Raw genomic sequence first — 72089 nt, forward strand, 5'->3', positions numbered from 1 at the left:
TTAAAACTGGGGATAGCACCAGGTAGGTTGCAAATGAAGGCTTGCTATAACCTTAGAGGCACTTTTCCTGGTTTTTAGATTTTGAGCTAGAAGCATGAAGAAACTGCTGGACAAACACAATGGAGGAGGGGGAAGCATATGCAAGGGAGATTAGAGAAGAGGGGAAAAGTAGTTTGATATACTGAAGCATAGCAGTTAGGGAATTGCTTCTTTTAATATTTATGCTACAGAAACTAGAATTGCTCCTGGGGAAATGCACTGGGTCATGTGGGACTTATTTCTCTGGAACCCCTGATCTGGTCTGGTCTATCTTCAGTCTTTAATGCCCCTCCCCTCCCCCTATAAGTTTGGGCATGGGCGTAGACTGGGGGGGCGAGGGGGGGCAATGCCCCCCCAAACGACGAAGACGACGAAAACAACTTAATCTTCTTTCCCGCAGCGGCGAACGGGCAAGTGTAAAAACAGCAAGCAAGCGCAGCCAGGCTCAAGTACTCCGTCCTTTGCTTTCTGAATCCTGACCTCTCAGCAACTCGCCTTCCTCTGATGTCATTTCCTTTCGGGCGGGACACTGAGAGGTCAGGATTCAGAAAGCGAAGGACGGAGTACTTGAGCCTGGCCTCGCTTGCTTGCTGTTTTTATGCTTGTCCATTCGCCGCTGCTAGAGAAGAGAAGCATTTATTTAAAAGTAGATGGGTTGGGGGGTGGAGAGGAGAGCTGCCGTATTGGTGTGGGTGAGAGAGAAGGAAGCTGGTCGATGGATGGAGTATTTGAGAGAGAGGGAGCTGCTGGATTGCAAGTGCTGGTGGGGAGGCTTGAGAGAGAGGAGAGTTATTCGAATGGGGGGGGGGGTTGTTTGAGAGAGGGAGCCACTGAATCACAGGGACAGGAGGGGTTAAGAGAGGGGGAACTGCTGGATCACACAGGCTGGGAGTGATTGAGATAGGGGGAGCTGCTGGATTACAGGCACCTGGGGGGTTGAGAGAGAGGAGAACTGTCGAATTGGAGGGGGTCAGAGAGAGGGAAGCTGCCAGATCAGTGGGGGGGGGGGGTGAAAAGGGGAGAAGCTGTTGGACTAGGGAGGTTGAATGAGCTGAATCACAAGGCTGGGGGGGGGGGGGTTGAGAGAGAGAAGGCCTGCAGAATCAGGAGGTGAGAGGGAGAAGGATGAGCTGCTGGACAATTGGAGGACAGTTGAGAGAGAGGCCAGCTGCCAAACTGCAGAGGAGAGGATGCTTGAAAGAGAGGGAACTGCAAATTAAGCATACATATCATTTGCGAATAGAGAAACTAAATGATCAGACAACAAAGGTAGAAAAAAGTATTTTATTCAGAATTTATTAGCTGAAATATGTCAGCTTTTTGAAATGTGCATCTGTGATATTTTGTCTGTAAATTTCAATTCCTTCCTCCATATTAGCATATTCATTTGCATATGTATATATGCAAATGAATATGCTAATATGCTCCGCCCCATCCTTTGCCCCCCCCCCCCCCCAAATGAAACAGTCAAACTACGCCTATGAGTTTGGGCCTTTTCCTTGATTGCTGCTAGACCAGGAGAGTGTTATGGTCTCCCAATCAGCATATTAAAGTTTGCCTTACTATTAAAGATTATTTTCAGAATTCCAGTATTATATTTTGCTTGAAACTTTATTTTTTTATTGCCATGATAAAGCACAATTAATTGTGCGATTAAAAATTTTAATACCATGATTAATTTTGATTAAACATTTTCATCGTTTTCCAGCCATAATTGGATGAGAAAAAAATTAAATCCTGTTGAGATAAACAAATTGTGCTGCAAGAAACCCTCCCCTTTTAACCTAGACAATACAGCAGGGCTTCCCAACCTTTTTGAATGTGGGGACCCTTTTATGTCATCTAAAAATATTTGGAACCACACCCTGTCCCTACCAATCTCAATTCCCTACTCCAGCTTCTCTCCTGTCAGTTGTGACAGGTCATGCTAGCTGTTACATTAGTCTCTATGATCCTTCTAGGACATGGAGGGTGCACCCAGGTAGAAGAGTATCCTCATGGTTAGGGCAGCAGCCTGAGAAGCAAGGGAACTGGGTTTCATTCTCACTGCAGTTCCTTGTGACTCTAGCAAGTCATTTAACCATCCATTACCCCAGGTACAAAATAAGTACCTGTATATAATAAAGTGGCCTGGCTAGGACTGAATGGGCTCTTGCCAGAAAAATTGAGAGGGGCCATCTGTAACACAGTTGCTCCCAAGGTGAGGGGAGGAAGGATGCACATTTCCCAAAGCTGACATATTACAATTAATAAATCCAGAAAAAAAAAACTTTTCTTCTACCTCTGTTGTTGAGCATTGCTTTGGTCCTAGTGTCTCTCTTCTGCTTTTATTCAGGGTCTCCTGTTCTTTTGACATCTTCTCTTTATGTTCAGCATTTATCTTTTCTATGTGTCCCTATCCTTCCTGTCCAGCAGCCTCCCCTCTGTGTCTCTGTACATATCCTCCCCCCATATTCACTATCTCTTCTCTCTGTCCCTATCCTCCTCCTTCTTCCAGGATTGTCTCTTTGTGTCCCTGTCCCTGTGTTCCCCCTAGGGCCAGCACCAAAGACTAGGGGACCCTCAATGAAGTTACATGGAAATACTTTTAAAACAAATAGGAGGAATTATTTTTTCACTCAACAAATAGTTAAGCTCTGGAACTCTTTGCTGGAGTATGTAGTAACAGTGGTTAACATACTTAGGTTTAAAAAAGGTTTGGACAAGTTCCTGGAGGAAAAGTCCATAGTCTGCTATTGAGACAGACATGGGGAAGCTACTGCTTGCCCTGGGATAAGTAACATGGAATGTTGCCACTATTTGGGTTTCTGCCAGATACTTGTGACCTGTAGTAATTTCAAAATCTGCTTTCATGCTCGTTTGCTTCCAATTGTTATAATTCTACTTTAGGTATATTTTGTTCAGTACTTCAAAATGAGGATTCTGCTGTTTACCAAGGTAAATTCTAGGCATTCCAACCTTGTAACATTCCTCTGCTCCTATCACCTATGGTGTTCCATTGAAATCTACAGAGCACTGAATGTTTGTTAGACAGGCAGTTTCATAGAAAGAAACAAAGGTGGATGTCAAATCTTGTTTAGCTACTCCTTGGCTCTTCTGTAGACTGAAATGAAGTTTTCAAATCATGAGTTCTTCAAAAAGATCTCCACTTCACACAATTCCAGTTAGTTTGGCTACCGTTAGTTACAGATCCTCCAGTCATTTCAAAATCTGCTTTCATGCTCGTTTGCTTCTAATTGTTAGAATTCTACATTTGGTATATTTTGTTCAGTACTTCAAAATGATGATTCTGCTGTTTACAACAGTAAATTCTAGGTATTCCAACCTTGTAACATTCCTCTGCTCCTCTCACCTATGGTGCTCCATTGAAATCTAAACAGCACTGAATGCATTTTCAACTGGCAGTTTCAAAGAAAAAAAACAAAGGTGGATGTCAAACCTTGTTCAGCTACTCCTTGGCTCTTCTCTCCAAAATTAGTAATTGTAGACTGAAATGAAGTTTTCAAATCATGGGTGCTTCAAAAAGATCTCCACTTCAGTGGAGGAGTGGCCTAGTGGTTAGGGTGGTGGACTTTGGTCCTGGGGAGCTGAGGGACTGAATTCAGTTTCCACTTCAAACACAAGCAGCTCCTTTTAACTCTGGGCAAGTCACTTAACCCTCCATTGCCCCATGTAAGCCGCATTGAGCCTGCCATGAGTGGGAGAGCGCGGGGTACAAATGTAACAAACAACAACCTGGCTTGGCCACTGTTGGAAACAGGATTTTGGGCTAGATGGACCATTGGTTTGACCCAGTATGGCTACTCTTATGTTCTTATGTTATATTCTTATTTGATTTTCCCATGAAAGAACTGGAAATACACTTTCAGCTGAGTTTCAAGAAGTGCATTTCTGCCACACTGTGCAGCTCCCCTGAATGGTATTTGACACTCAGACTAAAAATTCAATATGCCAAAGAGTGCTAAAGCTTTTGCAAATGTGTCAACACATTTTAAAAGTATTGTTTGTGCAAGCAATTTAGTTTAAACATGTTAATGGCATTTTTAGTGAGCATTCATTAGCCTGTGAGAGCTTTAACAGGAAAAAAAACACTATATGTTCATGAGATAATGAGATGCAAAACAATTCATTACCTATTAAACCATACAAAAAGAATATCATACTTGTTTATAATGCACAAAAATAAGCACAGGTCTGTTAATGCAAAAATAATTAACTACAGTCCAGGAAAGCGTAGTTATGTTTTTGCAGTAATGGCCACATTAACACACTAATTTTAACACTAGTAAATTAACACAAAACTTTTTCATTTACAAGTCATTAACATGGGCCATTAATGCAAGTGAATTAATACTCATTAAGAGCTAATGTTGAGGCACTTTAGTACACTGGCTTCTGAACCTATTTCCAAGTCACATGAAAGTTAGATGAGAAGTGTACGATGGCCTGGTTCGCAAGATGAGGTTGAGAGTAGCTAAGAAGAAAGCACAGCTTCCCAAAGCATTGGAGAATTTTGGTTTAGTCATCCTTTGAGCAACGGTATTTGCAAAACTCTTTTTCCAGCCTATTCCTAATGAACTTTGCCAGACATGATGTCCGCTAGCCTTGCCTTTGTTGTTGGTTTAACAAGCATGTGATTGTAGACTAGCACCACATTCTATTCCAAAGCTTTGTTTTATAATGGGACATCTTTTTTTTTTTTTTAATCAAACCTCAGCACAATTAGTTGTTGGACAGAGAGAAAGAAAAGATCGGAACTGAGCTAAGAAAGCTCAGAGTGGTCAAGGGTTTAGTAACATAGAAATCCAAGAGAGCATTACACATTGGGAAGATACTGGTATCCACCAAACAAGAGAAATCTAAGGGTCGTCATTTCTGTTGATCTCAAGGAAGAAAAATAGTGGGTCTTGTATAGCCAGTCCTCCAACAAATGAGATGAAGGTGACTTCTGAAGGGGGTACTAAACAGTAGCTGTAGGTGCCCATGCCCAAAAATGATACTCCTGCTCTATTTTCTACTCATGCACCCTTTAGTAGCTGAGTATTCTCTCAATCAGTGGTGTGCTGGAGTAGAACCCCCCCCCCCCCCCCCTCCATGGACACTTTAACAACTGGCTACCAAAATGTGGGCTCGGGCCTCTTCCTGAATTCTCTTTTACTTTGCTGGCGCGGATGCTGAACCCTGCCAGCCAAGTAAATAGACTGCTCCTACTCCCTGTTCCTTGTTTCCAGATCTGAGCAGCAGGCTGGGAATTCTCATGCATGTGCAAGAAGTCCCAGCATGCTGCTCAGAGCCAGAAACAAGCAGCAGGGAGTGGTGGCAGTCCATTTATTGGCTGGTGGGGCCAGGGGCATAGCCAGACACCCAATTTGGGTGGACGTGAGCCCAAAATGGGTGGGCATGACAACCCTGCCCCCTGCCGCCCCCCAAATTTCTGGGGGGTCACTTAACTCTATTCCACTGCCCCCTGATACCTTTAAATTCTTTAGGTCTTCGCCAGCAGCGAACAGCAACTCATCTCTCTTGCTTGCACCAGTTCTGAGCCTTCCCTCTAATGCAACTTCTTGGCCCCATAAACAGGAAGTTGCATCAGAGGGAAGGCTTGGGGGCACAGTGAGCACAGGGAATGTGTTGCTGCTTGCTGCTGCTGAAGAACTAAAGGATTTAAAGGTAAAAAGGGGAAGGGTCAAGGGAGTAGAGTTAATTGACCCCCCCCCCCCCCCCCCACACACACACACACACACACGATCTCCTAGAGGAAGAGATGTCGGGAATCTTCAGTTGGCAGGGCTTGGGGATCACCGCCAGCCACATCACTGCTGTACCACTGCTGGGTGGGCCTGAGTCCAAAGTGAGTGGGCCTGTGCCCACCTGGGCCCACCCATGGCTATGCGACTGGGTGGGGCTCAGCACCTCTGCCAACAAAGGTATGCCTAGCATGCTCCCACAAGGGGGAGGAGATAGAGGCATGTGTTGCCCCCCAGTCTATCCCTGGCCCCCTCAAATGGCAGGGCTGGCTATGCATGGAGAGAGAGCCTATTGTTAAAAATTTACCAGCACACCCCTGCTCTCAACTGTCCCTGGGCAGGAGCAAGCTAACCAAACTGGAAATAACAAGGGAGGCTGGTAATGATTTATGTAGAAAGGAGCTCAAGCTGGCATTATTCATCACCATTTTGGAGAGTTTTAATTAGAAATGGAGTTTTTCTGACCAATGATGGTGATTTTTACTATGGAGGCTAAGTACCTCTTTTTTTGTATAGGTCACTGAAGTCTATTCACCATTTCCTTATAGAAGGACTTCAGTTTATTCATGATTTATTGATTGGGTTCTTCTCTGTGCAATACTGATTTTTCCCTTCTGTATCCTTGCTTTGTAGAAAGGAGCTAACATTTATGCATCAATTATGCATGTAAATGTTTTGAATACTATGAATCCCAATTGTAATGTCAAAGTCAAATATATTTTTTATGTATAGTGGGGGTAGAATATCAAATTGTAATTTAAATGCCCAGCGCTACAAAATCTTCTTAGATAATTCAATCATATTGCAGTAGTCATCATGTAAATATATTCAAATCTACATTTGTATGTATTTTGGGACCTCAGCAATAGCAATTCTTTTAAGAAGAGCCAACTTACTGTCAATTCACTCAATTCTTCATTGGTCCAACAATTCTTTAATCAAAAATTCTATTATTTAAATTTACTTTTTGGTTTTTTGCTTACTTTTTTGTTTTTATTTGCTTTTTCATAAAATAGTAATATGATGCCTCAAGAAAACATCCAATGAGGTGTATTTATTTATTTATTTGTTACATTTGTATCCCACATTTTCCCACCTATCTGCAGGCTCAATGTGGCTTACGTAGTACCTACCGTAGAGGCGATCGCCAATACTGGTATGAACAAATACAGAGTGAGGTTGTGGTAAAGTAAAGGTCATGTGTGTTAGACACATTGGAGAATCATAAGGAGGAAGAGTTAAGCTATGTCCAATACGAGTTTTGGTTTTGTTGTGTTGCAGGGTTAAGGCATTTAAGCTGGATCATTAGGGTATGCCTTTTAGAACAGGTTGGTTCTTAGTAGTTTCTGGTAGTTTAGGTAGTCATATGTTGTTTTCACGGCGCTTGGTAATGCGTTCCATAGTTGCGTGCTTATATAGGAGAAGCTGGATGAGTAGGTTGATTTGTATTTGAGTCCTTTGTAGCTTGGGTGGTGGAGATTTAGGTATGTTCGTGATGATCTTGATGTGTTTCTGGTCAGCACTTAACTGGCCAAGTTCTGACTCCGCCCCCAGCATGCCCCCAAAATAGCTGGTTTTCAGATTGGCAGTAACTAGTTATTTTTAGTGGCACTATCTGGTTAAATGCTACTACAGCATTGGATTTTATCACATCACATCATGGAAGTCACAACTGCATGGGGCATGCCTGTCGAACATGCAAATGAGCACATTGGGGTCCCCCATCGTAATATAAGCATTTTAATATTCCCATACATGGGGCCCTGCATGGTTCTGATTGCATGGGAAAATCAGCAAAGGAGGATACAGCAAGCAAGAAAAGCTGCTCGCCTACTGCTACCAATTGGAGGATAATGATTAAGGGTGGCAAGAATAAAGAATAAAGAGACCTCTGCTGGCAGCTGTGGCTCTGGACCCCTTGCCCACCTCCTCCCTTCTTTCTGGCAGTGGCTGACCTATCATGGTAAAAATCTGCATTGGGAGCCATTGGATCAGCACAGCTGAGAGGGTCCCTCCAAAACATTTGTTCTTCACCGCTTCCTAACTGTAAAACATTACTGTAATCTCACCTAACTGTAATTTGTAAGCCACATAGAACCTAAACTCGTTTTTGGAAAATAATGGGATACATGAATGCATAAATAAATAAATAATATTTGGACCCTAGGCATCTGCCTTCTTCGCCTTTGTCTTAATCCTGCTCTGCTGTCAAAGAGTGATTGTTAACACCATGTTGAGTCATGTCATGTCATCCTTTTCACCTGTTCAGCTATAATAACAAGGAGAAGACAGTTTTGATATGATCTGTAAGTCAAGGTCCTCCCCGGCTATCCTGTCTCGTAACTGCAGACGTGATGGAACAATTTGGTCACTGCTTCTAGACATCTTTAAAATAGCTTGGGTCACGCTCACCAAACAAAACATGAGTGACAGGAAGATGGCAAATGGCCACTCCTCAAGCTAGAGCAGCAGTCTGTAAATCACACCAAGAACCATTCCTTCAAAGCGAAGCAGTGCCTGAGCTCAGAGAAGCATCCCCGTTCAAAGTAAGCTCTCTACCCTTTATATTCAGTGGCTTTGAAAATAATGTGTGATTGCATATCATCTCTGCCACCTGACTGCTGACACTAATTGGAAGCAAAGGTACTGTTGCAGGGTCTGGGAATTTTAATTGCTTGCATGCCATTTTACTGAAACAAATTAGCACGGTCAAATGTCTGCCCAATTAAAAATGAATTTATAATAGAGCACAAAGATTATTATATCCATTGTCAATCGCAAATCTGAAGTCTGTTTGCAAAACAGGAATATAAAGATTGTGTTTTATATCGTAACACTGATATTTACTGGGTTACATTACCTTATTATTTTCACTGTTACGCTAGCTAATTCAGTGCTTTCAAATTGCTCACAGTGATTTCATCACATGCAACACATGCACTTCACTATGCAAAAGGACAACTATTATTAAGAATAAAATTGCAGAGCATATACAAAAACATGGACTGATGAGACAAAGTCAGCACGGATTTAGTGAAGGGAAGTCTTGCCTCACCAATCTAATGCATTTTTTTGAGGGGGTAAGCAAACATGTGGACAATGGGGAGCCGGTTGATATTGTATATCTGGATTTTCAGAAGGCGTTTGACAAAGTGCCGCACGAAATACTCCTGAAGAAATTGCAGAGTCATGGAATCGGAGGTAGGGTATTATTATGGATTAAGAACTGGTTGAAAGATAGGAAGCAGAGAGTAGGATTGCGTGGCCAGTATTCTCAGTGGAGGAGGGTAGTTAGTGGGGTCCCGCAGGGGTCTGTGCTGGGTCCGTTGCTTTTTAATGTATTTATAAATGACCTAGAGATGGGAATAACTAGTGAGGTAATTAAATTCGCCGATGACACAAAATTATTCAGGGTCGTCAAGTCGCAGGAGGAATGTGAACGATTACAGGAGGACCTTGCGAGACTGGGAGAATGGGCGTGCAAGTGGCAGATGAAGTTCAATGTTGACAAGTGCAAAGTGATGCATGTGGGTAAGAGGAACCCGAATTATAGCTACGTCTTGCAAGGTTCCGCGTTAGGAGTTACGGATCAAGAAAGGGATCTGGGTGTTGTCGTCGATGATACGCTGAAACCTTCTGCTCAGTGTGCTGCTGCGGCTAGGAAAGCGAATAGAATGTTGGGTGTTATTAGGAAGGGTATGGAGTCCAGGTGTGCGGATGTTATAATGCCGTTGTATCGCTCCATGGTGCGACCGCACCTGGAGTATTGTGTTCAGTACTGGTCTCCGTATCTCAAAAAAGATATAGTAGAATTGGAAAAGGTACAGCGAAGGGCGACGAAAATGATAGTGGGGATGGGACGACTTTCCTATGAAGAGAGGCTGAGAAGACTAGGGCTTTTCAGCTTGGAGAAGAGACGGCTGAGGGGAGATATGATAGAAGTGTATAAAATAATGAGTGGAATGGATCGGGTGGATGTGAAGCGACTGTTCACGCTATCCAAAAATACTAGGACTAGAGGGCATGAGTTGAAGCTACAGTGTGGTAAATTTAAAACGAATCGGAGAAAATTTTCTTCACCCAACGTGTAATTAGACTCTGGAATTCGTTGCCGGAGAACGTGGTACGGGCGGTTAGCTTGACGGAGTTTAAAAAGGGGTTAGATAGATTCCTAAAGGACAAGTCCATAGACCGCTATTAAATGGACTTGGAAAAATTCCGCATTTTTAGGTATAACTTGTCTGGAATGTTTTTACGTTTGGGGAGCGTGCCAGGTGCCCTTGACCTGGATTGGCCACTGTCGGTGACAGGATGCTGGGCTAGATGGACCTTTGGTCTTTCCCAGTATGGCACTACTTATATACTTATGTTTTTATTTACAGCCTTTGGTCATTTCCTGTTCTGTTTGGCTCAGGAAAAGACAAAGCCAGACAGGCTGTAAGTATAACACGAACTTATCTGACAACTTATCACAGCAAGCACCACAGCACCTGTCAGGTAACCCTGAAACAAAATCCCACTAGTTTTCTAAAACAAGTTGATAATTTGGAACAGTATTTAGTGTGACTCATAAACTTTTCAAGACTTATGTCTATTTGTACAAGAAGACAAATAAAACGCATTGAGAGAGAGAGAGAAAAAAAAAGAAGAAAGAATTGAGAGCCTGCACGGTTAATCTTAACCCACTTACTGCTTGTGCATTATAATTAGGGCTTCTGATTTTAGGGGGTCTTTTACAAAGTCACGCTAACGTTTATAGCTTGTGGTAAAAATCAGCAGGCGGTAAACGCCAATTCACCCCTTATATTCCTATGGGCGTCTCATCGTTTACCACCATCAGATTTTTACCGTGAGCTAAAAACGCTAGCGCGGCTTTTTTAAGCCCCCCCACCCTCCTTAGGTTTTAATTGTAAACACTGACAAAATACCCCTGATGTAAAAAATTTTAAGGGGGATATATGAAGGGCAATTCTGTAACAAGGTACCTGATGGAAACCTACACTATAAAGGGAAGTGGGCATCCGCTTTCTTCTATAGAATACTAGCATAGCCAGCACATGTGCCTTTGGCATTAGGGCACAATCACACCAGCCATAGAGCTGGTATAAATGTGGTGGCTAAATGCTGCAGATACGGGGTAATTCTCTTCAGGTCACCCAAAGTTAGGCACCAGGATGCTACGCACTAAGAATGAATTCTAAATCAGCAAGTGTTCATGTAAATGCCATTACAGAACACAAACGTTAAGTCTGAAGTTGCATGCCTAGCTTTAGCCGTGAACAGAACAAACACAGCAAAGGTGACAACGAAAAGAGCAGCAGACGATAACCAAACAAATCGTCTTTATTGTAATATCCAAGACTCAGCACGAGTTGTGTTTCGGCCTAAAAAAGGCCTTCCTCAGGAGTCTACAAATACACATATACAAATTAAAATCAGTAACAAATATAAATAAAATGTATATAAATAACATAGAAATGTACAGTGGTGGAAATAAGTATTTGATCCCTTGCTGATTTTGTAAGTTTGCCCACTGACAAAGACATGAGCAGCCCATAATTGAAGGGTAGGTTATTGGTAACAGTGAGAGATAGCACATCACAAATTAAATCCGGAAAATCACATTGTGGAAAGTATATGAATTTATTTGCATTCTGCAGAGGGAAATAAGTATTTAATCCCTCTGGCAAACAAGACCTAATACTTGGTGGCAAAACCCTTGTTGGCAAGCACAGCGGTCAGACGTCTTCTGTAGTTGATGATGAGGTTTGCACACATGTCAGGAGGAATTTTGGTCCACTCCTCTTTGCAGATCATCTCTAAATCATTAAGAGTTCTGGGCTGTCGCTTGGCAACTCGCAGCTTCAGCTCCCTCCATAAGTTTTCAATGGGATTAAGGTCTGGTGACTGGCTAGGCCACTCCATGACCCTAATGTGCTTCTTCCTGAGCCACTCCTTTGTTGCCTTGGCTGTATGTTTTGGGTCATTGTCGTGCTGGAAGACCCAGCCACGACCCATTTTTAAGGCCCTGGCGGAGGGAAGGAGGTTGTCACTCAGAATTGTACGGTACATGGCCCCATCCATTCTCCCATTGATGCGGTGAAGTAGTCCTGTGCCCTTAGCAGAGAAACACCCCCAAAACATAACATTTCCACCTCCATGCTTGACAGTGGGGACGGTGTTCTTTGGGTCATAGGCAGCATTTCTCTTCCTCCAAACACGGCGAGTTGAGTTCATGCCAAAGAGCTCAATTTTTGTCTCATCTGACCACAGCACCTTCTCCCAATCACTCTCGGCATCATCCAGGTGTTCACTGGCAAACTTCAGACGGGCCGTCACATGTGCCTTCCGGAGCAGGGGGACCTTGCGGGCACTGCAGGATTGCAATCCGTTATGTCGTAATGTGTTACCAATGGTTTTCGTGGTGACAGTGGTCCCAGCTGCCTTGAGATCATTGACAAGTTCCCCCTTGTAGTTGTAGGCTGATTTCTAACCTTCCTCATGATCAAGGATACCCCACGAGGTGAGATTTTGCGTGGAGCCCCAGATCTTTGTCGATTGACAGTCATTTTGTACTTCTTCCATTTTCTTACTATGGCACCAACAGTTGTCTCCTTCTCGCCCAGCGTCTTACTGATGGTTTTGTAGCCCATTCCAGCCTTGTGCAGGTGTATGATCTTGTCCCTGACATCCTTAGACAGCTCCTTGCTCTTGGCCATTTTGTAGAGGTTAGAGTCTGACTGATTCACTGAGTCTGTGGACAGGTGTCTTTCATACAGGTGACCATTGCCGACAGCTGTCTGTCATGCAGGTAACGAGTTGATTTGGAGCATCTACCTGGTCTGTAGGGGCCAGATCTCTTACTGGTTGGTGGGGGATCAAATACTTATTTCCCTCTGCAGAATGCAAATAAATTCATATACTTTCCACAATGTGATTTTCCGGATGTAATTTGTGATGTGCTATCTCTCACTGTTACCAATAACCTACCCTTCAATTATGGGCTGCTCATGTCTTTGTCAGTGGGCAAACTTACAAAATCAGCAAGGGATCAAATACTTATTTCCACCACTGTATATGAATGAAAATTTGACACAGTATAAATAAAATAAATAAATACGTATTTATAAAAGTAACATATACTCTTAAGGTAAAAATATATGATATTGCTGTATAAAAATAAAAAAAAAATAATAATAATCAATGATATAAGACACATCGATCAACACATATGTAAAACAATATGTATACATATAAAAATACAATAACACACATATAAAATCTTTATGGCCGCCAAGAAGGGAAGCAAGATTCCCCCCAGGCTCTGCCTCTAAGGGGGTCCTGGTGCAGGGGTCTTTCTCTCTTCTGCTCCTGATGGGACCCGAGTGATCGTGTCCCGACAGGAGCAGGAGAGAGTAAACTCTGGTGTCGGGCCCCCCTTAGAGGCTGGGGAGGAGCAGACACAGGGCTTTGGGGCCTCTGACTTGGCTGGTGGGGGTCCCCAAGCCCTGCCAGCAGAAGCCCTCCTCCAGTGCTGTTCTCCACTACATTGCCTGCCCTGCAGCTGCTTTTCCCCTCACTTCGTGCATTCTTGAGCATGTGCAGCATGAAGGGAAAAGCAGCCACAGTGCAGCAAATGCAGCAGAGAACAGCGCTGAAGGAAGGTTTCTGCTGGCGGGACTTGGGGACCCCCCCCCAGCCAAGGTATGTAGAGTTATGGTGGGGAGCAAGGAGGTGGGACACAATGTGCCAATCCCCACTTTGGGCTCTGCTCCCCCACCTCCCTACCCCCCCCCCCCCCCCCAATTTCTGTAGTCTGGCTACGTGGCAGTCTGTGGGGTGGCAGTGGCAGTCCTGGGGGGGGGGCCATCAGCGGCTCATTCTCTCGGCGGCCCTGCACTCCCCTCCTCCAGGTGTGTCACCCCCCCCCCCCCCCACCTTCCATCCCTCCATCCAAGCAATAAAGGAGTGCACTGAGCAGTTGCACAGCTGTCAGCTCTGCCGGTCCCCTGCCCCCTCTGATGTCAACTTCCTGTTCGGGGGTCAGGGGACTGGCAGAGCCAACAGCCATGCGACTGCTCAGTAACCCCCTTACTGCCTGCACCCAGGGTGGACCGCACCCACCACCCCACCCTTGGTACTCCACTAATTCTATATATGGAGCTGGAATATTAGCACCGAAATTTAGGCACGGATCCAAGATACATGTGCAACCAAATGAGTTAATGAGCTATCAAGTATGAATTAAGGGGCCTTAATCAATAATTGCACTTAATAGGCACTGATTTGGATTTGCGCTCACATCTGCTTGCTTGCTATTCTAGAATTCTGAGCACCTAAATCCATAGCACACAACTCATAAGGGGGCATGGCCAGAGGAGGAGCATGAGTGGATCAGGCCATTCCAAAGGGAGTTTTATAGACTAGCACCATTTGTGGACCCCAAGGCCATGATATCAGCACCACAATTACACCAGATTTCAGTTGGCATAAATGTCGGCGCTCAACCATAGGTGTGAGAATTGTCTCTAAGCTCTATTCAATAAATATTACTTTTCTTGAAGCACCTTTTCTAGAATACTGCTTAGCATCAATCTTTTCCAGCCCCGATTTTTGAGTGCCATTTACAGAATTCCCCCCTTTGGGTTTATAATGCAGTCAATCCATGGTGACTTCTGGCATCTAGTTCCAGAGTGATAGGCTGTTTAATCAAAGATGTGTTTTCATGAAATTAGCATATGTATCTCACAGCACCACCACAGGAAGACGGGGGGGGGGGGGGGGGGGGGGGGGGGGGGGTAATGCTCAGGGCACGGGAAAGTGGTATTCTCACAAAGACCTCAAGTAAGGCACATCTTGTTTTGTCTTCTTTTCCTGCTAGATAAAGTTGCATGTGATTGAAGATGGGAGAGGTGAGAAATCTATCTTTTTACAAATAAATTTATGGTGCATTTGTTATATTACAGAATTAGATGGCACAATTCCCTCCTCCCCTGTTTGGTATGTTCCCTCCCCCCCCCCCCCCCCCCCCCCCCCAATTTGGTATTATTTCTTCTCTGTACCCTTTCCTTCCCCCTCCCCCCTCTTTTTTTTCTTTCAAGCCTCTCTAATTTTCTCCTGTCCTGTATATATTATAGTTCCGTTCTGTTGCTGTCTCGCCGATATTATTATTATATTGTAAACCGCTACGATGATACTTTCCCTTGGAAGTATATCAAACTAAAGAGAAACTTGAAACATGAAAGCTGGTTCTGTGCAAGCATTCAGCAGTAACTGTACATGATGCTGTAAAAAGTGGCATATGTTTATAGTCAAATATCAGCCAATTAGGAAAAAAACATAATTTTGATTTACAGTATGCAGAGCCATTCATGTCCTTCAGTTGACTGTATAACACAGCTGCCAGTAATCTGACCACAGATTTACAGGGCTTCTTTTGACAGTGTTGGTATCAAGTTTTATGCCAAATCGAGAACATTTATGGTGAGAAATGTGACTATTCCCTTTATATAGAGCTCTTTTCAATAGTCTCAGAAACCCGATAGGCAGCTCTTATGTCTTAGAAAACATAGTAATAGATGAATCAGTACCTATGAAAATAGCATATAGTGATACAGATCCAGAATATTACTGATGATGAGGGAGGGGGTTAAATTATTTATCAGCCTTAAGGGGTTATTTTCAAAGCATATCCACATGTAAAAAGCTGCATTTACATAGTCCACTTTAGGTACCTGCAGTTTTAGGGTGTAGAACATGGAAAACATCAGCACTGCAAAAACAAATTGCATAGTCCCAGTCTACTGACCCTATTGTACACAAAACTTTCAAAAATGAAAGTTGTTCCTCCACACTTTCATAACCTTTTATCTCTGTTATTTGAAACTCCACTTTTGGTACATTTTTGCTCAGCAGGTCACATTTATATGCAAACAAATGTCACCATCAGTTTTACATCAGCTCAGGAAGATGCATCGAGGTTCATTTTCAAAGCACATAGAGAGAAAAATGTCTGAAAAGTGTCATAAAGCAGCATTTGGACATTTTGCTTGCCAAAAACCTTCAAATCGCTATTTTTGAATCCTATTTTGCAGACATTTATCTATGCATTTTGTCTGCAGTGCATCCAAATCACAAGGGGGGTATCGGGAGCATGTTGGGGGTGGGATTAGGGCATTCCTAACACTTGGATGTTTTTCTGCCATAATGGAACAAAACCAAAATGCCCAGGACCAAAACTAAGACATTTTGAGCTAGACCTGTTTTAAAAATGACTAAGCCACAAAAAAGTGCCCTAAATGACCAGATGACTACTGGAGAAATAAAGGAATGACCCCCCCCCCCCCACCTCACTCCCCCAGTGGTCACTGATATATTTTGCTTGTTGACCTTGTTTTGTTGTGGCATGGGCTGGGTGGAGGAGCCTGCTTTATATGTTATTATGTATAGCTATGAGCAGTGGTGTTCCTGGAGGGGCTGGCACCCGGGGCGGATCGCCGATGCGCCCTGCCCCCCGGGTGCAGCGCCCCCCCCCCCCCCCCCGATGCAGTGCAGACCCCCCGGCAAAAGGACACCCCCGTGAAGGACCCCCCCCCCACCGGGTGCATGCTGTGGGGGAGGGGTGCCGCACACGCGCCTGCCCTCCGTTGGTCCATGCTTTTCCTCTGCCCTGGAACAGGAAGTAACCTGTTCCAGGGCAGGCGGGCACCGGGGCGGACCGCCCCCACCACCCCCCCTAGGAACGCCACTGGCTATGAATGATGTTTGGGGAAATTTCAACTATGTATTTTCTGTATCTTTGGTCGGGGGGGGAGGGAAATGGGAGTTGGGCTTCACTTTCTCTATCAGATGCCTCTTCTCTGGTGAGAGGAGGATCTTCGAATGATACTGAGTTTGTGGGAGGGAGGGGGAAACTGGGGGAGGGGGTGAGACGGGAAGTTGTGCTTAGTGTAAGATTAGAGTGGGGGAGGAAGAAGGATGGGTGGTCTATGGTTTGGGCTGGAGGGTTGACTGTAAGATCTGGAGTGTATTTCATCTGTACTATCGTTTACTCTTGTATTTAGATGGCTGATGTATCATTAGTGCACCTGAATGTAAGGGGGCTGAATACTCCTATGAAACGACAGCTCCTATTCAGAGAGTTAATTTGACTGAGGATGGATGTCGTCCTGATTCAGGAGACACATTTGAGGCCAGTGCATGAACACCTTTGTCATCATCCCAAATTTCCTTTGATATATTTTGCCTCTAATCAGGGAGTCATGGTCGCCTTTAATAATTCCCATCCGTGGCAAATTGAGAAAGTGATTTGGGATTCAGGAGGTCATTTTTTATTAGTAGTTTTTTCTTTGGGGACCTCCAAATACACCCTATTAAATGTGTACGGGCCAAATGCAGACCATGGAAACTTTTTTCACCAATTAGATCAACTCTTGCTAAAACATAGGGTGGGATCCCTGCTGATATGGGGTGATTTTAATTTGACCATAGATCCTCGCCTGGATAATTCCTCAGGGACATCCCAATATGCACAGTGGGATCGTGAATCGTTATGTGCTTTCCTTGCTAAGTAGCAGTGTGGCCAATCCCTCAAGTAAAACTTTTACTTGTTTTTCTTCTGTTCATAAATTCTTCCCTCGTGTTGACTTTTGGCTAGGGTGGTGCAGAGTCATCAAATTTTACCTCGTACATGGTCCGACCATAACCATAAACCATAGCTGGTTATCCTCCACTGAATATCGGCAGACATCTAGTTAAGTGCTATTTAACTGGTCACCATCCATTCTGACCATTTAAATAGTGCTAAATATCGGGCAGATTGTCTATATATTTAAATAAGTATTAAGCTGTGTATAATGAACTACTTGGACACTGTAGTCCTTAGGTGACTGGCCTTTCTGAGTACCTCAGCTCCATTCCCATTGCTTTATGGAATCCTTCTGGTTTGTTTTCCTGCCCTATGCATGCTGGGAGGAGCAGATTCCCCCCTCCCACCGAATGCCTGTCTGCCTGTGCAGTTCTCATGAATAGAGGGAAGGCAGCTTGTTAGAGTGCCAGGTGCCAGCGTGTTGAGAGACCTGAGCATCTACATACTAAGGCAGTAATTTCCAGGCCTTAGAAATTAATGGTCATTTTTTACCTTTAAGTATTTACACATTACCAGCAGTGTGTAGCTGTCCTCCACCCAACTCCCTCTGCTTGTGTCAGAAGGACTGGTCACAGAAATAGACTCAAATCTAGGGGGCATGCGATGAGGCTACAATGTAGTAAATTTAAAACTTAAAACTTTTCTTCACTCAATGTGTAATTAAACTCTGGAATTCATTGCCAGAGAATGTGGTAAAGGCGGTTAGCTTAGCAGAGTTTTAAAAAGGTTTGGACGGATTCCTAAAGGAAAAGTCCATAGACCGTTATTAAATGGACGGGGGAAATCCACTATTTCTGGGATAAGCAGTATAAAATGTTTTGTACATTTTTGGGATCTTGCCGGGTATTTGTGACCTGGATTGGCCACTGTTGGAAACAGGATGCTGGGCTCGATGGGCCTTTGGTCTTTCCCAGTGTGGCAATGCTTATGTACTTATGTAAACATGTATACTCTGGAGGAAAGGAGAAACAGGGGTGATATGATACAGACGTTCAAATATTTGAAAGGTATTAATCCGCAAACGAACCTTTTCCGGAGATGGGAAGGTGGTAGAACGAGAGGACATGAAATGAGATTGAAGGGGGGCAGACTCAAGAAAAATGTCACGAAGTATTTTTTCACGGAGAGAGTAGTGGATGCTTGGAATGCCCTCCCGCGGGAGGTGGTGGAAATGAAAACGGTAACGGAATTCAAACATGCGTGGGATAAGCATAAAGGAATCCTGTGCCGAGGGAATGGATCCTCAGGAGCTTAGTCAAGATCGGGAGGCGGGGCTGGTGGTTGGGAGGTGGGGATAGTGCAGGGCAGACTTGTACGGTCTGTGCCAGAGCCGGTGGTGGGCAGCGGGACTGGTGGTTGGGAGGCAGGGATAGTGCTGGACAGACTTGTACGGTCTGTGCCAGAGCCGGTGGTTGGAAGGCAGGGCTGGTGGTTGGGAGGTGAGGATAGTGCTGGGCAGACTTATACGGTCTGTGCCCTGAAGAGCACAGGTACAAATCAAAGTAGGGTATACACAAAAAGCAGCAAATATGAGTTATCTTGTTGGGCAGACTGGATGGACCGTGCAGGTCTTTTTCTGCCGTCATCTACTATGTTACTATGTTACTAAGTTACTTATACTTATGATAGAACTCTTATTCCAACGCACCTCAATGTAAGTTTGTGTTTTTCCTTATTTTTGTGATCAACTGCATGGAAGATAACAATTTGGATTAAGAGTTGGGCCTTCCCATTGGTAATGAAATACTAGGTTTAAGCTGAATGAATATATGGTGAAAGGAGACTCACTATAGAGTTCATTACACTGATAGTTATACCAAATCAATGACAGTCATAATTGTTGGCACCTAAGTATGCCCTGAAGTGTGCGTAGTTTAAAATATTCTGTAAGGTACACACCTATCTCAGAAACATGCCCATGACCTACCCATACTCTGCCCACATATACACCCTCTTGCACTTGAAGCTAAGCAATTTTGGCACATATGTTATAGAATAAAATCTAACACTTGGGTGTTTAAATATCATGTGCATAAGTGCTATAATTCTAGAAGTTACGGTTACAGAACTGCCCTTAATGTCTTCACTATCCTATGGAAAGATAATAACTCTTTTTATGCTTTAAAGTTCTGAGTTACTGTTATTCATACACTTTATTACAGAGGTCACAGATCAGTTTTGTAGCTGCCCTCTGGACCGACTCCATCCTGTTTATATATTTTTGAAGATGCGGTCTCCAGAATTGCACAGAGTATTATAAAAATGATCTCTGAGGCCCTTTTTAAAATACTGTATGCAGTTCTGGAGGCCGCACCTTCAAAAAGATATAAACAGGATGAGATTGGTCCAGAGGGCAGCTACAAAATGGTCAGTGATCTCTGTCATAAAGCATATGGGGACAGACTTATAGATCTCAATAAGTGTACTCTGGAAGAAAGGCGGGAGAGAGGAGATATGATAGAGTCTTTAATATCACCATGGCATTAATGTACTGGAGGTGAGTCTTTTTCAAATGAAGGAAAACTCCAGAATGAGAGGGCATAGGATGAAGTTAAGAAGTTATAGGTTCAGGAGTAATCTACGAAAATACTTTTTTATAGAAAGGATAGTGGATGATGGAATTGCCTCCTAGAACAAGTGGTGAAGACAAGGACTACGAATTCAAGAAAGCATGGGACAGGCAGGTGGGATCTCTTAGGGAGAGGAAGACGTGGAGGGGCATAATCAAACAGGGTGCCCATGTTTTCCTGAGGATGTCCTCGCAGGACGTCCCTGCGAAGGGGTGGGGAAACCCGTATTATCGAAACAAGATGGGCGTCCATCTTTCGTTTCGATAATACGGTCAGGGACGCCAAAATCTCAACATTTAGGTCGTCCTTAGAGATGGTCGTCCCCACTTTTCGGCGATAATGGAAACCAAGGACGCCCATCTCAGAAATGACCAAATGCGAGCCCTTTGGTAGTGGGAGGAGCCATCATTCTTAGTGCACTGGTCCCCCTGACATGCCAGTACACCAACCGGGCACCCTAGGGGGCACTGCAGTGGACTTCACAAATTGCTCCCAGGTGCATAGCTCCCTTACCTTGGGTGCTGAGCCCCCCCAAAACCCACTCCCCACAACTGTACAACACTGCCATAGCCCTAAGGGGTGAAGGGGGGCACCTTCATGTGGGTACAGTGGGTTTGTGGTGGGTTTTGAAGGGCTCACATTTACCACCACAAGTGTAGCAGGTAGGGGGGGATGGGCCTGGGTTCACCTGCCTGAAATGCACTGCACCCACTAAAACTGCTCCAGGGACCTGCATACTGCTATCAGAGAGCTGGGTATGACATTTGAAGCTGGCATAGAGGCTGGCAAAAAATATTTTTAATGTTTTTTTTTTTTAGGGTGGGAAGTGGTTAGTGACCACTGGGGGAGTAAGGGGAGGTCATCCCCAATTCCCTCCGGTGGTTATCTGGTCAGTTCGGGCACCTTTTTGAGGCTTGGTCGCAAGAAAAAATGGACCAAGTAAAGTCGGCCAAGTGCTTGTCAGGGACACCCTTCTTTTTTCCATTATCGGCCGAGGATGCCCATGTGTTAAGCATGCCCTAGTCCCGATTTCGCTATGCTTCTGACACGCCCCCTGGAACTTTGGTCGTCCCAGCGACGGAAAGCAGTTGGGGATGCCCAAAATCGGTTTCAATTATGCCGACTTGGGCGACCCTGGCAGAAGGACGCCCATCTCCTGATTTGTGTCGAAATATGGGCGTCCTTCTCTTTCAAAATAAGCCTGATAGTGGATGCTGAGGATGGGCAGACTGGATGGGTTATTTGACCTTTATCTGCCATCATGTTTATGTTTCTATGTTTCTGTTCTATTGCAGAATTCTAAAGACAAAGGGGCACTTTTTACTGCTTCTTTTATTACTTTTTCAGAAAATGGATATAAATCACTCTGCATGTCGTATTATAGCCTACAAGGATACAGGCTGGTTGAAAAACTTTTGGGAGGCCAAAATTGGAAAGCATTCTGTTCTACGGCGGAATGAAGATAACCGAGCAAAGCAAAGTGCCCTGGAGAAGTGAGTGGTCACCTTCCAGTTCTGGGGTCCTTTTTTAATGGTATCACAACTTATGAATCATTACCCTCACAAAAAGCATAAGGCGCAAGGCAGTATTTGAAAATATGATTCTCATATGCATTTTGCTGCAGTTAATAGTGCTGGACTTTTGCCCACTTCTTAAACATAGCACTTTCCATTGAAAGTCCAAAAGCACCTTTTGCTCTTCTGATGGATTTCTAAGGGAAGTCTTGCCCCTCTACAATCTGGCAGAAATTAAATCCGTTGGTAAAATATATGCTCTTTTAAATTATGCAAGCCAGCTGATGTAGAAAATTCATTTGGGTTTTGCCTACTTTTTCCCAAAATAAAAAACAGTGTTCCTACAGAATCTGTGGGCTGATGCTCACAGTGCTAATGCCGGCGCTAGAGCTGATTAGCACTGGACTAATGCCAGCGTCAATCTGCGCAGAATGGTCAAAAGGCTGTAGCGCAGAAAACAAATGAAGACCAGCACAAATAGTATTTAACTGTAGTCAAATGGATGCTAATGAGGTCATTTCCTATTCCCTCACCAATGTTCATAGAACAGCACACAAAACAAAGCCGCTCTTACTGCTGGAAACCTAACGCTAGCTTGGAGCTGGCATTGGGGTGTTTCAAGAGAGGATTTCCCATGATTTTCTTCTTAAAATCTGCCAGTTTTGATTGAATTTGGAAGCAGAAGGAAGCCCATGCAAGCCTCTAAGTACTGGGCGTGAGAAACACACGTGTGTAAGTCCAAGCAAAGCTGAAATTGAAAGCATTGGTACCTGTTTTCTGCACTTAAGCCTTCCAGTGGAAAAAATATATTTAAAAGGCTTATATTGAAAGGTGCAGAGGAATGGCGCTAATGTATGCTTCACTTTCGGGTTTGTCTGGACATGTGCACAAGAGCTGCGCTTACCACAAAACTCTTGTGCGCATGCGTCTGGCACGTTCCTCCCCTTACTTTCCATCTCACAGCACGCATATTATTTGCATGCAATTAGTGTTGAGCATTGGGGGGCTATTTTTTTGCACTGTTCCTACGCTATTCCCGGGTTCTGTTCCTTAGCACCAGAGTTCTGAGCATCGGTTCTGGAGAGAGAGTTGAAGAAGATCAGTAAAGGAAAAGTTTCTACAACTGTTTAAGTTCAAGGACCCAAGACCTTTGCTGCTTAGTGATAATTACCCCTTACTTTTCAGCTCACATGAGCCAAACTGATCTTCAAAAACAAGCTACCTGCACGGTGTGAGTTCATAGATAGGCTTCTATTTCTAGGTGTCCATAAATTGTAAATTTAGCTGTTTATTTTCCAGCTAATTATAGGGTTTGTGGAGGTACAAAAATAAGTATTTATCAGTGTTTCTGTGCTGGGTACCAGAGGCGTAGCTAGGTGGGGTGAAAGGGGAACAGCCACTCGACCAAATGGATTTTGAATAAAATGGTGCCCATGAGGATCAACTCTTCAGCTTCACACTGATGCCCATTTTACAAAAGGTCTGCTCCCCCTGCATCAAAACCTGGCTATGTTTCTGCTAAGTACCTTTTCCAGTGGAATCAGATACATATGTTTGTGTCACTTATGAGTCATCAGTGCAGAAAAGGCATAAAAACTGAGTGAAGGATGCAAGACAAACCATGGGCAGGGTCAGGGGCGTAGCTGCTATGGGGCCACGGGGACCTGAGCCCCCGTAGATTTGGGCCTGGACCCCCTGCCAATGACCCTCTCAACCCCCCCTCCCGCCGCCAACCCACCACCTGCTACCTTTGCTGGCGGGGGACCCCAACCCCCGCCAGCCAAAGTCTTCTTCCTTCGTTTGGTTTCTTCTGACTGAGTCTGACGTCCTACACGTACAACATGCAGGACGTCAGACTCAGTCAGAAACCAAACGAAGAAAGAAGACTTCGGCTGGCGGGGATTGGGGTCCCCCGCCAGCAAAGGTAGGCGACAGGGGGGTCGAGAGGGTCATCGGTGGGGGGGAGGGTCAAAGTTGTTGGAGGTGTCGGCATTGGCTGGCGGGCAGGGGGGGAGGTGTCAGCAATGGGGGGGTCAGCGGTGCCGGGGGGGGGCTAAAATATGCCCCCTCACCTCGGCTCTGGACCCCCCTACCGTTGAAGTCTGGCTACGCCCCTGGGCAGGGTGATTATACATTGAATATCTAGGTCAAGTTCTGTCTACTGCGGTCAGTGCCATAACAATTGCTGTCCGCCACAGTCTGAACAGCAGCCAAACAGTTAATATACTATCCTCTATGTTAATGAAATGTGAATCACAAGGTTACTAAAAAAAAAAAAGGGGGGTGAGGAAAGCCAGAATTATTACCAGGTGTGCCACCATGAAATTAATGTAGAGCAGTAATAACATATATGCACCATTTTATTTACTGACCATGCACTATTTTCTCCCCCTTTCTACAACAACATTTAAAAGAGAGGATACCATGTGCTCTGCCTTTCAATGTATTTTTAGTGGAAGCCAAAAATGTGTCCTTTGTCCAGTTTGTCTCCCTCCCTCCCTCCCGAACAGGAGTTGCCCTTCCTCCCAGACCCCTCCCCTCCTGATTTGGCCTACAATCCCTCACCTGTAGGCTCTCCTGGACCTATTTTACAATCCCTGGTGATCTAGGGGTGTAGCTGGGGCAAGAGTAAGTCCCAGTTACTCTTGCCCATTCAGGCTCTGCTCTCAAAATGGCTGCCATGACTAGGATATTGGTCCTGCTCTGACTTCACCACTAGACCACCAGGGAATGTAAGATAGTCTTGGGGGGGGGGGGGGCTACTCTTTGTATCCTTTTTTTTTTTTTTTGTACTGCAGCAATTGCAAGTAAGGCAGTTATAATCTTGCACAGTAGTTTATATGGTAACTAAAGTGCTCCAAATAAATGCTTTTGATACAAACTTTTAGCACAAATGTAAGTCTGTAAATTTGGGATAAGGGAATCACCCTCTCTGTGGAGTTATGACGTCAGCTGTCACTCTGAGTGTGGCGCAAAGTCAGCACCTATAAAAGTATTGTGGCATTTAGTTTCAATTTTTATTAGCTGTAGTCCATGTGTGTGGGAGCCATTTTGCTTGGAGGTAAAATACAGTCTTTCATTATTTAAATTATTACAATCTGCCTTGGATACTGTGGGTTTGGCAGACAGATGCGGATTGTAAGCTCTGACAGTCCCCAGTTGCCCTCACTGGTTCACAGTCACACAACCGAACTTGAGGTTTCAGTTTTGGCTTTGGCCAAAACCAGCTGATGAGTTTTGGCTGCAGCTTTGGTTTTGGCTAAAAGCTTTCAGAGTTTTGTGGCAGTTTTGGTTTCGGTCAAAGCTGAAAAAAGCAGTTTCAGTTGGCCTCTAGATTGTTGTTTATTGGCTAATTACTCACCTTTTCTAAATATGACATCAAGGCAAATGAACACAGGTGTGTTGGAATGTATTGTATTTTGCATGCATTGCCTGTCACCTATTATTTCTCTGTGATTACTCTGTGACCTCTGATGTGAATTACTTAGAGAGGTCACAGCTATGCAACTTCCTGTGGGGGTTAGATGCAGCACATGCAGCACATGGAGCACATGGAGCTCATGATCTCTCCTAACCTGAGAGGATCTATGGTGGTGTGAGCATCCATTACCATCTAAGCACATGGAAGGAGCTGATAATACAAATGTATAGTAATATGTATATATAAGCCTGTCTGATTATAATCTAACTGCAAACTGTGAGTAAACAGATGTTTTGTTACTTCAACTTTAAAGTGACTCAGCAGTGAATTATTCAGGGGTGAATGAGAGAGAGATGAAGAAAGAAATTAACATTTCTAAAGCTGAAGCTGTGTGTACTAAAATCTGCTAATTATTTACTACAAATAATCCAACAAAAGGGTTATGGGCCCAGGGCCCAGGAATTGAAAAAGAAGAGAAATATTACCAGGCAGAAAAAAAAAGGCCACATTTTTCTCTTAAGTTTTAAAGGAAAGATTCAGTCTGTCTCTCTCTCCCCCCACACAGCAGACAGAAGGCTAAGAAAATGGCTGAGGGAAGAAATTCACCATTGTTCTATTCTCTCAAGGTGCCTAAATTAACTGAGTTTAATTATCGGCAGTGGGAACTAAGATTCATATGTCTCCTTCGAGCAAAAGATTAGATATATGCTTAGACCAAGACAGAACAGCTGAAAATATGGCTGAATGGGACAATGCAAACTATTATGTGAAGTGCATGCTTTTGGAAGCTCTCTCAGAGAAACAAGCCATATTAGTGGAGGGAAAAGATACACCAAAGGACATTTTATATAAACTGAGAACTATGTATGCAACTACATATGCAAAGCAGCAACCAATTTGGCTGGCAGAGTTGAATGAAACCAAATTAAGGGATAAAAGTAAATGTAATGATCACATTATGTATCTTATGTCTTCATTTCAAAAGTTAGAACTTTCTGGAATTCCCATGTGTGATGCATTGAAAAGAGCATTTCTTTTTACCTCACTATCAAAGAAGTTTGATGTTTTTAGGTCTGTAAATGAGGCCATTGAAGGGCAATCTTTTGAACAGGCAACATCAAACTAAGGCAGGAATGCATAATAAATGATTCTGAGGAGATGTGTTCTCAAAGCAAGTCAGAGAGAAATGAAACAAATTTCTTGGCAAAGAACAGAGGAAGGCGGAGCTATGGGAAAACTCCACCCAAGGGCAAGCTGATTTGCTACTCATGTGGAAAGGAGGGACATGTATCTAAATGGTGTAAGGAAACACAAAACACCCCCTCTAGCTCACCTAAGCCAATGGAACTAAAGAATTTTCAAACCAGGAAATGTATGAAGGACAAAGATAAACACAAGGGCTTTCTAATGGCAGAAAAATCTTTGACTATGGTAAATAATAATTCAATGAAAGTACTTGGATTTTGGATTCAGGGAGCACATGCCATTTAACCAATTCTAAGGATTTCTTTCAGGAAATGTGTCCAGAGGAAGGTATTCTTAAAACTGCAAACGCAGGGACTGCTAAGATCCAAGCAAAAGGTATTGGATTCTTAAAATGCAAAGTGTCTAATGAAGTTAAAGAAATTCCTGTAAGTGATGTCTTGTATATTCCCCAAGCAGTTTGCAATATGCTTAGTGTATCTACATTAGATAAGAAGGGATTTGTGATTCATTTTGAAAACAGTAAGTGCACAATCTCTAAAAATGATGAAGTGTATGCTGAAGCTTTTATGCATAATGATGTTTATAAACTGAGCATTTCAGGTGAAGCCTCACATATGGCGCAAGTAAGGAAGAATGATGGTAAATGTAGTCCGGAAATCTGGCACCGCCGCCTGGGACATCGTGATTCTAAGGTGATCCAGGATCTTTACAGTAAGCAACTAGCCACTGGCATTCAGATAAGTGCAGATGCTGGTAAAATGGAGAAATGCATAGACTGTGTTACTCAAAAAGGTGTGAGACCCTCATTTCCTGCATACACAGGAAATAGGAGTAATAAAGTGCTGGACTTAATACACAGTGACTTATGTGGACCGTTTAATATCCCATCATTGGGAAATAACAGATTTGTGCTAATATTCTTGGATGATTTCTCTAGATATTGTGTGGCCTATTTGCTGAAAGAAAAAAGTCAAGTCACAGACATGCTGAAGAAATACGTAGCCATGGTGAGCAATAAATTTGAAAGAAAACCAAAGGTTCTTCAGACCGACAATGGTGGTGAGTTCACTTCACAAAGCATGCGCACATTTCTAGAACAAGAAGGCATTCAACATATCACAACAGTAGCTTACACACCAGAGCAAAATTCTGTTGCAGAGAGAAAATTTAGGTCACTTGTGGAAATGACCAGATGTATGCTGTCAGATAGCAATCTCCCTAAAAGACTATGGGGGGAAGCCATTCTCACAGCAGTGTACCTACAAAACAGAATGCCAACTAAAGGCGCTGAGCGCACACCACATGAGACATGGCATGGTAGGAAGCCAAACCTGTCACACATAAGAACATTTGGAAGTACAGCATATGCTCATGTACCAAAGCAAAGAAGGCATAAGCTGGATTCCACAACAGAAAGGGGCATTTTAGTTGGCTATACTCCAGGACACAAAGGATATAGAATTTTGAATCTGAAAACTGGCATTGTTGGCATAAGACATGTTACATATTTTGATGAAAACAAAAGGGTTGATAAAGGCTGGATTATCCCAGATGAGCCTTATCATCCAGAATATGAAACTAGAACCATAATAGACATGCCAGTGTATATAAATGCCATACCAAGGCAGATGTCTGAAAGCAACTCATCTGTATCTAACGAGGAACAGGCAGAGGAAGCAGACACAGAAAGGATCATTGAAGAAGACAGTACAGTTGGAGAAGGGGAATCAATTGGAGAAGAACTCTCAGATTTAGAGGATGCGGAAAGGTCAGACCAACCTGTTGTCAGACGCTCATCCAGGGAAAACAAAGGTGTTCCACCCCCAAGACTGTCTTACCTAACAAAGTCAGCAGAAGCTCAAGAGCCCTTAACATGGGATGAGATTGAGAAAATGCCAGCAGAAGAAGCTGCTGAATGGCATAAAGCTGCACAGGAAGAAATTGATGCATTGGATAAAAATAATACTTGGATTCTTACAAAATTACCTCCTGGCAAGAAAGCTATAGGATGCAAATGGGTATTCAAGTTAAAAAGGAATGCACAAGGAAAAGTGGAAAGGTATAAAGCCAGATTAGTGGCAAAGGGATATCTTCAAAAATATGGAGAAGATTTTGATGAAGTGTTTGCACCTGTAGTGAAACACACGACAATAAGAACACTTCTGAGCATTGCAGTCTCAAAAGGCATGCAAGTCAAACACATTGATGTGAAAACAGCGTTTCTTCACGGAGATATAACTGAAGACTTGTACATGGAACAGCCAACAGGTTTCATAAATACAAAACAAAGACAGCTAGTGTGTAAATTAAACAAAGGTCTTTATGGATTAAAGCAAAGTGCAAAATGTTGGAATGAAAAATTGCATGAAATATTGACAAATTTAGGATTTAAGCAAGGTGAAGCAGATAAATGCTTGTACACTAGGTGCACAAATGGACAATATGCATACATTTTAGCTTTTGTTGATGATCTGCTCATTGCAAGCAAAAGTGAGCAAGAGTACAAGGACATTGTAAAGTGTTTAAACCACAATGTTGAGATAAAAGAACTTGGAAATGTGTCATACTATCTTGGTATAGAAATTGAGAAACAAAATGATGGTTCTTATCTTCTAAGCCAGAAGCAGAAAATAAATGAGCTTATTGAAAGTTTAGGTATGCAAGATGCCCAAGTTGTAAGCACTCCCATGATCACTGATTTTCTGAAGGATGAAACAGTAAGAGAACCTTACCAGATAACATCCAATATAGATCAGCCATAGGTAAGCTTTTATATCTAGCTACCACATACAGGGCTGATATAGCAAATGCAGTAGGAATTTGAGCAGAAGGGTCAGCTCACCTACCAAATCAGATTGGACTGCAGTTAAAAGGATGGTAAGGTATTTAAAGGGTACCATTGATTGTAAATTAAAGGTTTCAGCCAATAGTAATCCAAAACTAATATGTTACTGTGATTCAGATTGGGCAGGGATCATTCTGATTATAAATCCACAAGTGGATATGTGTTTATGTATGGAAATGTACAAATTTCATGGGCCAGTCATAACAAAGTATTGTGAGTCTGTCTTCTACAGAAGCTGAATACGTGGCCGTATCGGAAGCGTGCAGAGAACTGATGTGGATTGAAAAAACTTTTGCTGGATTTCGGAATAGCTGAAAAGAGACCAATCCAGATAATGGAAGATAATCAGAGCTGCATCCGACTGTCACAGAATGACAAGGTTCAGTCACGCACCAAGCACATCGCAACGAAATACCACAACGTGCGAGAGTTGCGAAAGAAGGGGTCATCAGTCTACACTATTGTCACACCAGTGAGATGACAGCTGACATCATGACCAAACCGTTACCCAGAGAACATTTTGTGAATCTGCGTATAAAGCTTGGACTTTGTATGAATAAATAATTGCATGACAGTTATGCATGAGAAGGGGTTTGTTGGAATGTATTGTATTTTGCATGCATTGCCTGTCACCTATTATTTCTCTGTGATTACTCTGTGACCTCTGATGTGAATTACTTAGAGAGGTCACAGCTATGCAACTTCCTGTGGGGGTTAGATGCAGCACATGCAGCACATGGAGCACATGGAGCTCATGATCTCTCCTAACCTGAGAGGATCTATGGTGGTGTGAGCATCCATTACCATCTAAGCACATGGAAGGAGCTGATAATACAAATGTATAGTAATATGTATATATAAGCCTGTCTGATTATAATCTAACTGCAAACTGTGAGTAAACAGATGTTTTGTTACTTCAACTTTAAAGTGACTCAGCAGTGAATTATTCAGGGGTGAATGAGAGAGAGATGAAGAAAGAAATTAACATTTCTAAAGCTGAAGCTGTGTGTACTAAAATCTGCTAATTATTTACTACAAATAATCCAACAAGGTGATGCAGGACTGATTTACATAACAATCCCAGGTGGCTCACTCATGGATATGAAACATGAGCTTTTGTCAGAGTTGCCAATGCCACAGTTTTCCCCGCGGGATTGAGTGGGTTTTTTAAGTAGCCTGCAGGTAATTTTCATAGTTTCCTACTGGTCGAATTTGGAGCCAGAATGATGCTTGATACATACTGGCTTTAAATTTAACCAATAGGGAGTGAGGTGGGTGTGTGAATGATAAGGTCATTTATGATTCAGCGTGAGCCCAGCCAAGCAGCGCACTAGCACATGGGTCACACCAGAGGAGGAGGAGACAAAGCATATACGTTAGCAGGCCAGGAGGATTGAGGGAGGGAGGGATGATCAGACAAGGGGACCCCCCACCCCACATGGTGTATCGCTATTTTTGGGCTACTTTACAGTGTTAGTTGGGCTTGAAAATTTTTCACCATCTAGCAATTCTGGCTCTGGTACCTAAGCTCAGAAAAGGTGATACACAGAAACAGAGCATGTGTTACAATAAAAAATGTATGTGTTTTATTCCTAAACTACTACAAAAATTTGTAAAATATTTTAGGAGAAAATATAAAGAAGACATAGAAAAGCTCAAAAGGAAAAAGCAATTGGTCCAAAGAATAGTCAAGTTTATATTCAAAAAATCAAGATAGTACTTCTTTTTTCAATACCAAGATTTTGAACTTACAGTTTTTTAATTATAAATTTATGTTCAATTTCCATTACCATATTGGAAAGCAACATTGTTGATTGTTTTGGAGTCAAGATGTCTATTCTGAAAAGTAATGATTTCTATGTACAAAGTGATATGCAAATAATTTGAGGTCAAACTCGAAAGAGGTGAATTTCAACTGGTTTCAAATTTGATGGACTTTCTGATTTTTTTTCTCAGACTTGCTGTGAAAACTTTATAAAAAATTTTCCAGTAAAAATTCAAGCACTCTTGCTGAAATTCAATGTGGATTTCATATGTCACAAAAACTCACATCATATTTATCCAGAAATGTAGTTCTACAATCTAATTCATTGATCCTACAAAAATTCTGACAGGTTCTTCCAATTAGTTGGCAAACTTCTTTTAATAAAGCTTGCACATGTCCAATAGTTTATACTGAAAATCAATCTGAGAAACATCTTAAACAATTGTTTAGTAGTAACATTGGGGCCCTTTTACTAAGTTGCATTAAGCGCTAACACATGCTTTGGCTCTCATTTTCATTTTCAAAGCATTTGGACTCTCAAAAGGCCAAAATGGACGTCCATGTGCTTGAAACTTCCAAATACTGATTTTGCAAGGCAGAATAGGGGCGTTCAATACTGAAGTACATCAAAATAGCAAGGGAGGGTGTTCTGGGAATGTTTTGGGAAAGCCTAAAATCTGGATGGCCAACAGCGATCACTGAAGGGGAAGAAACGTCCATGTCTAAAAAGAAGGACATCCTAATTTAGACCTGTTTCAGGAACTCAGGTTACAGGAAGGTGCTCTGAGCAGCTGTCCACTGAAGGGATTAAGGCATTACACCTCCTGGTTGCTGTCCCCCTCCCTCTTCCCTGAAAGTGAAACCAGAAGGGAATACCAGGCTCTATGAGCATTCTTAACAGAACAGGAAGCAGGTCTGAGGAGTAGCCTAGTGTGGTGGACTATAAACCAAGGGACCCAGGTCCAAATCTCACTTCATCTTTTCTTTTTTTGTGAGCCTTCCAGAAATAATTTTTTTTTAAAAAGTACCTACTGTACCTAAATATATGACACCTGCAAGCCTGAAGGTTGTTGAAGTGGTGCACATTCAAGTACAATAGGTATTTTTCTGTTCTTCTGCTCTGCCAGAATGTCTGTGTAGCCATTTTCTAAAAATGCTGCTATAGAGATGTCCATGTCCCTTACCCCCCCCACCCCCCCCCCCCCCCCCCCCCCCCCCCCCCCCCCCCGTTCAAATTGTGGACATTTCTGTTTGCAAAATGGATGTTCATGCTGGATGTTTCCAGTGCAGGCTCTAACCTCTTCAAAAATACATGCGAGATGGACATCTGTTTGGGATGTTTATTTATTTATTATTTATTTATTACATTTGTATCCCACATTTTCCCACCTATTTGTAGGCTCAATGTGGCTTACATAGTACCGGAGAGGCCTTTGCAGGCTCCGGTGTGAACAAATACAGGGTGATGTTGTGGTAAGATCAAGTTCATGTGGCACAGCCACATTAGGGAATCAGAGAACGGAAGAGTTGTATTACGTCCATTATGTGCTTTAGTTTAGTTGTGTTGCAGAGATTAGGCATTTAAGATGGATTGGTAGGGTATGCCTTTTTAAACAGGTTGGTTTTTAGTGATTTCCGGAAGTTTAGGTGGTCGTACGTCATTTTCCAGGCTTTTGGTAATGCGTTCCACAGTTGTGTGCTTATGTAGGAAAAATTAGATGCGTAAGTTGTTTTGTATTTAAGTCCTTTGCAGCTTGGGTAGTGCAGATTTAAATAAGATCATTTTGATTCAGATGTATTTCTAATTGGTAAGTCGATGAAGTCTGTCATGTGTCTTGGGGCTTCTCGGTAGATGATTCACATGAACCAGGGTTCAGATTTTGAAGGCGATGCGTTCTTTGATTGGGAGCCACTGTAGTTGTTCACAGAGGGGTTTTGCGCTTTCAAATCGCGTTTTACCAAATATAAGCCTAGCTGCCATGTTTTGAGCTGTCTGAAGTTTCTTTATGGTTTGTTCTTTTGAAAATGCCCCTCTTAACATGATAAAAAAAGGCTTACCACAAAACACATTAAAGTGTTTTGAGATAATTTATCTGTCAGCATATGCTAATTGCATGTCTTTTTTTTTTTTCTGTTTTTTCAGGAGGGGGTATGTTATGGGCAGGGAATGGGCATGGAAGCATTATCCAGATAGAGGGTTGGCATTAGCCCACACTAACTGAATAATGCAGACAATGCAACTGCACTTAGCATCTCCTGTAAAGGAGGTGATAAGTGCTCCAGCTTTAATAAATTTGCAGGTCTGGTATGCTAATGGGAAAAGTAGCATGAGACCTGCAAAAATAGAAAAAAAAACTCTATTTTAAGAAATCATTAAAAATGGGCTTAGCCTGTGGAAAATTCCCATTTTAAAATACACTGAGCCCATTACTTAACATAAGAATAGCCATACTGGGTCAGACCAATCACCCATCTAGCCCAGTATCCTGCTTCCAACAGTGGCCAATCCAGTTCACAAGTACCTGGCAGAAACCCAAATAGTAGCAACATTCCATCTTACCAATCCCGGGGCAAGCGGTGGCTTCCTCTATGTCCATCTCGATAGCAAACTCTGGACTTTTCCTCCAAGAACTTGTGCAAACTTTTTTTAAACCCAGATACATTAACTGCTGTTACTACATCCTCTGGCAATGAGTTCTGGAGATTAACTATTCTTTGAGTGAAAAATATTTCCTCCTATTTGGCTTAAAAGTATTCCATGTAATTTCACTGGTCTTAGTACTTTTTGAAAAACTGAAAAATTGATACACTTTTACCCATTCCACTCCACTCAGGATTTTATAGACCTCAATCATATCCCCCCTCAGCCATCTCTTTTCCAAGCTAAAGAGACCTAACCTCTTAAGCCTTTCCTCATATGGGAGGAGTTCCATCCCTTCTATCATTTTGATTGCTCTTCTTTGAACCTTTTCTAATTCTGCTATCAGGGCATTTTCGAAAGAGATGGGCGCCCATCTTTTGACACAAATCGGGAGATGGGCGTCCTTCTCTCAGGGTCACACAAATTGGCATAATCGAAAGCCAATTTTGGGCATCCCCAACTGCTTCCCGTCGCAGGGATGACCAAAGTTCCCGGGGGGGGGTGTCGGAGGCGTAGCGAAGGCGGGACTGGGGCATGCCTAACAGATGGGCGTCCTCAAGCGATAATGGAAAAAAGAAGGGCATCCCTGACGAGCACTTGGGCGACTTTACTTGGTCCATTTTTTCTTACGACCAAGCCTCAAAAAGGTGAGCGAACTGACCAGATGACTACCGGATGGAATCGGGGATGACCTCCCCTGACTCCCCCAGTGGTGACTAACCCCCTCCCACCCTGAAAAAAACAACTTTAAGAACTTTTTTTGCAAGCCTGAAATGTCATACTCAGGTCCCTCGCAGCAGTATGCAGGTCCCTGGGAGGGGAGGTATGTGTGTGTCAACGGAGGCATAGCAAAGGCGTGGATATCCTTCTTTCAAACGTTTTTGGACGTCCTGAACTGCCCCCCTTCAGTGATGGCCAAATTTCAAGGGAGTGGAGAAATGATTAGAGCACTGCTCTTGCAATCCAGAGGTGGCTGGTTCAAATCCCACTGCTGCTACTTGTTGCAGGGACACAGACATAGCAAAGGACATCCTTCACCCATACTCTAAAAAAAAGACATCCCTGACAAGCACTTGGACATTTTCACCTGGGCTTGTATTTTTCTAAGGTTGTAGATGGCAATTTATTTAAGGTTATAGGCGGCTATTATACACGCATCTTGTCTGCATGTATGAAGCCATCTTTGGCATGCATAGAGCAGCCACGCATAATGCTTGGCTGCTCTGCACTGGCTTCCCCTCCTTAGGAAGGAAATCGTGTGCAAATGAGCTAACAGTGAGCAGCTAATTTGCATGCGATTTCCTTCAAGCATGCCTGTTCCTTTCCAAATCGCTAATGATCGGTAAGGGAAGGGCTTTTTAGTTCAGTTAGTGCATCAGTTAATCCACTGCAGTGCCCCCTTGGGTGCCCGGTTGGTGTCCTGGCATGTCAGGGGGACCAGTGCACTACGAATGCTGGCTCCTCCCACGACCAAATGAGTTGGATTTGGTCATTTTTGAGATGGGCGTCCTCGGTTTCCATTATGGCCAAAAACCGGGGACGACCATCTCTAAGGTCGACCATTTCAACATTTAGGTCAACCATCTCTAAGGTATTATCGAAATGAAAAGTGGGGACATCCTTAGAGTGGGCTCCCTTAGAGATGGTCGTCCCCATTCGATTATGCCCCTCCACATCTTTTTTGAGATATGGTGACCAAAACTGAACACCATAGTCAAGATGAGGTCACCCCTTGGAGCAACACAGAGGCATTATAATATTCTTGGTCTTATTTTGCATCCCTTTCCTCATAATTCCTAGCATCCTGTTTGCTTTTTTGGCCGCTGCTGCACACTGGGCAGAAGATTTCAGCATATTGTCTGTAATGACACCTAGATCTTTCTCTTGAGTGCTGACTCCTAAAGTGGACCCCAGCATCATGTAATTATGATTTGTACTATTCTTCCCAATATGCATCACTGTGCATTTGTCGACATTAAATTTAATCTGCCATTTGGATGCCCAATCTTCCAGTTTCCTAAGGTCTTCCTGCAATTTTTCACAATCCTCATGCGTTTTGACAATTTTGAATAGTTTTGTGTCATCTGCAGATTTAATCACCTCATTTGTCTTTCCAATTTCCAAATCATTTATAAATATGTTAAATAGCGCCGGTCCCAGTACAGATCCCTGCAGCACTCCACTATTTACTTTTCTCCATTGAGAAAAATGGTCATGTAACCCTTCCCTGTGTTTTCTGTTCAATAACCAATTCCTAATCCATAGAAGGACTTTGTCTCCTAACCCATGACTTTTTAATTTTCTCAGGAGTCTCTCAGGAGGAACTTTGTCAAAAGCTCTTCAAGACCCTTCACTGGCTCCCTATCCGTTTTCGCATCCTGTTCAAACTTCTTCTACTAACCTATAAATGTATTCACTCTGCTGCTCCCCAGTATCTCTCCACACTCGTCCTTCCCTACACCCCTTCCCGTGCACTCCGCTCCATGGATAAATCCTTCTTATCTGTTCCCTTCTCCACTACTGCCAACTCCAGACTTCGCTCCTTCTGTCTCGCTGCACCCTACGCCTGGAATAAACTTCCTGAGCCCCTACGTCTTGCCCCATCCTTGGCCACCTTTAAATCTAGACTGAAAGCCCACCTCTTTAACATTGCTTTTGACTCGTAACCACTTGTAACCACTCGCCTCCACCTACCCTCCTCTCTTCCTTCCCTTTCACATTAATCGATTTGATTTGCTTACTTTATTATTTTTTGTCTATTAGATTGTAAGCTCTTTGAGCAGGGACTGTCTTTCTTCTATGTTTGTGCAGCGCTGCGTATGCCTTGTAGCGCTATAGAAATGCTAAATAGTAGTAGTAGTAGCTCTCTGAACATCTAGATACACTACATCAACCAGCTCACCTTTATCAACATGTTTATTCACGTCTTCAAAGAAATGAAGCACATTGATGAGGCAAAACTTCCCTTGCCTGAACCCATGATGACTCTGTCCCATTAGTACATAAGTACATAAGTAATGCCATACTGGGAAAAGACCAAAGGTCCATCGAGCCCAGCATCCTGTCCCTGACAGCGGCCAATCCAGGTCAAGGGCACCTGGCAAGCAACCCAAATGTACAAACTTTTTATACAAGTTATTCCCGAAATTGTGGATTTTTTCCAAGTCCATTTAGTAGCGGTCTATGGACTTGTCCTTTAGGAAACCGTCCAACCCCTTTTTAAACTCTGCCAAGCTAACCGCCTTCACTACGTTCTCCGGCAACGATCCACAAGTATTCTGGCAACAAATATACGACAACGATTGGACTACATGGACTGATTCCATACTTTACCTAAACCACCGAGATGATAGATGTAACAGCATACTAAACAAAATAGCACCCTTAAAAACAAAAACATCAAAAAGGCAGAACACTATACCATGGTTCAATGACGAATTTAAAAAACTCAAAACACAATCTAGGAAACTTGAACGAGCATGGAGAAAAACAAAAGATAAACACACACTCAATGCATGGAAACAAATACATAGAAAATATAAATATGCAACAAAACAAAAGGTCCTACTACAAAACCAAACTAGGACCGGATTACAAATATATGAAGAAACTATTCCAACTATTAAACCATGTTTGTATACGGTGTTCTATAATTTTATTCTTTATAATAGTTTCCACTATTTTGCCCAGCACTGAGGTCAGACTTATTGGTCTGTAATTGCCTGGATCACCCCTGGAACCCTTTTTAACAATCGGCATTACATTGGCCACCCTCTAATCTTCAGGTACTACAAGCAATTTTAATGACAGGTTACAGATAACTAACAGCAGGTCAGCAATTTCATGTTTGAGTTCTTTCAGTACCCTGGGGTGTATGCCATCCAGTCCAGGTGATTTATCACTCTTTAACTTATCAATTTGACTCTTCCAGGCTCACCAAAATTTCTTTCACTTCCTCCGCATCTTCACCCATGAAAACCATTTCTACTACAGGTAGATCTCTTACATCTTCTTTGTAAAGACTGAAGCAAAGAATTCATTCAATCTCTCTGCTATGGCCTGTTCTCCCTGAGTGCCCCTTTTGCTCTTTCATGATCTAACGGTCCCGCAGATTCTTTCACACAGGCTTTCTGCTTCTGATGTGGCTCAAAAAGGTGTTACTATGAGTTTTTGTCTCTGCTACAAATTTTTCTTCATATTCTCCTTTAGCTTTCTTTATCAGTGCTTTGCATCTAGCTTAACAGTGCTGATGCTGTTTCTTATTTTCTTCATTTGGATCCTTTTTCCATTCTTGAAGGATGTTCTTTTTGGCTCTAATAGCCTCTTCATTCACCTTTTAACCATGCTGGCCTGTCGTTTGCTGTTCTTTCTACCTTTGTTAATACATGGAATACAACTGGTCTGGGCTTCCATGATGGTGTTTTAAGCAATGTCCATTGCCTGATTTAAAGTCCTAACCTTTGCAGCCAATTCTTTTAGCTCTTTTTAACCATTTTCCTCATTTTATCGTAGTCGCCCTTTTGAAAATTAAATTCTGCTACTGTAGATTTCCTTAGATTTCTCTCTAGATAGCAACTCAAATTTGATCATGTTATTATCACTCTTTCCCAGATCATCCAATACCATTACCTCTCGTACCATGCCCTGCATTCCACTAATGACTAGATCTAAACTAGATCCCCCTCTTGTTAGTTCTTGGACCAGTTGCTCCAAGAAGCAGTCATTTATTACATCTAGGAATTTTACCTCCCCCTAGCGCCTCCCTGGTTGTAACATTTATGCGATCAATATTGGGGTAATTGAAATCGCCCATTATTATAATGTTGCCCAATTTGCAGCTTTCCTAATTTTTGTAAACTTTCTTCATCTGTCTGTTTGTTCTGTCCTGGCAGACCATAATACAGCCCTACCAGTATACTCCTTCCCTTCACACATGGAATTTCTATCCACAAGGATTCCACACTGCTGTTTCATGTAGAATGTTTATTTTGTTTGACTCAATTCCCTCTTTAACATAAAGTACAACTCCCCCTCCAATTTGATCCATATTCCATCATTGCGATATAATTTGTACCTTGATAACACAGTGTCCCATTGATTGTCCTCCTTCCAGCAGGTTTCTGAGATGCCTATTATATCTACCTCTTCATTTAGTGCTATATGCTTCAACTCTCCCATCTTATTTTTTAGGTTTCTAGCATTTGTATATAGACATTTCAAATTGTGTTTTTTCCTTGCATCTACAAGCTGCTTTGAAGTTGAAGGGGATAATATGAATCCTTTACTCTGTTCTCCCATTAAACACTCTTGGTTTTCTTTCACCATTTTTAAAACCACTCTATCAGGATTCCCTAAAGATCCTGTTTCAATAGTATCCTTCAAGAATACTCCACATTGAACCATGTACTCCTGAGTGACTGTCAACTTCCTCCCTCCCCCATTTTAGTTTAAAAAGCTGTTATATCTCCTTTTTGAATGTTAGCACCAGCAGCCTGGTGCCATCTGGGTTAAGATGGAGTCCATCCTTTCAGAACAGGCTCCCCCTTTCCCAGAATGTTGCCCAGTTCCAACCAATCTAAATCCTTCATCCCTGTACTATCATCTCAACCAAGCTTTGAGACGGAGCTCTGCCCTCCTCTTGGGTCCTGCCCGTGAATCAGGGAGCATCTGGATTCCAGGTTTCTAACTAAGAGCCTAAATTTGGCTTCCAGACCTCTCTCCAACATTTTCCTATGTCATTGGTACTCACATATACCATGACAATTGGCTCCTCCCCAGCACTATCTAAAATCCTATCCAGTGAAGTGAAAGAGGAAAATAGCCAAACCCGTAGTTCAGCCTTAATCGCCGGAGATCCTACAACCCAAGGACTCATAACTGACCAAAACTGGAAATCTTTTCAACCACTAACAGCTGAGGATGTAAGATCAATACTGTTGAAATGCTCTCAAGCCAACTGCTCCCTGGATCAATGCCCAAACACCTACTCAAATCCATCCCTACAGAAGCAGTAAACTGGTTACTCGATCTCAATGAGCTGTTAAAAACTGGCTCTCTTCCTCCTGATATGGGCAAAATTGTTCTAAGGGATCTAGGCTAGACGTAACATCGCCTGCAAACTACCATCCAGTGGCAAGCATACCCCTTTATACTAAGCATCAGAAACCTACATTAGTAAACAATTCTCTTTTTATCTGGAAAAATTTTCTATTTTACACTGGTCACAATTTGGCTTCAGATCATCACATAGTATTGAAATATTATTTCTAGTTCTAACTACATATGTCAAACATCACCTATGCAAAGGCAACCAAGTAATTCTTCTCCAATTCGATATATCGTCAGCTTTCAATGCGGTTGACACACATTGCTACTCGAATGCCTAGTTCAGATAGGAATAACAGGGATTGTGCTCAATGGTTCAGTGAATTCCTTTCAAATCGAAGTTATTCTGTCAAGCAAAACAACCTACTTTCCAACTACTGGTCTACTAACTGTGGGGTCCCGCAGGGATCTCCCTTCTCACCGATTCTGTTCAACCTCTTTATGTCATTCCTTGCCTTAATACACCTGGGACTTAATGAACTACTATTATCCTACACAGATGACATCCTGCTTCTCTTACCAGTAACAGCATTAAACAAAGATCCAACTCAGTCTGTAGGAAATGGTATGACTGCTGTTAGCACCTGGGCCCTGACCAATAAAATGAAACCTAATGTGCAAAAAACCAAGGTCCTGTGGTTCCAATATCAGGGAGTTGAGGTCTCATCATCAATATCTATGTCCAATGGTCAAAGCTTTACAGTCGAATCTGAAACCAGAGTATTAGGGGTCTTGCTTGATTCTTCACTCACCTTCTCTTCCCATATTAATCAGCTATGGAAGAAAACACTATTCAAAATGAGACAGCTACGTCTAGTCAGACCATTCTTCGACCAAAAAGCCTTCACACTACTAATCCAAATGTTAGTCCTACCTCATGTGTTGTAACGTTCTATTTCTTGGTATTAAGTGTCAATATCAGGAAAAAATGCAAATCATACAGGATGCAGCTGAAAGACCAATATACAGATTGAATAGATATACTAGTGTTTCAACTCATCTAAACAAATTGCACTGGCTTCCCATAGCAGAAAGACTCAGGTTCAAAGCTGCTTCTTTAGTTTTTCTAATCTTACAGGGCTTCACCTCTGAACTGCTTACTAAGACCGTTTCACTATATCTGATCCAGTGTAACAAACTGAAACAACAACTAATGCTAGCATCACCATTTCAAAACACAATTCGAAATCGGAAGATTTTCAGCTCTCTATTCCCCATACTTGGAGTCAAAATATGGAACTCTCTACCTATTCCCATCAGAACAGAAAACAGCTACCTCAACTTCAGGAACAGGCTAAAAACCTTTCTCTTCCCAAAGACTGCTTCATAATAATCCATTATGACTTCTACTTCCTAGTATCATCCATTATCCTTTCCTTTAATGTTTTTAGTCTCATGCAGTACACCAATGGTCTCTAATGTTTCTCATATCTCACACTAACACTATCTGCTTTTGTCTCACCTAGAATGTAAACTGCACTCAACCCTGGAACGGGGATATTAGCGGTATACAAGAATTGAATTGAATCTAGATGACGCATGAGGTCTGCCACCTTCGCACCAGGCAGGCAAGTGAGCAGGCGATCCTGATGTCCACCAGCCACCCAGCTATCTATATGTTCTAGTAAAAGAGCCCCTTTGTCACAATTCATCTTGTTCCAGTTGAGAACAAGGAAATGCAAAGCAGAAAAATACACAATTTAAAAAAATCATTAAAATGCACCTTGCTCTTCACTGATCTACCGGATCACTGACTTAGGACCTTTTTGAAATTTTTTTCCCTTTTCACCTTAGCAGCTGGAGTGGAAGGTGGAACCTCCTGCTGTCTCCAACCCATTTCCATTTTTTTAAAATAAAAATAACCGTTACTATACAACAATATAATGACGCATTTGGGCAGAGATTTTTTTAACTCATCTAAAACTGTTGATATAGTTTTGGAGGGGAGAAAAGGAGGTCATGAGGTTGGTTAATGGAAAAGTATCACAGTGCTGCAGGAAAATGTGTTGATGTGCTCTCTCCTGTCTCCTCTTTCTCAGTGGGTTCGTAATCTGGAAGGCTGAATGGCACCATACACGCACTAGCTGAAAGGGAGAGCAAAGTTCTGATTTCACTGCACAGATCCATTTTTGCTGACAAGAGTGCCTGATTTTTGTTCATAGGCTCAGGAGAGAATGGAACGAGAGGCTGGAAGGCAGAAGGCGAACGATGCTACAGTGCATCCAGGAAGAGCGGAAGAAGCAGAAGTCTCCATTGCCAGCTGAAAATATTCAGCCAGGAGCAAACATGGCTGCCTAACAGGGCTAGAGACATTTGGAAATGATGCATTCTAAACACTGCTGCCACATGTTGCATCCTGGTCTGGCTCAAGCTGTAACTAAAAGCAACATCAACATTTCTCCTGATTAATTACATCCAAAACTATAAAAGTAAATGAGGTGCATAATAAATAACATTAAAAGCATGTGCCTAACTGGCTAGGATTCAAGTTAAAACCACCCAGAACTAATGAGCAGAAGGAATTTAGCTTCTTGTGCTTTTACTTCTAAATGATTTGAAGTTAACACAGCAAAAGGTCTGTAATTGGTATTTTGGGCTGCCGTGTGAGACAGAAGGGTTTGGTTCTATCTAGGCTTCTTGTTCTTGTTGAATGATAATTATTGAAGGGAATATATGAGTATTTAGGTATTTAATTTAGTGTGTGGGTATAGATCAAGGGTTCTGAACCCAGTCCTCAGGACACACCTAGCCATTTTCAGGATACCCATAATGAATATGCATGAGGTCAATTTGCATACAATGGATGTAGTACATGCAAATTGATCTCATGCATATTCATTCTGGGTATCCTGAAAACCTAACTGGCCAGTTGTGTTCTGAGGGCTGTGTTGAGAACCCCTGTATAAATGCATACATATATACACATAAATTTAAACACCTAAATACTTGTAGGTTACCTCCAATGATGATGTATGTACTACATATAGACATGTTGTAACACTCTTCACATTTTAGAGGAGATATATAAGGCCATTTTGAACCCCATGACTCTAGGCAAAAGTGCCAATATTTGAAAATGATTGAGGATGCCAAACACAATACAAATGGTCCTTCCCTGGACACAGTGAAGGAGGTTGCTCAATACTACTAACAGTGGAACCCACTGCACCAAGTCCTGCTCAAAATCTCCCAACAAAATTCCAGTCACAGACCTTGAGTTATTGGTGAATTGTTTGGGTTGCCGAACACACAGCAGCAAAAAGATAATAAAACAAATCTTACCCCATGATATTCAGATCATGGCGGTCAGTGTTTTTGACAGTGCTAAATTAAACTTGGATATTCAATGCTGTCTGTATTTGGGTCATATCCCTGGATTTCCGGTTCTTTCACAGGTGCTGGAAATGATCTAACACAATGCTATTTAGTGCCAGATAGCTCTCCAGGCAGGTTAGGAGTGCGATTTGTGCGGTTTTTACTTGCCTAGATCAGTGTTTCCCAAGCCAGTCCTGGCGTACCCCCTTGCCAGTCAGGTTTTCAGGATATCCACAATGAATATGCATGAAATTGATTTGTATACTACCATTATATGCAAAATCTCTTTCATGCATATTCATTACGGATATCCTGAAAACCTAACTGGCAAGGGGGTACTCCAGGACCAGCTTGGGAAACATCGGCCTAGATAGTTCTCCAGGCATCAGCACTGAATATCAGCAGAGCCCAGATAACTTGTAAGTCTGCCTAGACTCCACCCTAGACCACACCAGCATTAACCAGATAGTACTGCAGCAGTCAGTGCTAATAATCGGTTACATTATCCAGTTAAATGCCTCTGAATATTAGTGGGGCTGGCCAGCATGAATTAATTGGGCAGAGCATTGCTCATAGTCATCATCTGAACTAAATCAGAGCATAACATAGCATAAGAAGACCAACCAGATTGCTTTGTTCTGTCATTTTCTATGATTGATGTGTGGCCGCTGTGCAACAGTAGAATAGTACAAATCAACTCTCTTGATATGTTACAATTTCTGTCTTCTGTTCTTTACCGGCACTGTGCTAAACCTTATACCAGCTTAATAAAGTCTGTGATGTGAGGACAATGAAGAGAAATTAAGGGGGTATCTCTATAAAGTCAGCAGCAACATTTAGGTGCCAAATATATGCATAAATGACCAGAATATTAGCATGTACAAGCATGTGTTATGATAGGGAACAGAGCATAAGAACATAAGCGTTGCCATACTGGGACAGACCAAAGGTCTATGCTGTTTCCAACAGTTGCCAATCCAGGTTATAAGTACCTGGCAAGATCTCAAAACAGTAAAACAGATTTTATGCTGGGACAGGGGGAAAAACCTGGGCTGGAGTCTCATAAAGATGGAGAGGAGTAGGCAGTCCCAATGAACCTCAATGCATATAGGAAATGCCTGAGCCAGGAGGATGTGTGTTAAGAACCAGCATCATTCTGGAAACCTCCTGCTCAGGATATAAAAATCCTAGTCAGAAAAGAGGAGAAGGCTAGGAAGGAGCAGGACTGGAAAAGTCAAAAGCCTGGGTAACTGGCAAGGAACCTAGGCAAGCATGCTTCCCAAGAAGCACAGAAATAAGGACCTTGACAAGAAGATGAATGAGGTGGTGGTTTTGGTTGAGACATATGGACTACACCAAATAGGTGAAACCAGGAGCATATATATGCCTTAGCTGCTGCCTGAAAGAGAGGAGGGCTAATTTGCATACTACACTGCCTGCTGAGAAAGTGTTCTTTGTCAGAAGATGTTAGGGGGAATAAGGTTAATGCATGTCTCAAAGTTACCTGCAGAGGAAGCAGGTGTGACTGGTTTTAAGGTACTATACCAGTGAGAGAAATATTAATTTGTCTGCATTCACCCTGAATGTACAGGGACTGAGAAGAGGGGCCTAGACAGCTTGGCAGATGGATCCTGGAGCATTTCCATACTGGTAAAAAGTGTAGTAGAGTCTGTTCTTGAAGCTTTTTGATTCTGTTGGAGGTTTTCAGGTATGATGAAGTAATGCTCTCTCATTCAACCTTTTCAGTATAATCTTGTGGGGTTGTATCTATGCTCATAAATACCATTTTGGCTATGCATGCTTCTATTAAAAAATATATTTAAATGTGGTAGTGCATAGTTTGAAGATGGACATATGTGTGAGTGGATTCTGGGTAGATGTATTTCTGGAATCTACGTGCAAGCATTTACACCAGCTTTATGGCTGATGTAAATGTTCACACCTAAATGCATAGATGCATTTAGTATTCTGTACTAAAAAGGCTCCGATTAAGGTACCCTTTTATAGAATTGCCCTCAAAGAAGGAATTATTGCTTTGACAAACATACTACTTTATTTCCAAAGATAGTAAAGCATGTCTGAATTTGTCTGAAGAACAATGGCTATGGAGAAAGATTGAAGGAGCTTTAATGAATTAGTGATAGGATGAGATGGTAAAGCTATGTTAGTACAATGGAAACAGTTGACAATGGCAAGGACAAGTAGGAAAAGTGTTTTCCATTCAGAACAACCTATAGTCTGCAATTTGACAGACTAGTCTAAATAGTATCAGGTATCTTCTGCTACAGTACTGCATTCCATGTAGATCCAGTAGCACATTATTAAACAGAGAATCTTTAATACATAGAAACTAAGGCTGCTGTCTACTAAGGTGTAATAAAATAGCACATTTGCATGCTATCTTGCCACAAGAAAATTAACATGGAATTAACAGGTACAAAAACTTAGATTGTAAGCCCTCTATGGATAGAGAAAGTACCCGCATATAATGTGTATAGCACTGCGTATGTATAGTAGCACTGTAGAAATAAGTAGTAGTAGTAGTAGAATTTACTAAGCAGCAGTACCTGAGTACTACAGTTTTATGAATATGGCAATAATTTGCTTGGCATTGTATGCTCCTGGTTGCAGCAATACAAAGATAGTGGATCCCAGATTGGGCCCCCCATGATTTAAAGATGCTAGTTTCCAGACAAAAAGCATTTCCTACTGCCCTATCCCAGTGGCATACTGTAATGATGAAGAGCTTGTCTCCCCTCCCCTAACTACCACCTCATCTTTAAATGTGTAGTTACACTCTTCCCCCAAGTCTCTTTGTTACATGACCTCCAGCAGATGCCCCATCCCCAGTACCTAGCAGGGCATTATGATGATCTAGTAGGGGCAAGAATCAATCTCCAGTTGTTCCTATCCTGGCAGCACCATTGCCATTCTCCAAAATGACACTGTCTACCCCATAGCAATAATCTCGTTACTATCCTTAGTGATAGTATCTCAAGACTACCAGTAGGGGGCAGATGGTGCCATAAAATGGTGTCACCAAGGCAATAGCAACAGAAGATTGGTTCTGCCCCCCAACTAGATAACAATGGATTCGTGTTTTTCTAGCGAAAAAGATGCCAGTACTCAAATACAAGGCCACCCTTCAAGGGTGGGGTGATCACTGAGGGACCCACCCCACAATAGCCAGGCCCCCTGCAAACAGTCACAGAATCTATGACAAGGCAGAATTTGTGTGTACAGCCTGAGGTCTTGCATTACAACTTTGGGACCATGGGTCAATTTTAGCAGACAATGGAAAAGGTGCCGGTACTCAGTACCCCCAAGTACCCCCTCAAAAAAGCCCTATATATATATATATATATATGGGGGGGGGCAAAATAACTCACTGAAAATTTAACAAAACAAAACCAAAATTGGTATGGAGGAAAAACTGGTGAAAAGACACATTGAGTTAGAAGTGGGCTAGTAGTAAATTTAAAACGAATTGGAGGAAATGTTTCTTCACTCAACATGTAATTAAACTCTGGAATTCATTGCCAGAGACTGTGGTAAAGGCGGTTAGCTTAGCAGAGTTTGAAAGAGGTTAGGACAGCTTCCTAGAGGAAAAGTCCATAGACCATTATTAAATTGGACTTGGGGAAACTCCACTATTTCTGGGATAAGCAGTATAAAATGTTTAGTACATTTTTGGGATCTTGCCAGGCATTTGTTACCTGGATTGGCCACTGTTGGAAACAGGATGCTGGGCTTGATGGGCCTTTTGTCTGTCCCAGTATGGCAATACTTATGTACTTATGTAGATTGAACTGGGGCTTCCAGAGAATGAAAGGCCTCCTATTTAACCCCCTCCCCCCCCCCCCCCCCCCCACAATGGTTCAGTGCATTTGAGAAGCAGCTATGACACAGCAGTTGGGGAATAGCACCTTTCAAACTATCCTCCCCTCTCATCTCCTATCCCAGTCACAGACACACAAATACACATCCCTATGCCTGCATGTAAATGTTTGGAATACTAGTATATAGGTATGTATGTGTATCCATATGCATGTATATGCCAGTATTCCAACTAAATGCTGTTCTGTAACTATGCCCATGTCGTTTTCAAGAGCGGCGCCTGGGCAGAGCATGGGTGGAGCACACAGCACGTGTAACTTACAGAATACTGTAAATCTGTGGATATCACTGGAATAGAGGAGTAGCCTAATGATTAGTGCAGCAGACTTTGATCCCAACATCCTGGGTTCAATTCCCACTGTGGCTCCTTGTGGCCCTGGGCAGGTCACTTGATCCTCCACTGCCTCAGGTACAGAAACCAAGATTGTGAGCCCTCTAAGGACAGAGATAGTACCTGCTTATAATTGGATTGTAAGCCACATTGAACCTGAACTCTGCTTGGGATAATGTGGGATACAAATATCACAATAAAATAAATATATATATTTGCACTGTTAGGCACATGTTAGCACTTAATGCAGCTTAGTAAAAAGACTATTGTGGTATTATAAAACAGCAGCTTAGTAGATAGAATATATATTTTCTCTAACCATTCAAATTATTCATGTTTGCTTTTCTTGTTTATTTGTGCACAAAAATGACAATTTTCAGTTCATATTCTGAACAGTAACTTACTCGACATCACAATACGCTGCTGGAAAAAGCTTCGCTTTCCAGAATACTTATTACTCTGCATTGGAAACACAGCAGTCTTGGAGGCCTGTTTTAAAGCAGGCCATATGTTAAAATGTTTTCAGTGTGTACTGCAGATGTTTCAATAAATCTAAGCATGCTTTCAGCTTAATAATGTTTATTCCTGTATCTTCCTTCAATAGGTAAAGTACTGCATCAGAAAAATTTGTGAAAAGCTGTAACAAAATGCCTTTACAACAGTCCTAGGCACAAATAAAAGAATTTCTGCTTGACAAATATTATCAGATAGATATATCAATAATAAATAAATACAAGGGAAGATTTTTAAAATTGAAACTGAAAAGGGTTAGACTCAGAAGTAACCTAACCTGAGGAAATATCTCTTCATGGAAGGGATGGTGAATTTGTAGAACAGCCTACCAATGAAGGTGGTGGAGAAAACTGTGTCTGAATTCAAGAAACTTTGGGACAAGTAGATAGCATCTCTAAGAGAGAGGAAGAGATGGCAGATGGTATGGATGAGCAAACTGGATAGGCCATGTGGTCTTTATCTGCCTTTATTTTTCTCTGTTTCTATGTTTTTGCCATGCTAATCATTTCAGGGCAGAAGTCATACCTTGTCAAACGCTACATCCATGAATATTATTGCAGTTGGCCCCGATCTCATGCCTTACAACTTCACCCAGGATCTGTAGTAATCTCCCATTAAAGGATGAGCCCTGTCATGTCTCAGTGCTCCACTCAGCTATAAGTAGCTTGATACACAGACACAATAATCCGATGTCAGCACCAGGAAAGCATGTTAACATATTGGCCTTCACTTAACAAATACTCTGTTGGCTCTCTGAATACAGCATAATAAAACACTGAATTGGCGGTACGAGACAGAACTTGAAAGCGATAGCACTGACATTTGCCTGACATAACGAGCAATTTGCAAATGAGTGCAATCAGAGCAGACAGGAAAACAGTAGAGAAATTATGGGTCAGTTCCCAAAAGAGATCATAGACATAGTTCAAATTCTGCAGCAATATCATAAAAAAAGACATTTCAGCATTTTAGGAAGAGAAGAAAAATAATTAAAATTTGATCAGAAGCAGAGGATGGAATCAGACTAAACGTGAAATGAGTTTTCTTGGCATAAGAATGAAAACTGGTAGACGTTTGAGTGGAAAAATGTCTTTAAAGGAAGGGGAGTTATGTGTAGCATAGACGCTCACGCCAATTAACTTGCTCTCCCCAACACTAAACCATTACTACCCCAGCATGCCTTAGTCAACAAAGGCCACAGTTCTTTATAATTCATGTTTATTGTATATAGCAATGAATAACAAGCACAGCAGTGAACAGACTGTATGCAAGACAGTTTACTGGTATGAAACTCCAACTCGAGATCAGCTATCAATTCATTCCATTGCTTGGTCTGCTGCACTTAATCCAACCATCCTGTTTCCCAGCCGTGCAGGGCTTCCTTAATCGTGAGCACTGGCTTCTTCTGGCTCCACAAGGAATAAACAAAGGAGAAACTCCAAACCGTAAACTACATAAGGCACCTACAACACCTCTCACACGACCTTACCTAACACCTTTCCATCTGAATTCCTCTTTCACCTCAGCTTATGATTGACTGTTTTTGTTCTTTCAAATCATGTAACGACGTTTTCATTTTCCATACTCTGTAAGCCACATTAAGCCTGCAAAAAGGTGGGAAAATGTGGGGTACAAATACAATAAATAAATAAATAAAAAACCTCACAATTGCGTATGATGCCAATAGGAAGCAAAAAAAAAAAAAATAAGAAGAGGAAACCAAAGTCAATCCAATAAATCAAGTTTTTATTGCCTCAAAAACTTCATTTATTGGAGTAGCTTTGGTTGCCTTTTTTGCTTCCTCACGCATGACTGTTTTTGCTGGCTCCATGCACTTTTTACCAGGAGAGCACAACCTCCTATGCTGCATTCAACCAGAGGCTGTAAATTCCTGATCTTGAACTTCTGTTGCCTGTATTTGTTGATGTAACACTTTTCTTCCTGCTATCCCTTCCTACACTACCCTTAGAACTGCTCCTACTCATCCCACAGCTGGGAGGATTTGTTTCATCCTGCCCACAGACTTCTTCTACTGGTTTCCTCACCAAATATCCACCATATGGGATAAACTCTTATTAAAAAGCAAAAACACTTAGCTTTGAAGTTCTTTCAGGGGAGGGGGGGGGAAGCTCTTTATAACCTGGAGTGCAATGATTAAAAAAAACAATGGGACTATTGTTTAGACTGTTCTGGTCTGTGAGTGTCCTTAGAAAATATATGAGCACACAAAAAAAATGTTTGCCTAGTGGTTAGGGTGGTGGACTTTGGTCCTGGGGAACTGAGGAACTGAGTTCAATTCCCACTTCAGGCACAGGCAGCTCCTTGTGACTCTGGGCAAGTCACTTAACCCTTCATTGCCCCAGGTACAAATAAGTACCTGTATACAATATATAAGCCACATTGAGCCTGCCATGAGTGGGAAAGCACGGGGTACAAATGTAACAAAAAAAATAATATATTATTTAATTTAGAAATCTTTATTTGGAAAAGTCTTCTCTATGGATTGTTTTGGGTAAATTTAGATGCTGGAATAATGCATGGTAAGCGCAAATTATGTAGCAGTAGTTGTGCGTGCAACAGCCATTATAGAATACTAGCGTAAGTCCATATTTATTTATTTATTAGGATTTATTTACTGCCTTTTTGAAAGAATTCACTCAAGGCAGTGTACAGTAAGAATTAATCAAACATAAGCAATAGACAATTACCGCAGTAAAAATATTGAAATAACAATACAAAGTATGGCATAGTACACTACTTACAGCGTCAACACAATAAGTAATAGAACATTTTAATAGACAGCGTAGGGTATAAGCAAAGATGGAACATATAGATAGGTAAGAGAGTAAGAGGATTTAGAAAATAAGGTGAATAATCTAAAGAAAGTTGCACGTAAGGTCAGAGAGATGATTAAATGTTATCTCATCTAGGGTAGGAGTGGATAAACATGAGAGTCAAATTTTCACCTGCTTCCTGAAGTAGAGATAGTCTTGTGTTAAGTGGAGCCTTTCAGGGAGTGTATTCCAGAGAGTGGGGGCTACTCCGGAAATGGCTTGCTTGTGGGTATCACATCGTATAATGTCTTTTGGTGAGGATGTGGTTAGGGATATCCCTTGTGAGGCCCTTAGTGTCCTTGGAGGTGTGTAGAGGGTCATCCTATTCTTCAGTTACTCTGGCACGTTTCCTTTAAGGGCCTTGAAGATCAGAGTTTTAAATTTACCCCTTTACTGGTAGCCAATGAAGTTTTTGCAAAAATGGTGTGATGTGGTTACATAATTTGCAACTATTAGTCTTGCTGCAGCATTCTGAATCAATTGTGAGCTGGTGCAGACCCTCTGTAGTCAGACCATTGTAGAGCGCATTACAGTAATCCAGTGTTGATGTTATCATGGCATGCACAACTCGGATAAGACTTTGCTTCTTGATATAAGGAGAGAGGCTGCGTAGTTTATTTATGTGCCTCAGTAGCTGGTGTACATGCTGGAGGCAGTTATGCATGTGAACGCTAATATTCTATAACTCACGTGCGTAACTGCGTGATACCTGCCCATGCCCCTCCCAGGTCCACGCTTCTCTTGCAGTTCTGTGCTATGGAAATTCAATGTGTAACTTACAGAATACCAACTACGGGCATTTACACGCATAACTGCTAATTAGTGCCAATTAGCATCAATTATAGCCTATTATTGCTTAACACCAATTATCAGCTCATTATTAAATTAAGTTATGCATGTAACTGATCTTATTCTGTAGCTTGCACGTGCAAATTTCCACACTAGTCGCAAAATTGGGTTGACAACTTTCTAGAATTAGGGGGCATATGTAGGTGTCATCATGGGCAAAGTTTGGGCAGAGTGTAGGCATATGCACAAAGTTTATGTTGATTTTTGCATTGAATATACTTTTTTTCATTGGCAAAAACAGCAATGCGGTTTACATTACAAAATTAATAAGAACACAAGAATAGCTATACTGGGGCAGAATAATGGTCCATCTAGCCCAGTATCCTACTTCCAACAGTGGCCAATCTCAGGTCACAAGCACACACACTTTTCAAAAAGGTCATGTTCTGGGTGTGGTTTCGGTAGGCCTGAAAACTATGCAAATGGGTCCCTACTGTGAAGAAGGATTTGTATATTAAAGTGACCCCACCTCCTTTTTTGTAGCCCTGGACATTTTTATTTTGTTTCATTATGGCAGAAAAAGATCCAAGTGCCCTAATCTCACCCCTAACATGCCTCCGACACACCCTCTTGTAATTTGGACGTACTGCTGTAGAAAAAGTCTTTAAAATGGGGTTTGAAAATTGCAATTTGGATAGTTGGGCAAATAAAACATCCAAATGTCGCTTTTTGCCACTTTTTGGACTTTTTCTGCTTTCGAAAATGAGCCCCATAATGGAATTAGAAAAGGTTCAAAGAAGGGCAACCCTGATTAAGAGGATGGAAGTCCTCTTATATAAAGAACATCTTAAGAGGTTAGGGCTTTTCAGCTTGGAAAAGAGATGGTTGAGAGGGGATATGATAGAGGGTTCCAATATCCTGAGTAGTGTAGAACATGTAAATTGTTTATTCTTTCAAAAAGTAATACGACTAGGAGACACTCAATGAAGTTATATGGTAATACATTTAAAACAAATAGAAGGAAATATTTTTTCACTCAACAAATAGTTAAGTTCTGGGACGTTGTCAAAAGCTTTCTGAAAATCAAACAACTATATCAACTGGTTCACCTTTATCCATATGTTTATTCACACCTTCAAATAAATGAAGCAAATTGGTGAGGCAAGACTTCCGTTGGCTGAATCCATGATGACTCTGTCTCATTAAACCATGTGTTTAATGTCCCATTGCTATGTGTTTAGTAATTTCATTCTTTATAACAGTTTCCAGTATTTTGCCTGGCACTGATGTCAGGCTTACCAGTTTGTAATTTCCCGTATCACACTTGGAACCCTTTTTAAAAATCAATGCCACTTTGGCCTGTTTCCAAACTTCAGGCACTAGAGATGATTTTAATGACAGGTTACAGATCACTAATAGCAGATCAGCAATTTCATGTTTGAGTTCCATCTGTACTCTGGGATGTATACCATCCAGTTCAGGTGATTTTCTACTCTTTAATTTGTCAATTCAGCTCAATACAGATTTTCCATGATTTTAGTGCGGCATGAATTTGCAAGCTCATTATTTTGAGCATGCTGCAGCAATTTATTAATGCCAGATTCATGGTAGAGTTTCCCTCTACTGCGAACCTTTGAGCATCGGACCCTCAGCATCCAAGCTGTTAATGCTCCTCCCCTTATGCTATCTCTTCTTCTCCTTCCCTCTCATGAAAACTTGCATTATATCTTCCCTAATGTCAGCAACTGACTGAACTCCTCCCCTCTCCAGCCCTGGATAACACTGAGGTTATCACAGGGCACCTGCAGAACTATCTTATCCTGTTCTGGTTTTCACTTTCACCTGTCTGAGGTCAGAACATGGAGCCTTGCCCTACTCAGGCTTTCTCCCCTCCCCCATGGCATCAAATCAACCTAGAAGGTATGGAAGGCAACACCTTTTAAAACTGTGGGGAATATTTCTAATCTTTCACGTGGTTCTCTCAGCTTCTTAATTCAGCTACTTCAGGGGCTCCCCTATATCCATACCACAATGGTTACTTCCTTCATTAATGGGCTTACAACCTACCTAGTATGGCCTCATACTGCACTCCAGGCTGGAGAGTGCATTTCTCAGTTTATTATATAGAACTAGGACTGATATTCAAATCCTATACAAGAAAAAGGCTGATAAAAAACCACTTCCATAACCAGAGTTCTCCCTGAGACATTTCCAGACCCCATAAATTTTATAATCTACACTGAAAGAATTGCAGAAACTGAAGAATAGATGCCAAGATAAATAAATATTTGATGACACTCAATTAAAAGTCGCCCCTCATCAATTTATTCTCACCTATCCTAGATCATCTCAGACTTTGCCTACTGTCAAGCTCGATTAGTGCGGATGCACCTAACGCTACCTTATTTGACAGCTGGTGTGCAGTATCTGTTAGCAGGGGTCTGTGCTTATAGGAAATATGCGCTAAAACACATGGGGCCTGATATTCAGCCAACGGGAGGGAGCCCAGCTAACTCCCATGATCAACGGTGAGCCCGAATATTCAGTGCTGAGCTGTTTCCGATGACCAACGTTGAATATCTGGATGTCTTTTGGTCGGTTTAAATTTAACTGGCCAAGCCGATATTCAGTACTGGCTGGTTAAGTTTAAGTTGGCCAAAGATATTCCTGCTATGTCGGCAACCTAATTTGGCTACCAAACTTAGCCGGCAATGTGCCGAATATCAGCGGAGAGATGGTTATATCGCATGATATAACTGGCTATCTGTTAAGTGCTAACAAGTGATATTCAGCCAGAAGAACCGTTCCTGGCTGGTTAAATGATTTTAAATATCGGGGGGAAATTGTTTAGCACACTTCAGTACTAATCTTTGGTTTGTTGTGTGCCCTGTCTGTCCATCTTGACCAGTGGTGTAGCCATGGGAAGGCCTGGAGTGCCTGCCCTCTCGCCCCCACCCACCAAATTGCAGCATCATCTACTGTTATGTGAGGTGGTGATCCCCAAGACCCAACCCCCACCAACAGAACACCAGCAGCCTGGCAGTCAATTGCACTTCCCATGGACCAACAATAGTCATGTTCGGTTTTTATGCATGAGTAAAAACTAAGCATACTTTGTGGGGGGGGGGGGGGTGCCAGTGCTGTAGCAGCCCATGAAAAATATTGCCAATTGCCAGGCCACCAGTGGATGATATGTTCTACTGGTGGAGATGGAGGATCCCCATCAGCTTAGATATTTGAAAATTTAGGAACACTGAAAGCAAAACAAGGGCTGACGAAAAATTTTGAGACCTCTCTGTAATGGGACTCTAACAAGCTCATTTTCGAAAGAGAAGGACACCCATCTTTCGACACAAATCGGAAGATGGGTGTCCTTCTCACAGGGTCGCCCAAATCGGTATAATCGAAAGCCAATTTTGGGCTTCCCCAACTGCTTTCCGTCGCGGAGACGACCAAAGTGCACTGGACCATGTCGGAGGCATAGCGAAGGCAGGACTTGGGCATGCCTAACACATGGACGTCCTTGACCCATAATGGAAAAAAAAGGGCGTCCCTGACTAGCACTTGAACGACTTTACCTGGTCCTGTTTTTCTTACGACCAAGGCACAAAAAGGTGCCCGAACTGACCAGATGACCACTGGAGAGAATCGGGGATGACCTCCCCTTACTCCCCCAGTGGTCACTAACCCCCTCCCACCCCCAAAAGGCATCTTTAAAAATATTTTGTACCAGCCTCTATGCCCGCCTCAAATGTCATACACAAGTCCATCACAGCAGTATGCAGGTCCCTAGAGCAGTTTTAGTGGGTGCAGTGCACTTCAGGCAGGTGGACCCAGGCCCATCTCCCCCCCCCCCCACCTGTTACACTTGTGGTGATAAATGTGAGCCCTCCAAAACCCTCCACAAACCCACTGTACCCACATCTAGGTGCCCCCCCTTCACCCGTAAGGGCTATGGTAGTGGTGTACAGTTGTGGACAGTGGGTTTTGGGGGGGTTGGCGGTCTCAGCACACAAGGTAAGGGAGCTATGTACCTGGGAGCAATTTCTGAAGTCCACTACAGTGCCCACTAGGGTGCCCGGTTGGTGTCCTGGCATGTGAGGGGGACCAGTGCACTACGAATGCTGGGTCTTCCCAGGACCAAAGGGCTTGCATTTTGTCATTTCTGAGATGGGCGTCCTTGGTTTCCATTATTGCCGAAAATCAGAAACGACCAAGTCTAGGGATGACCATCTCTAAGGACGACCTAAATTTCAAGATTTGGGTGTCCCCGACCATATTATCGAAAGGAAAGATGGACGTTCATCTTGTTTCGATAATACGGGTTTCCCCGCCCCTCCATCGGGACGTTTTGCAAGGACGTCCTCAACAAAACGTTGATGTCCCTTTCAATTATGCCCCTCTATATCTTCTCCCAGGCTGAGGAGTCCCAGCCAGGCATAAATGCCAGAAAGAGAATGTATAGGACAGCCACCTAGGTCCGAGGTTAGTCCTATGGCCCAACCTTATGTCAAGGTGAAGACTGTCACTTTGGACCCTTATGTGACAGGAAGTAGCCATCAGGGAAGCTACATGAGACATGACAGGGGGAGGGGGAACTAACCCTCTCGGAGCTAGTCATATAATTCCCTGACAGCTAGGAACAAGCTATGGGTGCCGAGTGACTAAGTACCTTCATTTACATATGTTTTGCATTGAGAAATGAACTGTAAACATTTCTTATTAACCTGAAAAGGGAGAAAAGGCTCCTGTTAGGCCCACAAGGGAAAGAGAGAGAGAGAGAGAGAGAGAATATGAGAATGAGAATGGGATTGTGATAGAACCTTGTAGCTGGATGTCTACTTGGATTATTGATTAATGTGGAAGATCATGAATGGACCTTTTTTTGGATTATTGTTTCGTTTGAGGTTCATCTTTTTGCTTTTGGACCTTTGCCAAGGATTGGTGGACCAGTATTTTGACCCTGGATTATCATTTTGCTGTGGAAATCACAGACATTCAGTTCACAACTTTGGGTGGGCGATGAAGTGAGTCGGATACTCAGCCCACGCAGTTGGATGGGCGGTGTGAGAGTAAAGTCTTCACAGACACTTGGCCCACACCTTTCGGGTGGGCAGTGTGTGACAGCCTCCCAAAATTGAAGGCCTGGCTCCACAACTGATCTTCTCTAGATAACATGTAACAGGGTAAATCTATAACAGTGTTGCCTACCTAAAGGGTCCTAGACAGTTCGTATGTGGCACCTATTCTATAAAGGAAAGTAGACGCTTACATTCCTTTATAAAATACTAACATAACAGGTGAAATACACATCCATCAATTAAGCGTGAGCACTGGTGTAAGTGCTTGCATCTAAATGTAGGATATACATGTATAGCTGTATAAGTTAGGTGTGTGTGAGTCCTGCCCAGACTCTGCCTAAGAACGCTCCCACCTGTCATATACACGCTAGGTAAGATATGTACATATTAACAGAATATTGCTTAGGCAGAATTTTGAACATTTGCACATATAGGGGTAATCAATAGAAATAAAGCAAAATAAAACATGGAAAAGAAAATAAGATGATACCTTTTTTATTGGACATAACTTAATACATTTCTTGATTAGCTTTCGAAGGTTGCCCTTCTTCATCAGATCGGAAATAAGCAAATGTTGGTAGATGACCGTATATATAAGTGAAACATCAAAACATTTCAGTGACAGTCTAACAGGATGGGGGTGGATGGGTGAGAGACAGGTAGATATGCATGGAGACAAACAGAGCATTACAACTTTATGGTTTATAATGGGCTAGAAAACCCAGATCTTTGTGAAGTCCTGTCTGGTGGTGTCAAAATATTTGATCATTCTGACTTCAAAGGTCTTACGTTCCTGTATAGTTTTAAAGTTACCTTTCAGGATTCTTACTATGAAGTCACTGGTACAGTGTTCTGGTTTTGTAAAGTGCTGCCAAACAGGCATGGCATCTTGGCTGGCACTGGAATTTTTCATGTGATGTCTATGTAAATTAAATCTTGTCTTTAGCATCTGGCTCGTTTCTCCAATATAACATCCTTCCTCACATTTTTTACACTAAATGATGTAAACCACATTGGAAGATGCGCATGTAAAGGATTCCTTTGTTATGTTGAATATTTTTCCTTTGTGCATGACTGTGGGGTCCTGTGAAATGTTTTGGCATAGTCTGCAGCTGTTTATATTGCAAGGATGTGTGCCATTTTCTTCTTTTTGAGTCTGTGTTGGGAGCTTACTTCTAATTAGCATGTGTTTTAAGTTGGGTGGCTGTCGGAAACCCAGCATTGGTCCACACTTGACCATCAATACTCACCAGAAACAATTACAAAATTAATCAAATTTATTTTAACTCACAACTACTTCTACTTCAACAATGATATCTATCTACAAATAATGGGCACTGCGATGGGCACCAGGACAGCACCCCAATACGCCAACCTCTTTATAGCTGAGCTGGAAGAGACATTTCTTAATACATACCAGACCAAACCCCTAAAATACTACAGGTACATCGATGACATTTTTATGATTTGGACTGAGGGGGAAGAAACTCTGAAACAATTTTACAATTCTATGGGGTCCTTTTACTAAGGCGCACTGAAAAATGGCTTGCGGTAATGTAGGCGTGGGTTTTGGGGGCGCACAGAATCATTTTTCAGCACACCTGTAGAAAAAGTTCTCTTTTTTTCCCAAAATTGGACATGCGGTAAAATCAAAATTGCCGTGCATCCATTTTGGATCTCAGACTTTACCACCAGCCATAGACCTAGCGGTAAAGAATTTGGGCAGTAATGACCTATGCACATCAGATGCCACTCGGTACGTGTGCCAGAAAATAAAAAAATATTTTCCAGGTGTGCATATCGGACGCAAGCCAAAAATGAAATTACCGCAAAAGCCACACGGTAGTCAGGTGGTAAGTCCATTTTGGCACGCGTTGGCCGTGCATAGGTGCCTACGCGGCTTAGTAAAAGGGGCCCTAACTCCCATTACCTTCCACCCATCTCTCAACCCTCTCATTTTCTTTATAGGAGGAGAGCATAAGACACTGCACAACATTTCAAGTAATGATCATTCTTAAGACTAGACGTTGTCAGGCTCTGATGCAGATCATCCCTGAAACAGGCTGTTATAAGTACATAAGCATCGCCATGCTGGGACAGACCAAGAGTCCATCGAGCCCAGCACCCTGTCACCGACAGCGGCCAAAAGAACAAGCAATTTGTCCCGCCCATCCTAGAAATACTGTATTCCCTCATCCATTCAATAACATTCTATGGCTTTTTCCTCCAGGAAGTCGTCCAACCCTTTTTTGAAGTCCGCTAAGTTAACGCCTTAACCACCTTATACGGCAGCGAATTCCAGAGTTTAACTACACGTTGAGTGAAGAAAAATTTCCTCCGATTTGTTTTTAATTTACCACACTGCAGCTTCATCGCATGCCCCCTTGTCCTAGTATTTTTGGAAAGCGTAAACAGATGCTCCACATCGACCCGTTCCATTCCACTCATTATCTTATAGACCTCTATCATATCTCCCCTCAGCCGCCTTTTCTCCAAGCTGAAAAGCCCCAGCCTCTTCAGCCTATCCTGATAGGGAAGCCGTCCCATCCCCTGTATCATCTTTGTTGCCCTTCTCTGCACCTTTTCCAATTCCACTATGTCTTTTTTGAGGTGCGGCGACCAGAATTGAACACAATGCTCGAGGTGCGGTCACACCATGGAGCGATACAATGGCAGAATAATATCCTTATTTTTGTTTTCCATCCCTTTCCTAATGATACCCAACATTCTATTTGCTTTCCTAGTCACAGCAGCACATTGAGCAGAAGTTTTCAACGTATGAAAAGTAAACAATGCTAGAATTCAGATTGTTTCCAGATACTTTATCCCTTTTGTTTTCTACATGCTAAGATACACAGGGGTTTTCAGAAATGCTCAACTCAAGTGGGATTGTGGAATGGATAATGCAGAAGGAACGTGCTGAAAGCTGCAGTGAGGTCATTTACACAGTGCACAGCTCAGAGCGGATGGATAACAGCACTTTAAATATATTGACAGCATCATCAGTCTACACTGTGATACCCGATAAGTTACAGAGCTAAAATAATGTCCTCATGCCAAAAGACACAGCGCTCTGTGCTGTAAGCACCACATTAGGCTTCTAGATCTTTTCTCTAATGCACTGAGCTGTTCTGCCTCGTTTTCTGCTTCGGGAGAAATACCCTTCCACTCCCACGTCATCTATGTAGGGTCCATGATCATTCTGTCCTGATATAATTGCACGGCTTTTTTTTTTTTCTTGCTGTAACAGATCAGTTCAGGTAACCAGAATGAATATTACAATGAAACTGTTTCAAGAACATTTTATCAGAATATACAGTACTAATGTAAGAAGTTGAATATGAATTACAGAACCAACAACTATACGGGTTTCTCTGTCTGTAAGCAATTGCCAATTTGGCCTTCTAATTTTTTATGGAAGCCAGGTTTTATAGCTAGATACATACATACACACATACACAGGGCCACTTTTACCAAGCTGCGGCAAAAGAGGGCTGGCGCTTTCATCAGCGTGCGTTTTACACTCGCACCGAGGCCCCCTTTTACAACAGCTGGTAAAAGGGTAGTCTTGGCTTCCTGCAGGAAATGGCTGTGCGGCAAATAAAGCACTTTCCGTGCGGCCATTTCATGGGGGAGCCTTTACCACCACCCTTTGAGGTGACGGTAAGGGCTCCTGCGTTAACCCAGCAGTAACCGGACAGCATTTTTGTAGCTCCGGAAATGACGGCGTGCTAGGGGTGGGAAGTACTGCAGAGCTGCTGTGGTAGCCTGGCTGTACTTCCTATATAGCAAGCTGTAAGCCTGCGTTGGGCTTACTGCCACTCAGTAAAAGGAGCCCATAGTGATTAGGGGAAGAAAGGGAGGGCCTGAATTTTCTCATCTAACTTTGGGGATCTTTTACTGAGGTACGCTAGTGTTTTTAGCTGACGCTACAAATCTGCTGGTGCTAAACTCAGAAGCCTATTATATTCCTGTGGGCATAAGCTAATTTGTAGCATGAGCTAAAAACAGTAGCGCACCTTAGTAAAAGTCCCCCTTTATTGTTTAACAGCGTAATTTAAGCAAATTTGGCTAGCTTGTACCACAATAAAAGTTAAGCAACGCTTTGTATAATTGACTGCCAGAAGTTGCTGTTTACTTACTTTTTCTACTGTGCAAAAGTGACATCAGTGTGATGTCATTGTTTACACCATATGTGACTTCCAATAAAACATCTGAAATAAGTTATTAAATCTGCCATCTAACACTAGCAACTAATAATCCAAATCTACATCCTGTCAGGCTATTCAGATGTAACATGCATATTTCCAGTACAGTGATGATAGATCCTTCAATTTTTCCAGGAAGGGTTAGTCCTTGGTAATAAGGGTGACACATGTGTGGACAGGTTCTGTCAACAGGCAGGCAGACTGCAGTCATGTTTAAAAACTTTCATGTCTCAGGTCACATAGTAGGAATGTTAGCAGCTCAAGTTCTGAAGTCCCAGGGCAAGAAAAGTAAAGCTCACCATGTGGGTCAGTCATTCCCCAGCAAATACGTTTTCCATGCTGGCTGAGTTTCTTTTATGGTCTTACATTGGAAAAAAAGGAACAAGGGATGACCTTCTTCCAGCTTCTGTCTTGGGTTTTATGTAAACTACTTTGTTGTAACTGGAGGAAAAAGCAATATATCAAATGTATCAACACGAAAAACAAAATTGAGATCTAGCAGTTAGATTTTTTTGATACTATGTTTATTGAGTTAGTTAGATAACAAGCAAGTCAGTACAAATGCATACATCAATTCAAATAATATCAAGTTGGAAAATTACCTGATAGTGCTCAAACAGTAAGAAAAGAATTGTAATAACAACTGTAAGTGAGTCAGGTAAGTAGATGATCCCTCATCATTAACTCGTACCAGTAAGTCTAAAGGTGTCTTGTAATAAAGTGATGGAATAATATGAAAAAGGCATAAAGAAACTCTCATATTACCACTCATACTTCCAGTTTCCCCACCCAGAAGTCCCACAATTCAACCCTACACGTTACTCAACCATTCCAGAGACAATTGCACATGCAATGTAAGTGAATAATAAGCCAATTATTGTCAATAATTGGCTTTTTAACAAGCAAATTATTGACCCTTAGATTTAATTGTTAGTTATGTGCATAAAGTTATACAAGGGATCCATACCTAAATTTTATGCACAGCCCAAAAAAGGGGGCATGGAAATGACAGGGTCATGGGCATTTTGGGGTGGAGTGTAGGTGAGGTTTTGAGTTACACGCATAATTGAGGCACTCATGTAAATTTAGATGAGGGCATTTGTACCCATGTGAATGTGTCTCCTCAGTGATTTTAGAGTACCTCTTATGAAGGTTTCTGCTGAAGCTAGCTAAAGAAGAAGCTATATTAAGCTAAGTATTTTGATTTACTTTATATGAGAAGAAGAATGCAATGCAAATGAAAGTGAAAAATATATAAAAATTCATTTTGGATTGATGACAATTGCATGCTCACCCTTATTTATGCATGGCTCAAGTGAAACTAGCCATTGTGGTTGAAGCATGCGTATCTGATGGATCCAATGGTAAACTTAAGCTTGTGATCTGAAGTGTTTATGGATAAGAAATAGTGATAGGAGCTGGGCTTATTACCTTGGTGAATAGGTTGCCGCCTTCTTTATGAATATTACTGATGCTTAGCATACTAGAACTTCTAAACATGGCAAGAAATAGGCACTGGGAAGGCTCTATTTATTTTGCAGTTGTTCAAAAGAGGGGGAAAGATCCCCCTCCCAAGTGAAGTAATTTGCCCATTGAACAGCAATCCTGAGATGCTCATAATTTGAAACAATGACCTCCCCATTCCTGGCTCAAAATGTTTTTTCACCAATGTCAAGAAAGAGCATGCCATGTGCGTCTTAGCGCCCCACCACTTCCATGCCAATTGAAGTGGTCCCATTATGGCTTCACCTGCATTTGTGATGGGTGATCTGCCATCTCCAATGTCATAAAAGAGTACGGTTCACCCCAAAACCCTTCTGGTGAGAATTTCCAATGTCTCATGTGCGCCTCATGTATCCATTGTTATATAGTCTGAGCTGGAAGGTTCAGATCTCCCCATGGTTTCACCTGGATCAATTTATGGTACCCTATCCTGGCACCTCTATTGTTCCATATGAATTTCCAAACAATGGATTTGAACTGATGTTGATCCTTTTTCAGCACCCAAAGGGGTAGCATTTGGAGCAAATATAAGAGTTTGGGTAACATAACCATTTTTACAAGTGCTATATGGCTTAATAAGGACAACGGTAGATTCTGCCACTTAAAGCCAAGATCCTTAATTTTTGTTATAAGTACATAAGTATTGCCATACTGGGACAGACCAAAGGTCCATCAAGCCCAGCATCCTGTTTCCAACGGTGGCCAATCCAGGTCACAAACATCTGGCAAGATCCGGAAAAAGTTCAATATATTTTATGCTGCTTATCCCAGAAATAAGCAGTGGATTTTCCCCAAGTCAATTTAATAATGGTCTATGGACTTTTCCTTTAGGAAGCCATCCAGATCTTTTTTAATCCCCACTAAGCTAACTGTCTTTACCACATTCTCTGGCAACAAATTCCAGAGTTTAATTACATGTTGCGTGAAGAAACATTTTCTCCAATTTGTATTAAATTTACTACTTTGTAGCTTCATCGCATGCCCCGTAGTCCTAGTATTTTTGGAAAGAGTAAACAAATGATTCATGTCTACCCATTCCACTCCACTCATTATTTTATAGACTTCTATCATATCTCCCCTCAGCTGTCTTTTCTCCAAGCTGAAGAGCCCTAGATGCTTCAGCCTTTCCTCATAGGGAAGCCATCCCATCCCCTTTATCATTTTCGTCGCCCTTCTCTGAACTTTTTCTAATTCCACTTTATCTTTTTTGAGATGCGGCGACCAGAATTTAACACAATATTTGAGGTGCGGTCGTACCATGGACCAATACAAAGATATTATAAAAGTCCTCACTTTTGTTTTCAATTCCTTTCCTATTAATACCTAACATTCTATTTGCTTTCTTAGCCGCCAAAGCACACTGAGCAGACAGTTTCAACGTATCATCAACAACGATGCCAAGATCCCTTTCTTGGTCAGTGACTCCTAACGTGGAACCTTGCATTATATTAGTGCTGGCATTCTTTTGGTAGATTTTGCGTATGTTTAAATTTAGTATAATGCCCAGGTATTTCAGGGAAACTTTCACTAAGCCTATTCTCAGTTTCGTGTGCCATTGATCCCCACCATTCAGTTTTAGGACCAGTGCCTCAGACTTTTCAAAATTTATTTGTAGCCCTGTGAAGCTTCCAAAACTTTTTATAAGTGCCATAATGTATAGGCCATATTTTTTATTGGCATTGGTTTACATAAAGCAACATGTCATCCACAAAAAGGCTAATTTGGCACTCATGTTTCCCCACTTGCAAACCTTGAAGTGAGTTGTCTTGCCTTATTTTGGCAGCAAGGGGTTCTAGTGCAAGGATAAGCAAAAGGGGTGATAGTGGGCATCCTTGTCTTGTACCCCTTTGGAGTTCAAAGAGAGAAACGATTCCTCCATTAATTAGAAGCTGAGCAGTGGGGTGGTGGTACAGCGCCCTGATCCAGTTTACAAACTGTCCCTGAATACCATACTTTCTCAGAGCCTTGAACAGATCCTACCAGGAGTCCATGTCAAAAGCTTTTTTGACATCCAAATTCATCACCATCGCTTTGTCAGAAGTTTCTCTGGGGCCTTGCAGCACAGCTAGTATTTTTAATAAATTCATGGACACAAACCGTCCAGGTACAAAACCCACTTGGTCTGAGCGGATGAGGGTGGGTAGAAATCTATTCAATCTGCGGGCCAAGATCATTACTAATATTTTAAGGTCTTGTTGGTTTAACAATGAAATTGGTCTGTAAGACCCGAGCTGGTCAGCAACTTTGCCTAGTTTTAGCAAAATGATCATATACATATGGTTCTGTCCCTTCCCAAATTTCTCTGCAGCCACAATAGCATTAAACATAGTCTGCATTGGTTTCCCCACCATAGCAAAATTTTGTAGAATTTCAGGCCATAGCCGTCTAGCCCGGGCGTTTTAGCTATTTTCAAGTTTTTTTATTGTTGCTACCACTTCCTCTACTTTAAGGAAGTTGGTTAGGGACCTAAGCTGGGTATCATTTAATTGCAGACGCAGATTTTAGAAAAAGACTTCTCTAGCTTCTGTGTCCCCTGGAGAAAAAGAATAAAGATGCTGATAAAAATCTACAAATTCGTGCATAATAGCTTCAGACAGTATGTATTACATCCTTGGTTTTGTGGGGTCTTACCAGACAGGCTAACAAGCATCCCATCTTGTTTCCCCAGTGATGCAAATTGTATTTAGAAAGATGTATACTACACTCAGATTGTGCAAGGAGGATATCATTTGTACGCTTCCTCAACTCTCCAATTTTTTTGTGCAATGTTTGGGGGTCATATTAGAGATGTGTTGTCACCTATACCATTGGAATTCCAGTAGTAAAGATAGTAATTCATGGTTCTGATGTTTTCAGATACTGTCCTGCTTATAATCGAATGAGAAAAACGCCCAAGCTCTGACCTAAATTGGGAGATGGACGTTTATCTCACAAAAACGAATAACGCGGTATAATCGAAAGCCGAACTTGGATGTTTTCAACTGCACTCCATCGCGGAAGCGTACAAAGTTGACGGGGGCATGTCGGAGGCATGGTGAAGGCGGGACTGGGGCATGGTTATCACCCGAACAGAGATGGGCGCCTTTCGCCGATAATGGAAAAAAAGTATGCGTTTGTAGCTAGAATTTAGGGCACTTTTCCTGGACCCTGTTTTTTCACGAATAAGGCCCCAAAAAGTGCCCTAAATGACCAGATTACCACCAGAGGGAATCGGGGATGACCTCCCCTGACTCCTCCAGTGGTCACTAACCCCCTCCCACCACAAAAAATGATGTTTCACAACTTTTTATTTTCACCCTCAAATGTCATACCCACCTCCCTGGCAGCAGTATGCAGGTCCCTAGAGCAGTTGTTAGGGGGTGCAGTGGACTTCAGGCAGGTGGACCCAGGCCCATCTCCCCCTACCTGTTACAATTGTGCTGCTTAATGCTTAGTCGTCCAACCCCCCCAAACCCACTGTACCCACATGTAGGTGCCCCCCTTCACCCCTTAGGGCTATAGTAATGGTGTACACTTGTGGGCAGTGGGTTTTGAGGGGGATCTGGGGGGCTCAGCACACAAGGGAAGGGTGCTATGCACCTGGGAGCTCTTTTACCTTTTTTTTTTGTTTTTGTAAAAGTGCCCCCTAGGGTGCCCGGTTGGTGTCCTGGCATGTGAGGGGGACCAGTGCACTACGAATCCTGGCCCCTCCCATGAACAAATGCCTTGGATTTATTCATTTTTGAGCTGGGCGCTTTCATTTTCCATTATCGCTGAAAAACAAAAATGCCCAGCTCACAAATTGTCGAATAAAACATGGACGTCTATTTTTTTCGAAAATACAGTTCGGTCCGCCCGTTCACGGACCCGTTCTCGGAGATAAACGCCCATGGAGATAGACATTTTCGTTTGATTATGCCCCTCTGTATATGCTAGTATTTTCCCTCTGAGGACCACTTTCATAGCTTCCTAGTATGTAATAGTATCCATTTCCCCATTGTCATTAAGCTGCTCATATTCCTGTCATATTTTGCTTATATAAGTATGGAAGTTCTGGTTGTTATATAAACATGGCTGCATCTTCCAAATTCTTTCAATACAATGAAAAGAAAAACAACTTTCCATTTTTACCAATGCATGGTCTGAAAGGATTGGTGAAAGGATAGTTGACTTTGTCAGATTGGAAACCAGTACCTCTGATATTAACAAGTAGTCCAGTCTAGAATACACATCACAAACACTGGCATAAAATATGAATTTCACATCTATTGGATACAGCATCCTCCAAGTGTCTAGCAATCCTAGTTCCTTCATCAAAAAATGTAGACCCTTTCCTTCTCCATTTTTTAATACAGGTTTAGGGGTTTACATTCTACCTTGAGATTAACAGTACAGTTAAAATCACCATCAATAATCAACTGGTAGTTATCATATTGCGTTAATTTGGTTAGTAAGTCTGAGAAAAAGTTATGACAGTATATGTTTGGGTGCATAAACATACCACAAAAGAGAAGGATGTTTCCCTACGAAATAGATGGAAAAGTTCAAGTAGTAAGGAAGGGATGTAGGCCAACCAATAAAGACAGAATATCCAGAGGTTGATTACACTAGATTTACTACACATCAGAATACATGCAGACTCAACACAGAACCGGGTTTCGGCAAATAAGATGCCTGCCTCAGGAGTCAATGTATCTGATACGTACTGTCTGTATATCACAATTATTATATATGAAGAAAGCCAAAAGGACACTTGCCTGTAAAGCAGCTGACGTAACGGTAGTCACACTTCCCAAGTTTTGGAGTATAGTAGTTTATAGGGCCACATCTCTATTAAAATCTTTAATCTTGATCAATTGCATGATTAAGAATTTTGCTCGTGCTTAATAGCGCGATTGAAGTTTGTTTATTTATTTATTTATTTCCTACTGCAGCTCCTTGTGAATCTGGGCAAATCACTTAAATTTCCATTGCCCCAGGTACAAAATAAGTACTTGTATATAATATGTAAACCGCTTTGATTGTAACCTCACAAAGGTGGTATATCAAGTCCCATCCTTCTTCCCTTCCCTAAAGGGCTGATAATCTTCCTCCCTCTCTCCTGTCCCCCAGATCCAACATATCTCCTTTTCTCTTCCCCCAGGTCCGTTATCTCTTTCTCTATCCCTCCCACCTATTGCTCAGCACCTCACCCTCCCTCCCCTCCACCCTCATGAGTAGCAGCACAAACTTGGTGGTGAGCAACACAAAGTTCTTTTCCTGGCTGCTGGAGCTTACTGCGTACGCAATAGCCTCCAATGGTGACCCCTCCAGTTCTGCTTGCAGGTCTGCAGCTCACTCCACTCCCCCCACTCAGGGTTTGGCATCTGCTCCCTCTAAATTCCCCCTCTTCCCCCTAGTCTCCCTTGGTCTCTGGCAGTGGCTGCTTGCAGCCAGGTCTGAAGCTTTCTCTCTGACCCATCCCGCCCATGCAAAAACATAAAGTGAAGTCAGAGAACAGGCCAGAGGGAAAGCTTTGGAGCAGAGTGCAGGCAGCATATGTGCACCACTGCCACTGCTGGGGAACAACAGGTAGGCTGATGTGTGGGGAGTGATGTTGAATCATGATTGGAAGGAAATATGCTGGATCATGCTGAGGACAGGGGTTGGGAGAGAAAGAGAGCAGAAGAGTTGTTTGGAGGAGACAGGAGATGCCGCAGCGCAATTAAATTCTTTAATCTCGACCGGGTTTTTTAATCGCTGTTCGTACATAGGGGTCCTTTTAGAAAGCTGTGGCAAAAGGGGGCCTCACTGGCATCAGCACGTGTTTTTGATGTGCGAGTAAAAGGGAGATCTTCTCTTTTTTTAAAGAAATGGCAATGCGGTAAGTGAAACACTTGCCACATGTCCATTTTGGGGAGGAGCACTTACCGCCATCCACCGAGGTGATGGTAAGGGCTCCCACTCTAATCTGGCAATAACTGAGCAGCACGCAGCAGTGCCCAATTAGTGCCAGGTACACAACAGCGCTATAAAAACAAAAATATTTTTGCAGTACCAGAAAGTGCGCATGCTGGGGGAGGAAACTACCGTCAGGCTGCTGTGGTAGTCTGGCAGTACTTCACTTTTAGCGAGCGGTAAGCCCACATTGGGCTTACTGTCGCTTTGTAAAAGATCCCCACAGTTAACTTGCTGCCTTACCGGTATATCAGGAAATGAAATAAAAGTGGGAGGGTGACCAAGGATTCCAAAGACTGAAAGGATATATAATAATAAAGACGTTTATTGAGGTATAAAGACTCAACTTTAGATCCAAAATTGAATGCTTTGCAGAAAACCAATGTTCAACCAGCGGTGCAGAGTCAATTTTCCTCTTGATACAGCTCCTGTGTTCGATGATTCTTGTCTTAATAGCTCTGATTGTTTTGCCAACATATAGCTTTGGGCACGGACATATGATGATGTAGATCACTGATGCAGTTGTACAGTCTGAGGTATGATTTAGCTTAAAAAGTTTAAAGTGACGGGATGACAATAAACTTTTTAAGCTAAATCATACCTCAGACTGTACAACTGCATCGGTGATCTACATCATCATATGTCCGTGCCCAAAGCTATATGTTGGCAAAACAATCAGAGCTATTAAGACAAGAATCATCGAACACAGGAGCTGTATCAAGAGGAAAATTGACTCTGCACCGCTGGTTGAACATTGGCTTTCTGCAAAGCATTCCATTTTGGATCTAAAGTTGAGTCTTTATACCTCAATAAACGTCTTTATTATTATATATCCTTTCAGTCTTTGGAATCCTTGGTCACCCTCCCACTTTTATTTCATTTCTTGTTGTTGTCCGTGGGGCGTCTAGAGTTCTCCGCCTTCTGGCGGATATTTTTTCTCTATACTTACCGGTATATCATGCTGTTTTTTGGATCAACATGATACACTACACAGCTCATAGTCAGGAGTTCGGCTGAACATAGTACTGTAACAGTGGTAGGTGCCCTTTAGTATAACATTAGAACATTTGAATGGGCTGCATCGGCATTGCCACGCAGCAGCTGCTACAACAGCTTTGTAAAAAGAGGGGGGGGGGGGTAGTAAATTACCTCACTAGTTATTCCCATCTCTAGATCATTTATAAATATGTTAAAAATCAGTAGTCCCAGTACAGACCCCTGTGGAACCCCACTATCTACCCTTCTCCATTGAGAATACTGACCATTTAACCCTTCTCTGTTTTCTATCTTTTAACTAGTTTTTAATCCACAATAGAACACTGCCTCCTATTCCATGACTTTCCAATTTCCTCTGGAGTCTTTCATGAGGTACTTTGTCAAATGCCTTCTGAAAATGCAGACGTACAACACTGACCAGCTCACCTTTATCGACGTTTGTTCACCCCTTCAAAGAAATGTAATAGATTGGTGAGACAAGATTCCCTTTCACTAAATCCATGTTAGTTTTGTCTCATTAATCCAACAAAGTCTTTTGTTGTCCCAAATTGACTATTGCAATTTGATTTTTATTGCTTGCCCTAATTCTACCTCGAAGAAATTTAGAAAAGTTATTCAGAGAATTGTTACCCCACATTTCGATTATTGTAATGGGTTACAAAATGCAGTCACAAGAGTGTTGATGGGAAAATCTAGATTTGAACTTATTACCCCTGTTCTACAAGAGCTACGCTGGTTGCCAATTGCATGAAGAATTAAAGCTTTATGTCTGATGTTCAAGTCTATGCATAAACTTGTGCCCCTTGTACTGTCATCAAAAATATATTTTTATCAGCCTAAATGGCCGTTAAGTTCTGGTGCACAATGCTTTTTTGAAGTAACACCTTATCACATGATTAAATTGGAGGAGCATAGAAGAATCTTCTATGTTGCGGGTCCAATGCTGTGGAATAAAATCCCAAAATGAATTAAAGAAATTAATGTTTTGAGAGAGTTTAAGAGAGAACTTAAGACATTGCTGTTTGTTGAAGCATATGGGTGATTTCAGCTTGTTCATATGAGAAAGTACTCTCTGTAGTGATGTCTGAATATTAGGTGAAAGATATATTACATAGTGGATTGTGTTTGTTTATAATTTATGTGTATTGAACAATTTATAATGTGATTTTTATGAATGTAAACTTTTAATCGTTTATCGTTTATTCATTTACTAGACCGTCACTTATTACAAAGGTAAATCAGAACGGTTTACAATATAAAATAACATTAAAAATAATATTAAAACAGTAGATAAACATACTCTGAAATCCATTTGTGATAGGAAAGCACTACAAAAAGACAACACACACACAGATTTCACAGACTGTAATTATAAAAACATTAGTAAGAACACAAAACTAAAAAGTTTTTTTTTTAGTTTATCCATTATTTCTGTTTTAAATGTTTGTTTCAACTGACTCTCGAAAAAGATATGTTTTTAAAACTTTACGAAAATGAGTATAAAAATCCTCAAGCCTAAGTTCTTTAGGAAGACAATTACAAAGAGACGGAGCTAGAAAGAAGAATGCTGATGTTCATGTTGATTCCCATCTAGCTTTGGATGGAGAAGGAATTACAAGTCTATTATCTATCAATGACCGAAGTGTCCGAGTTGGAGTATAAGGGATAATAAGATTAGACAGATATGATGGACTGAGTGAATAAAAAGCTTTGTGTGTTAATGTCAAAATTTTAAATTTTAACCTTGCTTCCATTGGAAGCCAGTGCAATTGATATAATAGTGGAGTAATCCTGTCATATTTTGACGCTCTACAGATGATACGAGCTGCTGTATTTTGTATCATCTGTAGGAGTTTTAAATTGAGCTTTGAAAGACCTGCATACACTATGTTACAATAATCTAAACGTGATAGAATATAGGCATAGGTTAAAGTACGCAGGGATGATTTATCTAAAGAATTCCTAATCAAGTATAATTTACGTAGTTGATAAAAAGATTTGTCACATCGGAAATTTGCTCATTAAAAGATAAAGAGAAATCAATAATAATATCCTTGCTCTAATCTGGAATAAATTTTGCTTAAAAATGATGTTAAAACCGTTTCTGTGCTGAAACCTTTTCTAAAACCTGATTGTCTGGGGTGTAATAGATTCTTCGTCTCCACGTAGGATTGCAGTTGTTTAAACACGACTGTTTCCAATATTTTAGATATGCATGGTAAATTGGAAACTGGATGATAATTTCCCAGAGACTGGGGATCTAATATAGGTTTCTTTAATAATCCACCTAGAACAGTGGATAGTGTGGAATAAAATTTTTTTTTAATAAATAAATAAAAGAACTATTTAGAATATAGCCGTGAGACTGAGTTTTTCCTTATCTAGTAATGATCATGTTTCAACATATCTAATCTATTTACATTGGCTTCCATTTGAAAGTAGAGTTCTTTTAAATTTTATTGTATTTTGTTTAGAATTCAACCTAGTTTACCACTTTTATATATGTATGAGATATTCTGCTTCTCTCAGAATACTGGATATTCTTTGCGTAATATTTACTACTAGTAAAAAAGGCCCGTTTCTGACACAAATGAAACGGGCGCTAGCAAGGTTTTCCTCGGAGTGTGTATGTTTGGGAGAGTGTATGTGAGAGTGAGTGTTTGAGAGTCAAAGTGAAAGTGTGAGTCCAATCCATGCTCCTCTGTCACCTGGCCCCTCCATTCATCCCTATCCAGCAATTCCGCTGTCTCCCTGAGGCCTGCCCTGAAATCCATATGCATCCATGGCCATCTGTCCCCTCCATTCATCCCTATCCAGCAATTCCCCTCTCCCTGAGTCCTGCCCTTCCAATCCATGCCCATCCATGCTCCTTTGTCACCTGGCCCCTCCATTTTTCCCTATCCAGCATTTCCCCTCTCTGCCTGAGGCCTGCCCTGCAATCCATATCCATCCATGGCCATCTGTCCCCTCCATTCATCCCTATCCAGCAATTCCCCTCTCCCTGAGTCCTGCCCTTCCAATCCATGCTCCTCTTTCACCTTGCCCCTCCATTCATCCGTATCCAGCAATTCCCCTCTCTGCCTGAGGCCTGCCCTGCAATCCATATGCATCCATGCCCATCTGTGCCCTCCATTCATCCCTATCCAGCAATTCCCCTCTCCCTGAGTCCTGCCCTTCCAATCCATGCCCATCCATGCTCATCTGTC

General features: G+C 42.1%; 1 protein-coding gene and 1 long non-coding RNA gene across 2 annotated transcripts in view; one reads left to right on the forward strand and one right to left on the reverse strand.

Annotated features, from left to right (window-relative positions):
* Nucleotides 1-8285: 8285 nt before the first annotated feature.
* FAM240A (family with sequence similarity 240 member A) lies at nt 8286-41972 on the forward strand. Its single transcript, XM_030192344.1, has 4 exons — nt 8286-8332; nt 14668-14698; nt 21351-21496; nt 41663-41972. Exons 2-4 carry the CDS (start codon nt 14690-14692, stop codon nt 41796-41798), a joined length of 291 nt encoding a protein of 96 aa, XP_030048204.1. The 5' UTR covers nt 8286-8332; nt 14668-14689; the 3' UTR covers nt 41799-41972.
* A 27393-nt stretch (nt 41973-69365) lies between these two features.
* The window catches only part of LOC115462340, a 23294-nt gene continuing 20570 nt past the window's right edge, over nt 69366-72089 (reverse strand). Inside the window, exon 3 of the long non-coding RNA XR_003940824.1 lies at nt 69366-69375. This is a non-coding gene — a long non-coding RNA (uncharacterized LOC115462340). The remainder of the gene's footprint in view (nt 69376-72089) is intronic.

This window comes from Microcaecilia unicolor, chromosome 2, assembly GCF_901765095.1.
Source record: "Microcaecilia unicolor chromosome 2, aMicUni1.1, whole genome shotgun sequence".
NCBI classification, from domain to species: Eukaryota; Metazoa; Chordata; class Amphibia; order Gymnophiona; family Siphonopidae; genus Microcaecilia; species Microcaecilia unicolor.

What these genes read in the sequence shown, in the direction of transcription:
- FAM240A (XM_030192344.1), top strand. An exon ending in AAGCAAAGTGCCCTGGAGAA is followed by an intron (nt 21,497 to 41,662) that starts GTGAGTGGTCAC and finishes TTTTGTTCATAG; the next exon opens with GCTCAGGAGAGAATGGAACG.